Source organism: Tamandua tetradactyla, chromosome 3 (assembly GCF_023851605.1).
Source record: "Tamandua tetradactyla isolate mTamTet1 chromosome 3, mTamTet1.pri, whole genome shotgun sequence".
In the NCBI taxonomy this organism is placed as follows: domain Eukaryota; kingdom Metazoa; phylum Chordata; class Mammalia; order Pilosa; family Myrmecophagidae; genus Tamandua; species Tamandua tetradactyla.
This window is the reverse complement of record NC_135329.1, coordinates 57231869-57303957: the sequence shown is the minus strand read 5'-3', so window position 1 is coordinate 57303957 and position 72089 is coordinate 57231869. Positions and strand designations below refer to the sequence as shown.

Genomic DNA, 72089 nt, shown 5'->3' with positions numbered 1-72089 from the left:
AGTACAGCTACTTTAGCTCTCTTTAGATTATTATTTGTATGGAATATTTTCCATCCTTATCACTTTCAACTTACTTGTGTCTTTGAATTTAACATGAGTGTTTCATAAACAGTATATTTAAGTTCTTCTTACTTATCCTTTCTGTCAACCTCTGCCTTTTGTATAAAAGGTTTAAACCATTTGCGTTTAAGGTAATCACTGATAATACAGTTTTTCTCCCATTTTTCTATTTGTTCTTTTTAAGTTATGCCTTTTTTTGACCCTCAATTCTTCTGCTAATGCCTATTTAATATTTTTAAATTTTGTGTAGTGTACAATGTTGAGACCCTTCTCATTTCCTTTTATGTATATTTTTCAGGTATTTTAGTTTTGTTTACCATAGGGTTTAAATTTATTATCCTAAATCTATAACAATCACACTTGGTTTTTTCCAACTAAAATCCATTGCACATACACTGTTTCTAATCCTTCTGTCAACCACCTTTTTTGTTCTTGTTACAAATTATATGTTTATTGTACATTTAAAACCACTGATTTATCATTACTTTGAGTGCATTTACCCATTAGAACATATAAGAAGTGAAAAATGGACTTTCATACCAAAAATAAAATACAAAAGAACTGGTGTATATAATTGCCAATATGATTTCCTTATCAGAGATTTTTAGTTCTTTATGTCTCTTTAATCCTTTTTTATTTTGAAGAACACCATTTAGCTTTCACTGTAGGTCAAATCTAGCAGTACTGACTCCCTTAGCTTTTGTTTATCTGGGAATATCTTAATCTCTTCATTTTTGACTGTCCTACAAGATATAAAATTTTTGGTTGGCAATTATTTTCTTTCAGCACTTTAAATACTTCATCCCAGTACCTTCTTAGCTTTCATGGTTTCTGATGAGAAATTGGGACTTATTCTTATTGGGAATCCTTGTATATAGCACATTGTTTTTCTCTTGCGGCTCTCAGAAATCTATCCTTGTCCTCAGTATTTAACAGTTTGACTACTATGTGTCTGGTGATGGTTCTCGTTGAGTTTGTCCTGTTTGGGGTTTGTTGGACTTCTTGAATGTGTATATTCATGTTCTTTGTTAAATATGGCAAGTTTTCTGCCATTATGTCTTCAAATATTCCTCTGCTTCTTTCTCTTTTACTCTTCCTTTGCAACTCCCAGAATTGTATACTGGATCCATGGTGGTGTCCCACACGTCTCCTAGGCTCTGTTCACTTTCGAATTCTTTTTTCCTTCTACTCAGTCTGAATCATTGCAGTTGCTATAGCTTCAGGTTTTTTGATGCTTCTGTCAGATGTAATCTGCTGATGAAACCCTCTAGGGAATGTGTAATTTCTATTGTGCTCTTCACCTCCAGTATTTGTGTTTATTTTCTTGTTAAAATTTCTATCTCTTTATTAAGATTTTCATTCTGTGAATTAATTCTTTATCTGATGTCCTTTAGTTCTTTCTCTGTGTTTGTGACTAGCTCTTTAAGCCTTTGAAGGTTGTTTGTGACTAGCTCTTTGAGCCGTTGAAGGTCCTTTTTTCAAAAGTTTTGGTCAGTGTGGCAAAAGTCGAATCTTATTCATTCAGTTTCTGAAATTTCATTTTGCTCCTTGAGATGGGCTATAATTTCCTGTTTGTCTTTGTCTTGAAAATCTTTTGTTTCATATTGTACATTGTAACATCAATGGGCTAACTCTTTCATTTAGTCTCTGAGCTGTCTATCCCTTAATTTTGTATCCAGCTAGTAATATGACAGAGATTTCTTTGAATTCAAGGTGCTAACAAAAACAAGCAAACCAAAACAACATCTTTCATGGATTTTCAAATTGGCCCCATATTGGTTTGTGCTCTCCTTCAGAGTTTAGTCCTCTTTCCTAATAGATTGGCCTGAGATGAAAGCAAATCTCCTCTTAATCTTTTCCAAGTTTGAATCTTGTCCTGAGCACTTATTTGCTTATGGAATTCCCATATTTATATGGCTGTACACCCACTCTACTCCCTATGGAATAGATTTTCACCCATCCTCATTGCTCTTTTGTAAGTACTGAAGTGGGTAATCCTTTGCATCAGTACTCCTTGATCTGTATCTTTAGCTATACATACCCTGCTTCTGCCTTCAGGGTATGTTCTGGGTGAATATTCCAGAGATGAGTGTCCTGGTATAGTCCTCCTTTTAAATGTAAGCATTTAGAGCCATCTATTTGCCTCTGAGCCCTGCATTTCATAAGTTATGGTTGTTTTATTTTCATTTTCTTTCATCTCAAGGTATTTCCTTATTTTCCCTGTAATTTTTTTCTTTACCCTATTGTTTCTTTAAGAATGTAATTTTTAAGTTCCACATATTTTTGTATTTTATAGTTTCTTTCTATTATTGATACCCAGTTTTGTTCTCTTTTGGTTGGAGAAGGTAATTTTTATGGTTTCAATCTTTTTAAATTTATTGGGACCCATTTTGTGCCTTAACATGTGGTCTATCTTGTGGAATGATCCATGTGCCCTTGTGCAGAATGTGTATTTGTTGTTGAAAGAAGTATTATGTTTATGTCTGCTAGGTTTAGTTGTTTCTTAATATTGTTTAGGTCTTCTGTTTTCTTGTTGTCAGAACAGTCTAGGTATTATTGAAATTGGGACATTGCAGTCTCCTGTTATTAGTATAGAACCATCTGTTTTCCCTTTAAGCCTGTAAATATTTGGGGGGCCTGGTGTTATGTGCATATATTTTTATAAAGATTGTATCCTATTGATTAATTGATACATTTATCCACATACAGTGTCTTTCATTGTCTTTTTTAGCAGCATATCACTTTAGGTCTATTTGCCTGATAATTTAACCATCCCTATTACAACTTCATATTTTGTAGGACCAAAACCATAGATTTACCATGACTTTTTGTGCATTTGCTTTGTAGATAATGTCTAAAGTGAAGCGATGTTACAAACAGAAAATGCAGGAGTCCTGGCATTTATACTGCATTTAGCTTTGATCTATTGTCTAGTATCCTTTTTATTCAGATTGAAGAACTCCTTTTATCCTTCCTTGTATTACCAGTCTAGTGGTGGCAGGCTCCCTCAGCTTTTATTTACTAGGAATGCTTTAATCTCTCCTTCACATTTGAAAGTCAGTTTTGTTGGATATAGAATCTTCATTGGCATTTTTTCCCCAGTGCATTAAATCGGTCATCCACTGCTGTGATGGCCAGGTTCATGTGTCAACTAGGCCAGGGGATGGTACCTGGTTGTCTGGTCAAACAAGCACTGGCCTGTCTGTTGCTGTGAGGACATTTCATGGACTTAGATTATGACCATGTTGGCTGCATCCACATGGCAATCGGCTAAGGGGAGTATCTTCTGCAATGAGTGATGCTTAATCTAATCACCAGAAGGCTTTTAAGGAGGATTCAAAAGAGATAATCTTCCTGCTTCAGCCAACCAGCCTCTCCTGAGAGTTCGCTAACGCCCTTCACTGGAGCTGCCAGCTCATGGCTTGCCCTATAGAACGTGGACTCTTACATCTCCACCATTATGTGAGACACTTTTATAAGTTTTATAATTACAGCTATCTCCTGCTGATACTATTTCTCTAGAAAATCCTGGCTAATACAACTGCCTTCTTGCTTCCATATTTTCTGAAGAGAAACCTGCATTTAATCTTATTGAAGCTTCTTTATATATGGCACATTTCTTACTTCTTGCTCCTTTTGGCTTCTCTGTTTCTGGCAAAGGGCAGTTTGGTCATAATATGGCTGGATGTGGATAACACAGCAGAGCCAAGATGTAAATAGGGCCTGAATGAAATCCAGACTTTTCCTCTGTTTCTTGGAATCAGTATTTTGAGCCATGGAAGATGTGGTGGTAGAGAATGAAAATGGCAAAGATACTTTTTAAGTTTACAAGAGTGGTTCAGAGGCCAAAGTTTAGGGGCCTTTTATCCTGGGCATGACTCCTATCTTCAGCAAGCATGTTTGGCCCTGGAATTCCTCCATTTATGTGGATAATAATGTCCCCTTTTGTTGGGAAATGGCTTCCTCAGGGTCTGGGGATGTTATCACCTGGCATTCAAGGTTATTTCTGTCATAACAGAAATAAGGATACAAGCTTAAGAAATCAACAGCTCAGAGTGTAAATTCCCACAGTCCTGCTCCTTTTGCCTTTTCCCAGGTTGAGTTCATGGCCACAATTTTAGTAGGATTCAACGTAGGGTTGTGGCTTTGTATCTGTGAAGTATGGCGAAACAGATGTCAAGAATTCTGAAGACCTTTCAGCAGAAACAATGGCAAATGATGTTGACAATGTGGTTGAGGACATGTATGGGTACCTCCCTCCTCCAATTATGCTGATTGGATATAGCATGGGTGGTGCTATTGCAGTCAAAACAGCATTATCCAACCTGGTGCCAAGCATTATGGGTCTCTGCATGATCATTGTTTTGGGAGGTAGAATCATTATTTAGAAAAAAATCTTTGCTCAGCAGTGTGCCCCAATCAAGAGGGCTGACTGAGAAGCTTCAGAGCTCTATCTCCCTACAGAAGCCTTGAACAACCAGTAAGAACCAGGAGAAACATCTTTTTTGAAGCTCCAGAAAACAGCCAAAGAGTTGTTGGAGAATAGAGGGAGAATGATGAATCAAGAAAAAGACCACATAAAAACATTATGATGTCTTGGTGCCCTGACTAGCTCCTCCCCCATCTCCTCCCTGGCCTATGCTACCAGTGTGGGTCCCTGGTGCTGGTTCTAGATGGAGCAGAGTACCTTCATGCACATACTGTGAGCATGTATAGCTGGTCTAATTTGTTTGGTAGTGGCCTGAGAGATTCTCTGACCCATAACTTGTCTTGTGTGTAAAAAGCAGCTCAAAGACTCTCCTGTGGAATGCTGTGGGAGAGCGTTCAAGAGGCTACCTGGGATACAGGATGCTGGCTATAAGGTATACAAAGCAGTGCCCAGACCCTGAGGAAGCCATTACCCAACAAAAGGGGACATTATTATCCACATAAATGGAGGAATTCCAGGACCAAACATGCTTGCTGAAGATAGGAGTCATGCCCAGGATAAAAGGTCCCTAAACTTTGGCCTGAAGCTATTCTCTAAAGTCATTGTATGGATAAGCTCTGGAGGATCACACTCACATAGGTCAATCTGCAAAGACTGGGAAGGGTATTTTCATTTTTCCTTTTTTGATTATCACCTGGCATTCAAGGTTATTTCTGTCATAACACTAGCTGGATACAAGCTTAAGAAATCAACAGCTCAGAGTGTAAATTCCCACAATAATACATTAAAATATCAAAATGTCCAGTTTTCAGCAAAAGATTACAAAACATACAAAGAAACAGGAAGCAGTGGCCCAAGCAAAGGACAAGATTAAAGCATTAGAAAACATCAGTGAGGAGGACCAGATCTGGGACATACCAGACAAAGACTTTTAAAAAATTGTCTAAATATGCTCAAAAAACTAAAGGAAGACATGGACAAAGAACTAAAGGAAATCAGGAAAATGATAGTTGAATGCAAAGAAAATATTAATAGAGATGGAAATTATGGAAAGGAACCAAACAGACATGAAGACCAGAGTAACAGAAATTAAATATTCTCTGGAAGGACTAGTCAGCAGATTGGAACTGGCAGAAGAAAAGAATCAGTAAACTTGAAGATAAGACTACTGAAATCGTCCAGTGCAATGAGCAGGAAAAGGAAAGAATCAAGAAGAATGAACAGAGCTTGAGGAATCTGTGGGACACCATGAAGTATGCATATAGTCGGAGTCCAAGAAGGAGAAGAGAGAATATTAATAGAAATAATGGTTTAAAAATTCCAAAATTTAACAAAATACATGGATACACACATGCAAGATATTCTACAATTGCCAAACAAGATAAACCCAAAGAGACTCAAGCTGGCAGCATAATAGAATCAAGTTGTCAAATACCAACAATAAGAGAGAATTCTGAAAGCCACAAAAGAGAAGTAACATATGGATAAAGAACTAAAGGAAATCAGGAATATTATTGAGGGTGCCTCAGTAAGATTAAATGCCAGTTTCTCATTAGAAACCATAGAGCAAAAAGTCAAGGAGAATACATGTTTATATTGCTGAAAGCAAAAAATTGTCAACCAACAATTCTATATCCAGCAAAACTCTCATTCGATGACAAGAAAGGATTAAATCACTCCCAGATAAGGAAAAGCCTAGGGACTTTGCCACCACTATAAAGATGTACAAGAAATGCTAAAGGGAGTTTTCAGGTTGAAAGGAAAGGGCAGTAGACAATTGACTGTTGCCACATGAAGAAATGAAGATCTCTGATAAAGATAATGATATCAGTAAATATAAATAGCAGTACTATTGTATTTTTTTATTTGTAACTCTAATTTTGACTTTCTGCAGAATCTTAAAGGGCAAATGCATAAAGTGTAATGATAAGTTAACGACTTTGAATGCATAATGTGTAAAGATGTAATTTGTTATAAGAACTAAATAAAGGTGGGGGCGTACAGAGGTGCATAGTAACATGGTTTATATATGCTATTGAAGTTAAGCAGGTATCAAAGCAAACAAGATGGCTATAGAGTTAGAATGTTAAATTTAAGCCCAAAGGTAACCACAAAGAAAATATCAGAGAATATGCAAACTCATGGATAAAAAGTAAAAGTATCAGAATTTGGGGCAGGGACAATGGGGGAGTTAATGAAAAATGAGTGTAGGGTTCCTACCTGAGGTGGAGGAAAAGTTTTTGTCATGGATGGTGGGGGCACCACAACATTGTAAATGTGATTAACCCCACTGAATGGCATTCTTGGGAGGGACTGGGATTGGAAGATTATATTGCATATATGTTCCACAACTTAAAAGAAACTAAAGAGATAATGACAATTAAATGCTAGATGGCATCTGTTCTACTTTGCAAGCTGCTAGGATGCAATATACAGGAAATGGAACGGCTTTTTAAAAGGGGGGCATTTATTAAGTTGCAAGTTTACAGTCCTGAGTCTGGGAAAATGTTCAAATTAAGGCACCAACAAGAGGATACCTTCACTCAAGAAAGGCTGATGAAGTTCTGGGCTTCTCTCTCAGCTGGAAGGGCACATGGCAAAGTCTGCTATCTTTCTCTCCAGGCTTTTTGTTTCATGAAGCTCCCCTGGGGGCATGTTTCTTCTCACCCCCAAAGGTCTCTGGTTGTGTGGGCTCTCATGGCTCTAAAGCTTTTTTCCAAAAAATGGTTGCCTCTTAAAGGGTTCCAGTAAGCAACCCCACCTTGAAGGAGTGGAGACACAGCTCCATGGAAGCCACCTAATCAAAAGGGACCACCCACACTTGGATGGGTCATATCTCCATGGAAACAATCAAAGTGCTCCTACCCAGCAGCATTGAATGAGGATTAAAGAAGTTGGCTTTTCTGAGGATCAAAACAGATTCAAACCAGCACAGTAGCTATAAATGCAAGAGAAAAGGCTCAAAGAGACATTATTGGGATGTAAAAAAAAAATTGGGATGTAAGCTTTATATCAATGACAAGTTTCTTGAACTTGAAAACTGCACTTAAGGTGATTACATATCTGCGTATCCTTCTTCATAGGAAATGAACATGAAAGGCTTATTGGTTAAAGGAGAATGGTGTGTGCACCTGTTCTCAAATGTTCAGATAATGTGTGGATGGATGGTTGGATGGATGGACAGATAAAATGAATGAAATGACAGAGGTGTTTAAATTGGTGGATCTCATTGTTGTAGTCGAGGAGGGTATATTAGAGTTCTCTATGTGGGTTTTGTGTTGTTTTTACAACTGTCTTGTGGCTTTGAAATTATTTCAAAATTAAAAAGTTACAAAATCAGAAACAACCAGCAAACAAACAAAGACTGGTAGAATGGATGCAAATGTATGATCCTCCTATATGCCATCTAGAAGGGACTCACTTTAGACCCAAGGACACAAATAGGGTGAAAGTGAAAAAATGGAAAAAGTATTCCACAAAAACAGTATCCAGAAAACAGCAGTAGTAGCTATACTAATATCAGACAATATAGACTTTAAAAGCAAAACTATTAAAGGAAACAAAGAAGGACACTATATATTAATAAAAGGGGCAATCCACCAAGAAGAAATAACAATCATAAATATCTATGCATATAATCAAGCTGCCCCAAAATACACAAGGTAAACACTGAGAAAACTGAAGGGAGTAATAGATTTCTATGCAATAATAGTGAGAGACTTCAATACACTGCTCCTTTCAATAAACAGAACATCTAAACAGAGGACCAATAAGGAAACTGAGAACCTAAATGTGCTGGATTGAAAGGATTTATGTACCCTAGAAAATCCATGTTTTAATCCTGATCCAATCTTTTGGAAACAACCGTTTCATTTAATCCCTGTTTAGCACCATAGGTTGGAAGGTTGATTAGATTATCTCAATGGAGAGGTGATGCACCCACTTGTGGGTATTAACCGGATTAGATGGAGATGTGACTCCACCCATTCCAGGTGGATCTTGATTAGTTTACTAGAATCCTTTAAAAAGGAAGCATTTTGGAGAAAGCTTGAAAATGATGAGATTCTGAGAGAGCAGAGTCATAACAGGGTAAAGAGAATGACGAGAGCCAGAGACCATGCAACCAGAGACCTTTGGAGATGGAGAAGGAATATGCCCCAGGAGAGCTTCATGAAACAATAAAACTGGAGAGAAAGCAAGATGTCATCATGTTAGCCATATGCCTTTCCAGTTGAGAGAGAAACCCTGAACATCATCGGCCTTCTTAAAGTTATCTTTCTCTGATGCCTTAGATTGAACGTTTTTATAGACTTGCTTTAACTGGGACATTTTCTCAGCCTTAGAACTGTAAACTGGCAACTTATTAAATTCCTCTTTTTAAAAGCCTATATTTCTGGTATATTGCATTCTGGGAGCTAGCAAACCAGAACAGTAAATAATATGATAAATGAACTAGATGTAACAGACTTACATAGAACATTGCACCCCAAAACAGCAGGACATACATTCTTCTAAAGTGCTCACGGACCATTCTCCAGGATAAACTACATGCTGGAGAACAAAACATGTCTTAATAAATTTTAAAAGATTGAAATTACACAAAGCACTTTCTCTGATCCTAATGGAATGAAGCTATAAATTGATAAGAGCCAGAGAACTGGAAAACTCACAAATATACTGGAGGTTAAAAAACATGTCTTTAAACAATCTGTGGGTCAAAGAAGAAACTGCAAGAGAAATCAGTAAACATCTTGAGACAAATGAAAATGAGAAAAGAACATATCAAACGTTGCAGGATACAGTAAAGGCGTTCTGAGATGGCAACTTACAGCCCTAAGAGCCTACGTTACAAAGGAAGAAAGAGCTAAAGCTAAAAATCCAACTGAAAACATGGAGAAACTAAAGAACAGCAAACTAATTCGAAAGCAAGCAGAAGGAAAGAAATGAGAAAGATTTGAGTGGAAATTCATGAAATAGGAGAACAACAAAAAAAGTGAGTCAGCAAAACCCATAGTTGGTTCTTTTAGAAGATCAATAAAATTAACAAACCATTAACTAGGCTAGCAACAACAAAAATAAAGAAAAGGCAAATAAAACAAAAATGAGCAGGGGTTCACTACCATGGAACCTCCACAACTAAAAAACAGTATAAAAGGATACTATGAACACCTGTACAAGAAACTCAGACAACTTAGATGAAAGAGACAATTTCTTAGAAACAAATGAACAACCTACACTGGCTCAAGAAGAAATAGAAGACCTCAACAAACCAGTCACAAGAAAAGAAATTAAATCGGTCATCAAAAGCCTCCCAACATAGAAAAGTCCAGGACCAGATGGTTTCACAGGTGAATTTTACAAATCATTCCAAGAATAATTAATATAAATCCTGTTCAAAGTCTTCCAAAAGTTTGAAGAAGAGGGAACACTACCGAATTCGTTCTATGAATCCAACATCACCCTAATACCAAAGCCAGATATAAGTACTAGAAGAAAAGAAAACTACAGACCAATCTCTTTAATGAATATAGATGAAAAAATTCTCAACAAAATACTTGCACATTGGATCCAACAGCACATTAAAGAATTATACACCATGAATGAGTGGTTTTATTCTAGTTATGCAAAGGTGGTTCAACAAAAGAAAATCAGTTAATGGAATGCACCATCTTAACAAATTGAAAGAGAAAACCAAGCATGATCATCTGAAATGATGCAGAAAAGGCATTTTACAAAATCCAGCATATTTTCTTGATAAGACACTTTGAAAGATCAGAATAGAAGGAAACTTCATCAATATGATTAAGGGCATATATGAAAAACCCACAGCTAACATAGTAGTCACTGGTGAGAAACTGAAAGCTTTCCCTCTAAGATCAGGAACAAGGCAAGAATGCTCACTGTCACCACTGTTATTCAACATTGTGCTAGAAGTTCTAGCTAGAGCATAGGCAAAAAAAGATAGGCATCCAAAATGGAAAGGAAGACAGAAAACTCACTATATACAGCACAGTTTTTAATCCATGCACTTGTTGATAGTTATTTGGGTATTTCCAACTTTGGGCTGTAACGAATAATGATGTTATAAACACTTGTCAAACTTTTGTATGGGCAAATGTTTTCATTTCCCTTAAGGAATATACCTAGCAATGACATTTCTGTACCATATGGTTAATCTACACTTAATTATCAGAAAAACTGGCAGTTTTCCAAATTGCCACATCACTTTACATTCCCAATAGAAGTGTATGTGTTCTTACTTCTCCACATTATTGAAAATTCTTTTTAAATTGTGTTTTATTTTAGCCAACCTAGTGGGGTGTGGAGTAGAATAATATCTCAGTTTTATATTTTTGGCTGAAAACAATGCATCTTTATGGAGATATAGTCACGCATCACACAAACCATCCAAAGTACACAATCACAGGCCCACAGTATAATCACGTAGCTGTACATACAGCCCCATGATCAATTTTAGAACATTTTCATTACTCCAGAACAGAAATCAAAATAGAAATAAAATCCAAATCCTCCCATGATCCACTTTATTCTTGCCTATTGTTGACCAATAGTATTGGTATAGCGAATGTTACCTCTGATGAAAAAATATTAAAATATAACGAACTATAGTTTGCAATAGCTGCTTTTTCCCATATACCTACTCTAGTGTTATTTTTTTACGTTTGTAGTAGTTCAAGCAAGAACATATTTATATTTTTAGTGTTCATTGGTGACAGACATGACTTTCAACAACCACTTTCAAGCAAACTTATCTACAATAAGGTACTGTTTCTTATAATCCTCATAACCAGCTACCATCACCTCTATCTGTTCTCAAACATTTAAATTCAACCTTATTAACAACCTTATTAACCTGTCAATCTGTCTTTAGGTACCCTATATCCTACATTTTAAGATTCTGAGTTTATATGTTCCAGTTAATTCATTTGGTGAAATTATACAACATCTGTCCCTCTGTGTCTGGCTATTTCACTCAGCATTATGTCCTCATGGTTCAACCATGTTATCATGCTTCAGGACCTCATTCCTACTTATTGCTGCATAATATTCCATCATATATATATATTCCGCATTTTGTATATCCACTCATCTGTTGATGGACTCTTGAATTGTTTACATTTTTTGGCAACTGTGACTAATGCTTTGAACATAGGTGTGCAAACGTCTGTTTGTGCCCTTGATCTCAGATCTTCTGGCTATATGCAGACTAGCAGAATTCCTAGGTAAAGTTAGAAACCAGTAAACATTCAAGCTTCTATAATCCTTGATACTATCAGTCTGCGACCAGCTCGCGCCCGGCGCTAGCGGAGCGCGCACATCTTGCGCGCAATGCTGACGGCGTCGGCGCCGGCAGCGGTGATGGCCATTTCCTGCCAGCCAGCGGGGTCCTTGAGAGGGTCAGCGAGGGGAGCACAACCCGCTGGAGCGTCCCGAAGCGGAGGCGGCCTCTGGCCTAGTCACGCAGGTGAGCACCAGATGCCCATCATAAGGCCTGGCCCTGGACCGGCGACGCAGCGGGGCCCGCGGGCGGTCCGCGCACCCACATTGCTTAGCGGTGCGCGTGCCAGTGCCGCTCGCGATCCCTAGACCCCTCATCCTCCCCCGTTATAGTTTTGATTTGCATTTCCTTGTTGACATATAATGCTGGGCGTATTTTTATATTCTTAGCGTTCATTTGTTAATCTTCCTTTGAAAAAAGTCTCTTCAGATTCTTTGCCCATGTCTATATATTCTAGGTTCATCTGTTCTAACATTTTTTGACTTGCATGTATTTTGTTCCATTCTCTGGGTTTTTAACACTATCAGTGGTGTCTTCAAAGCATAAAAGTTTTAATTTTTCAGTCCTCCAATTTATCTATTCTTTATTTTTGTTGCTCATTCTTTTGATGGCATATCACATGATCTTTTTCTAAACCCAAGGCAATAAAGATTTACCCCTATTGTTTCTTCTAAGAGATTTGTAGTTTTAGTCTTACCTTTAGATCTTTGATACACTTTGAGTTTATGTCTCTGTATGGTGTGAAGTATAGGTCTAATTTCATTCTTTTGTGTGTGGCTATACTGTTGTCCCAGCACTATTTGTTGAAAAGACTATTTCCTCATTAAATGGTTTTGGCTTCCTTGCAAAACACAGTTGAAAATAGATGTGTGAGTTTATTTTTGACTTTTAGTTCTATTCTGTTTTTCCTGTTCTTTGCATTATCCTATTTAAATTGTTTTATCATTCTTTTTTTTTTGCCTGTTTTTTTTAACTTTTTTTATTAATTAAAAAAATTAACAAACAAAAATTAAGAGATCATTCCATTCTACATATACAATCGGCAATTCTTAATATCATCACATAGTTGCATATTCATCATTTCTTAGAACATTTGCATCAATTTAGAAAAAGAAATAAAAAGACAACAGAAAAAGAAATAAAACGATAACAGAGAAAAACAAGATTATACATACCATACCCCTTATCCCTCGCCCTCATTTACCACTAGCATTTCAAACTAAATTTATTTTAACATTTGTTCCCCCTATTATTTATTTTTATTCCATATGTTCTACTCTTCTGCTGATATAGTAGCTAAAAGGAGCATCAGATACAAGGTTTTCACATTCGCAGAGTCTCATTGTGAAAGCTATATCATTGTTCAATCATCATCAAGAAACATGGCTACTGGAACACAGCTCTACATTTTCATGCAGTTCCCTCCAGCCTCTCCACTACATCTTGAACAACAAGGTGATATCTACTTAATGCATAAGAATAACCTCCAGGATAACCTCTCAACTCTGTTTGGAATCTCTCAGCCATTGACACTTAGTCTCATTTCAGTCTTCTCCCTTTGGTCGAGAAGTTTCTCTCAATCCCCTGATGTTAATTCTCAGCTCATTCTAGGGTTTTTCTCAGTCCCTTGACACTGAGTCTCAGCTCATTCCAGGATCCCCGTCCCACGTTGCCAGGAAGGTCCACACCCCTGGGAGTCATGTCCCACGCAGAGAGGGGGAGGGTGGTGAGACTGCTCATTGTGTTGGCTGGAGAGAGAGGCCACATCTGAGCAACAAAAGAGGCTCTCCTGGGGGTGACTCTTAGGCCTAAATTTTAAGTAGACTTGACCTATCCTTTGTGGGGTTAAGTTTCATGTGAACAAACCCCAAGCCTGGGGACTCAGCCTATAGCTTTGGTTGTCCACACTCCTTGTGAGAATATCAAGAATTCAACTTGGGGAAGTTGAATTTCTCCCCACTCTCACCATTCCCCGAAGAGGGCTTGCAAATACTTTTCCAGTCACTGATCAAATCACTCTGGGATTCATTGGGGCATCACTCTGGACAAACCAACAAAATCTCATGTGCTACCTGAGAGATTCCAAGTACTTATGACATTCGATCAAACTATCTACATGAGTTATATTAGGAAATGCTCTAGTCAAAATATAAATTTTGTAACAAATAAACATTTTTTGCTTTAGTCTCACACATAAGGTGACATTTTAAAGTATTAATTATCATCTATTTTCAACACCCTGCAATAATGACACTCCTTTGTTCTTCCTCAGGCAAAAACATTTCTTAAATTTGTACATTGTACATTTCACTATTATTATACACTCTAGGCATTCCTAGATTATACCATCTCGATCTTTACCATCTATCTTTCTTTCTGATTTCATTTATGTCCCCAGTCCTCCCCACTCTATCATTCTCACATGCAGGTTCATTCAGTGTTTTAACATAATTACATTACTGCTAGGTAGTATTGTGCTGTCCATATCTGAGATTTTATATTCAGTCCTGTTGCACAATCTGTATCCCTTCAGCTCCAATCACCCAATATCTCACCCTATTTCTATCTCCTGATGGTCTCTGTTACCAAGGAAATATTCTAAGTTTATTCACTAACGTCGGTTCATGTCAGTGAGACCATACAGTATTTGTCCTTTTGTTTCTGGCTAATCACACTCAGCATAATGTCCTTAAGGTCCATTCATGTTGTTACATACTTCATAACTTTATTCTGTCTTACAGCTGCATAATATTTCATCTTATGTAAATGTCACAGTTTGTTTAGTCAACTGTCTGTTGATGGACATTTTGGCTATTTCCATAACTTGGTAATTGTTAATAATGCTGCTATAAACATGTAAATGTCCATTTGTGTCCTTGGCCTCGAGACCTTTGAGTAGAGACAGCATATACATGGGTCCTGTTTTTTAAACCATTCTGCCAGACTATGTCTTTTGATTGGAGAGTTTAATCCATTAACATTCAGTGTTATTACTGTATGGGTAGTACTTTCTTTTATTTTGCCTTCTGGATTTTATATGTCATATCTAATTTTCCTTCCTTTTACCTTTACTCATAGTCTTCCTTTCTACACTGTTCTCCACACCTCTCTCTTCTGTCTTCATATCTGTCTCTAGTGTTCCCTTTAGTATTTCTTGCAGAGCTGGTCTCTTGGTCACAAATTCTCTCAGTGATTTTTTGTCTGAAAATGTTTTCATTTCTCCCTCATTTTTGAAGGACAATTTTGCTGGATATAGAATTCTTGGTTGGCAGTTTTTCTCTTTTAATAATTTAAATATATTATCCCACTGTCTTCTCGCCTCCATGGTTTCTGCTGAGAGATCTGCACATAGTCTTATTGGGCTTCCCTTGTATGTGATGGATTGCTTTTCTCTTGCTGCTTTCAAGATCCTCTCTTTCTCTTTGACCTTGGACATTCTGATTATTAAATGTCTTGGAGTATGTCTATTTGGATCTGTTCTCTTTGGGGTACGCTGCACTTCTTGGATCTGTAATTTTAAGTCCTTCATAAGAGTTGGGAAATTTTCAGTGATAATTTCCTCCATTAGTTTTTCTCCTCCTTTTCCATTCTCTTCTCCTTCTGGGACACCCACAACACGTATATTCATGCGCTTCATATTGTCTTTCAATTCCCTGAGTCCCTGCTCATATTTTTCCATTTTTTTTCCTATAGTTTCTGTTTCTTGTTGGATTTCAGATGTTCTGTCCTCCGGTTCATTAGTCTTATGTTCTGCCTCTCGAAATCTACCATTGTAGGTTTCCATTGTTTTTTTCATCTCTTCTACTGTGTCTTTCATTCCCATAAGTTCTGTGATTTGTTTTTTCAGACTTTCAGTTTCTTCTTTTTGTTCCTTCCTTGCCTTTTTTATATCCTCCCTCAATTCATTGATTTGGTTTTTGATGAGGTTTTCCATGTCTGTTCGTATATTCTGAATTAGTTGTTTCAGCTCCTGTATGTCATTTGAATTGTTGGTTTGTTCCTTTGACTGGGCCATATCTTCAATTTCCTTAGTGTGATTTGTTATTTTTTGCTGGCGTCTAGACATTTAATTACCTTAATTAGTTTATTCTGGAGATTACTTTCACTTCTTTTATCTAGGGTTTTCTTGCTGGATGGATTTGTTGTCTATCTGTTCTTTGACATTCTGTTCAGCTTTATCTGAACCTTTAGCTTAAGCTTTGTTTAACAGAGGAGAATTTTTCAGTTCTTGTTTTCTTGTTTCTTGCCCTGCTTGTGTGGTACCTTTCCCCCACACTCACTTAGGAGGGTCTGCTTAGATATTATAGACCCCAGCCAGATTTTCCCAGACCAAACTGGCCTCCTATCAGGAGGAAAGAGTCACCTGTGTCGGTTTTCCCTGAGCATGAGACCCAGCAGGTTGAAAGACTTTTCTGTGAAGTCTCTGGACTCTGTTATTCTTATCCTGCCCAGTATGTGGTGCTTGTCTGACTGAAGGTCCCACCAGCATAAGATGATGCGGTACCTTTAACTTTGGCTGGGGGTTTGTTGGAGACAGAGGAGAGGTTGTAGGCTGGTTTTAATGGCTTCAAATTACCAAGCCCTGGTGTCTGAATTCCTTGATGGAGGGATTCCACCTGGGTGGGCCTTCACCCCTCCCCTGGGGAAGGCACAGGCTCCAGATAAGCCCCCAAAAGAGCTCACTTCTGCCTATGCCTGGGGCAGTTGCAGCCTGAAAAGTCCTGCCGCTGTATCCAGAGGCAGTCAAGCCTTTATAGATACACAGCCACAAAAACCTGTTTCCTTCTTTTTTTTCCCCCTTTTTCTGTCAGTCCTGCCCCCTTGGTGCCGGGGCAAAAATGAGCAACCTCCGCTTTGATCGGGTTCACCTAAGCTGGGGGCCTATTTTTAGTAGTTAGAGTTTGTTAATTAGTTCCACAGTTGGCATTTGATTGTGCCTAGTCACTGCTGCTGGTAAAGTCCTTTCCTTTCCCCTCTGGGAAGCGGCCTGTGGGGGAGGGGCGCTGGCCGCCACAGCTTTGGGAACTCACGGTTTTGGGGGGTGCTCGCAGCCAGTCTGGCTGGTCCAGACTGGGGTACGCTGTGTGTCTGGTCACTGACGTGGTCCCAGGAGCTGTTCTGTACTGTTTTTGGTTATTTAGCAGTTGTTCTGGAGGACGAACTAAAGCGCGCACGTTGTTAAGCCACCATCTTGACCCGGAACCTGTATCTAACTGTTTGCCTGTTGTTTTAATCTGCTTTGTTATTTCTTAAATTTTCCAGTTCACTATCAGCATTTTATCTTTTATATCATTGAGCATAATAAGTGCAGGTGTTTTACAGTCTCAGTCTAATACATTTAACATATAGAGTTCTTGAAGTCCTGATTTTATTGCTTCTCCTTCTTAACGTTTCCTTGTGTTCCTGGTCAGTCTTTATTGCAACTCAAAATGGATGCAAGACCAACTGAAAAGCTAAGTATAGAAGGAATCATCCTCAATGTACTATAGGGCATATATGAAAACCCCACAGCTCACATGAAACTCAATGTTGGAAGACTGAAATTTTCCCCTCTAAGAGCAGGAAAAAATAAGGATGCCCATTGTCGTTACTGTTACTTAACATTTTACTTGAAGTTCTAGTTAGAGGAATTAGGCAAGAGAAAGAAATAAAAGGCATCCAAATTGGAAAGGAAGAAATGAAACTTCATATATTTGTAGAACATGATCCTTTATAGAGAAAATCCTAAAAAAAAAAATCCATGAGAAAGTTACTATAACTGATAAATGAATTCAGCAGAGTGGCAGGGTACAAGATCACCAAGCCAAAATCAGTAGTATTTTTATATACTGATAATGAGCAATTTAAGGAGGAAATCCAGAAAAAAAGAATTCCACTTGTAATTGCAACTAACAGAGTCACATATCTAGCAATAAATTTAGTCAATAATGTAAAGTTCATATATGTGCAAAACTACAAAACTCTTCTAAAAAAAATCTAAGAAGACCTAAAAAAAAATGGAAGGACATTCCATGTTCATGGATGGGAAGACTTTAAAGCATGTTGCAAAGTTACAGTGGTCAAAACATAATGGTATTGGCACAAGGATAGAAATATAAACCAACAGAATTTCATTGAGAGTTCAGAAATAGAACCTCACATCTGTTGCCAGTTGATTTTTGACAAGTCCATTCAATTTGGAAAGAATAGTCCCTTCAACACATGGAACTGGGAGAACTGGCTATCCATGTGTGAAAAAGTGAAGGGGTCCCCATCTCATACCATGTACAAAAATTAACACAAAATGGATCAAAGACCTAATATAAGAAGCAGGACTATAAAACTCCTAGAAGAAAGCATAGCGAAGCAGTTTCAAGAGTTTGTGTTGGCAATGATTTCTTAGACTTTATACCCAAAGTACAAGCAACAAAAGAAAGCAGATAAGTGGGACCTCATCAAAATTAAAAAGCTTTTGTGCATTGAAGGACTTTATCAAGAAAGTGTAAAGACAACTCAAATATTTAGAGACCATATATCCAATAATGATTTAACATCCAGAATATAGAGAGAAATCTTACAACTCAGCAATAAAAAGATGGTTGTTAAGAAAATAGGCAAAAGACTTGAATATATGTACAAATGGTCAAAAAGCATATGAAAAGATTTTCAGTATCTCTAATTATTAGAAAAATGGAAATTGAAACCACATCAAGACACAATTTCTCACTCATCACAATGGCTTCTATAAAAAAAAAAAAGGAAAATTACAAGTGTTGAAGAGGTGGCAGAAATTTGAATGTGCATTCATTGTTGGTTGGAATGTAAAATGGTACAGATGCAGTGGAATACAGTTTGGTGGTTCCTCATTAAGTAAGGTATGAAATTACCACATGACCCAGCAATCCCGCTTCTCGATATATACCCCAAAGATTTGAGAGCATAGGCTCCTGCAGATATTTCGATACCAATATTCATGGTATCATTATTCAGAATTGCCAAAAGGTGGAAGCAACCCTATTATCATCACCTGATGAATGGATAAACAAAATGGTGTGTTATTAAGCCATAAAAGGGAATGATGTTCTTACACATGCAACAACATGGAAGAACCTTGAAGATATCATGTAGAGTGATGATAAGTCAGACACAAAATGACAAATATTGAATGATGCTACTAATATGAATAGAATAAGCAAATACAGAGTCAGAACCTTGAATGTAGATTACCAGGGGCTTGGGAGGTGTAGGAAATGGGAAATTAATGCTTAAATTGTACAGAGTTTTTATTTCTGTTGATTATAAAAGTTTGGTAATGAATAGTGATAATGATAGCACGACATTGTGAATGCAATTAACTGCCCTACATTATATATGTGAATGTCATTAAAAGGAGGAATTTTCGGTTGTATATATGTTAGTAGAATAAACATTTTATAAAAACAAATAAAACATAGGATTTTACAACACAGTGAACCGCATTGTAAACTATGGACAATGTTAATAATGGAATTGTAAAAAATGTGCTTTCATCAACTGTAACAAATGTAGTACACTAATAGGATAATATATGGAAACTATATTTTATGCATCACTTTTCTGAAACCCAAAATCTCTCTAATAAAAACAAAAGAGTAAAAATGCCATTTGATGAAAGACCGTTTTTCTATGTAGATGATAGTCTGCTTATACGTATTACAGAAAAGATACAATATGCCAATCAAGGAAAATTTTATCATGGTATGAGTCATTTAACAAAATATTTTCCCTCTAATTAGTTAAATCTTGTAGATCAGTTAAGGAAAACAGATTATGTCCTTTAATTCTGTAATCTTTCTACAGTTCTCTCAAGTATACTTCACATGTTTCTCCCGAGATCTCATTGTGGTGGATTTTTGTTGTTATGTTCAGTAATATAGGGAATGTATAGTAAGATTATCCTTACTTTTCTTTGTTTTTTTAAGAGAATCTGCAGCCTACTCAGCCTGTGAGTATCAGTGTGACTCTACATTAATATAAATGTTCCTGGTAAAATATATATATATTCAGGAAAAATTATTTTCACAGTTCTATAAGTTGTATACTTTACCACCACACAAGGGCAAGGCCATCCAGCATCAGTGTCTTCCAAGTCAGAATTAGTTGATGTCCTAACTACTAAAACCCTTAAAGATTCCACATTATATAGATTCATGGATAAATGATATTTTTCAGTATTTTTTACTGTGACTAGGATGTAGTTTAGCTATTTTGAATAATGAAAGCTTGAAATTTTAGTATGCATCTTGAGCTATAGAAGAACAAATTGTTTCTGAAGCAAAATCAAAAAATATATTTTCATTTAAAGTGCAGAGATTCAGTTATAAAAATATTTTGTCTTTTTCTTTCTTTTTTTAGTACACCCTTCTTGGGGGGAAAAATACAGTCTGTGTTATCATAGTAGTAAGCATTTTAGGTAATCAAAGACTCAATTTTCAAGATTGTTTTATATGTTCTTATTTTTCAGGCTAACTACACTGTGATGTTCTTGAGACAAGTGATGTTTTTTGTTAGAAATGAATATATGTTGCCTGTGATTTCTGAGCCAGTACTGTCTCATGTATGGAGTTATACTGGCAAATAAAGCGAATAGCTTCTCAGTTCCAGTAGAGGATAAAGGGTAGTTTAGAAGAGTTCATTTAGAGAGATAACTACAAGGATAATTTGCATACATCATCCTGAAGAACTTCATTCTTGGTGATGGGAAAGTTCTTTTGGAAAGTACAGATATTGCAGCTAAAATCTTAAAAATATAATTGAATAAAGCCTTAAAATATTGGTGGAGATAGGAATAATTTTAGAACTTACTTTCTCAGGGTAATGAGACATGTGTAACATTCCTGGGACATTATAGAACCTGCTGTGTTCCAGGAACTGAGCAGACAGTACAGCAGTTGAGTGGGGTGGACTGGAAAGAAGAGGGCATCAGGCTAGCAGATTTCAGGGCCTGAAGGCCATGGGAGGTCCAAGATCCTTATGAAAAGGTTAGTGGAAAAATGGAAATTCATTGAAGAATTTAAAATTGGGGACAGATAGATTATATTTGTGTTAGCATATCAGTCTTCCTAACAGAATAGAGCAAAATAAGAATCTTCTTTATTCTGTTCCTTAAACCCAAGTTTAAGACCTATGTGGTGGTGGTCTGGCATAGTGTGGTAATGAATTTGGGGGAGTAAAATGGGTGGGTAAGAGAAAGATGAGAAGAAAGCAGAATTAATAAAAATTGATTATTTTTATTGGCTATTATTGAGTAAAGATGATGTGCTAGGCATTGTGCTAGTTTGTGGATGTGTGGTTTAAAAAATGGTATTTTTTTTTTACCCTAAATGTGTATAAAATCTAAATAAATTACTATTAAATTATTATAGTATATAAACCTAAAATACGGGATTTTAGAATAGAATTGAACTTTGTGTTTGTTTGGGAACAGTATAGACAAACCTGTCTGGGGAAATATTTAAAAATTATTGGAGTGATGATCATGAGGAATTAGCCCAGTAATGACTTCAGGGTACTTGAGTAGTAGATAGAGAATAGGGCAGAATCTTCCACATAGAGAGAGCAGTCATCAATCATAAACCAATTTAGATTCATGATTAATACGGGCACTTAGCATGGGGAACAGAGAGAAGTTTGTGCCATACATTCTCTCAGGTCTCTTGACTGAAATCACTGAGTAACAGGTGAGGCTACTCTCAGACGTTCATGTTTTACAAAAGAGCAAAGGTAAGGAGGAGTCCTCGTTGTTTCACCTCATTTCACCTGAGTAGCACTGCATTTACTTTCATAGGCATAAGCAGTTTTTACACTAATTGTCTAAGTGCTTATTTCCTTTCTCATACACAGAAGAACATCCAAGTCTGTACCTGGAAGTAGCTTCTCTTCCTTATTCTATTCCTTAAACCCAAGCATCCCACATCTTGGCACCCACTAACCAACCACTCCAAGTCTTGGAACTCAGTGGACCTCCTCTCCACATCCTGAAAGAGGTAAAAAAAAAAGCTAAACCAATATTGTAGGATAATTCTTTGCCTCATATTGTGGAAAATACTAATTAAACAGTATACACACATTAAGACGTTCAAAGAAGTAGAATAAAAACATCATTTGAGAAAAGGCACAGATGGCAATTAATAGAAGCAGAAAATAAATTATTTAGAAATAGAAGAAATACTTAAGATGCAGATCAATGTTCCTAGTAGTGCTGTCTGCAGTAAGGATAATGTTTTATCTCTTCCTCTGTCTGCACAGTCCATAACAGAAGCCACTGGCCACATGTAGCCACTGAGCCCTTAGTTTTATTTATTTATTTTTAATTCCACATTCCTTATTCCCACCAAACCCCATCAACCACTAATATTCTTTCTGTCAATGGATTTATCTATTCTGGATAGTGCATATAAATGGAATCATAAAAAAGTAAACGTTTCTTTCTGCTTCTTTTACTTAGCGTGTTTTTATTTTGTCCTTTGTTGTTAGCATGTCTCATTACTTCTGTCCTATTTTTTGGCTGAATAGTATTCCATTGTATGGATATAGCACATTTTAGTTATCCCTCTTCTGCTGTTTTCTAGAAGAGCTTGAGAAGTATTGGCACTGATTCTTCTTTAAATGTTGCGTAGATTTCAACAGTGCAGATATCTTGTCTTGATCTTTTCTGCATTGGGAGATTTTTGATTTCTGATTCAACCTCTTTGCTTACTGTAGTTCTTTAACTAAATTCTATTTCTCCCTGAATCAATTTTTATATTTTATGTTCTTCTAGAAATTTTCCCCATCTGTATTATTTAATTTGTTGGCTTACAGATGTTCATCATATCCTCTTACAATTCTTTTTATTTTTCTCAAATTTGTAGTAATGTCTCCAGTTTAATTTCTCATTATAGTTATTGATGTTTTCTCTCTCTCTCTCTCTCTCTTTCTGTGTCAGTCTAGTTAAAGGCTAAACAATTTCATTGATGTTTTCAAAGAACCAACTTTTGGCTTTGTTGATTTTATGTATTTTTTCTTTTCCATATTCTGTGTTTGTCCAGTTTAGTATTATTATTTCCTTCTTTCTCATAACTTTGGATTTACTTTGCTCTTTTTTAAATAGTTCTATAGATACAAAATTAGGTTCTTGATTAGGGATTATTCTTCTTTATTAAAGTATGTGCTTAAAGGTAAAAATTTCCTTGAGCACTGCTTTCCTTTCATCACACAAATTTGGGTTTTGTACTGGTTTGAAAGTATTATGTACCCCAGAGAGCCATGTTTTAATCCTGATGCTATCTTGTGGAAGCAGCCCTTTCTTTTCGTCCTGAGTCAGCATTATAGCAGATACTTTTGATTATTTTTCACCTCAGATATATGGTGCACCCAATTGTGGGTGTGACCTTTTGATTAGATGAAGGTGTGACTCCACCCATTCCAGGTGGGTCTGGATTAGTTTACTGGAGTCCTTTAAAAGGGGAAATCATTTTGAGGGAACCTCAGAGCAGATGTAGATGCTTGGAAAACAGTTGCTTCAGAGAACAGAGACATGGATGTTTGGAGATGTTTGGAACCCAGCAGACATTGCTGTTTGTCCTCCCATGGAATGTTAAGTATGCTAAAACTTGGAAGAGCCCAAGGAAGCCAAGAGATGAAAGCCAGCCTCGAAGAAGCAAAGTGAGGAATGGTACAGGGACAGAGACTGAAAGCAGTGGAACCCAGGAGCAAGGAACAAGCAGGTGCCAACCATGTGCCTTCCTGGCTGACAGAGGTGTGCCAGACGGCGTCAGCCTTTCTTGAAGGAAGGTAACCTGCTGTTGGTGACTTACTTTGGACATTCTCTCAGCCTTAGAACTGTACATTTTTTGCTTATTCAATTCCTTTTATAGAACTGTTCCATTTCTGGTATATACTGGCAGCTTAACAAACTACTGTAGGTTCTTCTCATTCATCTCAAGGTATTTTCCAATTTCCCTTTTGATTCATTTTTGACCCATTAGTTGTTTGAGTGGGTGTTCAATTTGTACATTTGTGAATTTTCTAGTTTTCCTCATGTTACTGGTTTCTGGTTTTGTTCCATTATAGTTGAGGAAGATACTTTGTGTGATTTCAGTGTTTTCAAAATTTTTTTAGACTTGTTTTATAACCAGTCATATGGTCTATCCTGGAAAATGTTCCAAGTGCACCTGAGAAGAATGTATATTCTGTTGCTGTTGTATGGAGTGTTTTGTATATGTCTGCTAGGTCTTTGTGGTTTATTGCATTGTTAAAATCCTCCATTCAGTTATTGATCATCTACCTGGTTGTTCTGCTGTTTTTGGAGTGGGAGTATTGAAATCCCAAATTATTGTCATATAAATTCATATTTCACTCTTCATTTTTGTTTCATATATTTTGGGGCTGTTGTTAAGTGTGTATATGTTTGTAATTTTAATGTTTTTGATGAAGCGATCATTTTATTAATATATAATGCTACTTGTCGCATAAAATTTTTTACTTAATGTCTTTTTTTTTCTGATATTAGTATACCTACCCAGTTCTGTGTTTGATTGTGGTTTGCATGGAATATCATACTCCATTCTTTTGCTTTCAACCTATGTTTTTATTAGATTGAAAGTGAGTTTCCTGTGGATGAATGTAGTTGGGTCATTTTAAAAAATTCATTCTGCCAATCTGCTCTTTAAGGGAATAGTTAGCCCACTTATATGTAAAGTGATTACTGATAAGAAAGAACTTATTTCTGACATATCTCTTTGTTTCTATAGGCCATATATTTCTCAAGTCCTCCATTACTCTTTCTTTTAGGTTAAATTCATTGTTTTTTTTTTTTGTAATATACAATTTGTTTTTCATTTCCTTTTTTGGGATTTTTTACTTATTTTCTTAGTGACTACCCTAGCAATTACAATTAATTTGTAAACATTATGGCACTCTAGATTAAACTACTATTAATAAAGAAGGATGGTATAAAATATCTCTAGTCTTATACAGCACCATCAATCCCTCTTTGTGTTGTTATTGTCACAACTCACATCTTTATATATTATATTCCAGTTAACATAAGCTTATAATTATTGTTTTAGGCAATTGTCTCTAAATTATATTGTAAAAAAGAGGCATTGTATACCAAAAATTAATTAATACTAATGGTCTTTGTCAGAGCTGCTACAGTAAGTACCACACCATGGATTGTCTTAAGCAACAAGCATTTGTGGTATCCTGGTTTTGAATGCTAGAAATCCGAAATCAAAATGTTGGCAAGGCCAAGCTTTCTCTCAGAGATGGTAGTTGTTTTGGTTTGTTAATACTGCTGAAATACAATATACCAGAAATGGAATGGCTTTTAAAAAAAGGAATTAATTAAATTGCAAGTTTACAGTTCTAAGGCTATAAAAATATCCAAACTAAGGCATCCATGGACAGTACCTTGACTCAAGAAAGACCAGTGGGTCCAGAACACCTCTCTCAGCTGGGGAGGTGCATGGCTGGCATCTTTTGGAGTCTTTGGCTTCTGGTTTCAAACAGTTTCCCTGGGCATTTTCTTTCTGAATCTCCAAATGTCTGGGTCTCATGTGCATTGGTTCTCTTTCAGCACTCAAAGCATCTGAGCTTCCTTCAAAATATTTCCTCTTTCAAAGGACTTCAGTAAACTAATCAACACTCACCTTGAGTGGGTGGAGTCACATCCCCATCTAATCAAAAGGTCACACCCACAATTAGGCTTGTCACAGCTCCATGGAAATAATGTAATGAAAAGTTTACATTCACAATTGGGTGGGTCAGTCTCTTTGGAAAAAAACTCAGTCAAAGGTTACCACCCTAAATAATAGGTCTGCCCCCACAAGATTGGATCAGAATTATAACATGGCTTTTCTGGGGTGTGTAATAGTTTCAAACCAGCATGGTAGCATTTTGGTGATGGCAGTCTTCTGCAACATGGTGATTTCTCTCTCTTCTCTGGCTTGAATGTCTGGCTCTTTGCTTTTCAACTCCGTGTTCAATTTCCTTTGCTTTTAAACCTTAGCCCAGTTGAATATAGGCCCATACTCATTCAGTTCTGTCAGAGGATTTTCGAAGAATCTGTTTGCAAATGAATCCTCACCATGACTCACCATGACTCAAATAGATGATTTGGTATCATCTATTCAAAGATAAAATTTTCAGAAGGGTTGACACTAATGTTGTTTAAGACCTGCACATGTTCTTTATGTGTACAGGAGTCCATCTGCAGCACACCTGGATCCAAAAAATAAGATAAAATACCTCTCCTTGTTTTCATACATTGACTGTTGGAGTACTCCTTTATGCTTAGCCAACCCATTTATACCACCGTTTTAGTCTTCACTGCCTTATTTTCTCAAGCTTAATTTTCAGCCAGGTGTAGCAACATGGAGTCTTCTCAGTGCTTTTTTAGTACAAGTGCTAGCCTAGACATGTTGCCTGGCTTTCTAGATTCCCCTTAAAACTAGAAGTTTTTAAAACCCTTATTCTCTAAGGTAAGTCAGTCTCCAGCTTTCTTAGCCAGGGTTTTGGTGTGTCTGTTATTTACTTTTGTTAATTTTTTCCCAGGCAGCAGAGTTGCTCATTTGCATTTCAGTGTTTTCAAGAGCCATCCTCCCCTTTACCACTTTTTTGCCCAGAAAGAGTTCCAAGTCAGGCAAAAGAAAGGCAAGTACCTTGTACCAGTCCTTCAGGGAATGCCAAGGGAGATAATAGATAAACACAATTCATTGGGCTCAAGATCCCACTCCCTCTGGAATCAGGTATGCACTCTGGGAACATGGGCTGCAGTCTTCAAGACCACCCCACACTTGAGAGGTGGGGGTGTAGGGCTAAGTTAAAATGCCACAAAGCCCTCCTCATTTAAGTCACCTTTTTCTTCATGTGATTGCTGAAAACCTTTGTCTGTTTCCCAGGGTTATGACAAATATGATCTTGACTGTTTAAGCTACTTTATTTATTTTTTCTGAGGAGGGATAAGCCACAGGAGCTTAATAATCCAGTGTATTTGCTGATATCACCACCTGTACATTTTTAAAAGTAAGAATCTCCCATATCTCATCATACCTTCTAAGGCAATGGATTGTAAATCCTCTGCATCTCGAAAGTATCTGTCAGTTTTTAAAGAAAATTATTATACCTTCGGTCCATCACAAGAGATTCTGATTTAATTATTATTGATTGTGATCTGGGCATTCTGAGTTTGAAAGATCCCAGAGTTATATGAATGGGCATCAAAGTTTGAAAACCACTTCTTAAGGAAGCAGAGGCCCAAAACAGGGCCTCGCTAATCATAGTGTGAGGTAGATGTGCACCTGATAGCAGCACATCCCAGGAACTTAGTAGAAAAGCAAAATCAAAGGACCTTTCCTGTTCATACTGAATCAGGATGTGAATTTTTACAGGATCACAGAAATTTATATGGATGTTAAAATATGAATAGCATTGGTTCTCAATTTTGTTCAACTTCCCAGACTACTATGATTAAATTCCATGCAGAAAAATGAGGATACTTCTATTGCCTCACTCTGTTCATATCTAAAAGAATATCTGCTTAAAAGAGAAAATACAGATGTTTGGCAAGAAAAGTAATCACTTGGTAGTGAACTTTGGTCTCCCACACTGTTTGCCTTGCTTTGAGTATTGGATCAAAATGAAATATTCTTGGGTTAAGATACTGTATAATATAACTGTCATTAGGATAACAAATAGGAACATCCTTCCTGCTGTTTCTTCACATCCTCAACCTCACTTCTCAAACATAAATATTTTCAATTATTTTAATGCTTATTTGTATATCTCAGTTTTTGGATAATGTTTTCATATTTTAATTTTTATCTTTCCCAATTTATACTCAATCTATAGGCGTCTTTGTTTTAAAAGATAAATAATTGCTCTTCCATACCATGTTTACCCACTTCCCAGCCCTAATTGTTTCCAAAAATAATGATAGACTGATTTTGTTAAATTTAGTGTTTATTTTAACTTTGTAAGTAATATTTATTGCTGTTTTATAGTTTTTATTTTTCATTACAAAATTGTTTTTCTGGAATCAGCAATTGCTTTAACATGTCAGTTTCTTCATTTTCATTAGATCCGTCATATTATCTTCCCTAACATTCCAAAATAATTGTAAAATTATTCCCATCTAGTCAGATTCATCTATTATATATATATATATATATATATATATATATATATATATATATATATATGTATGTATGTATTTATTTATTTATTTTACCTGGTGATTTTCCTTTTTGCAGCCTTCCCTATTCCTAACTCAGGTCCTGAGTTCACTGGGCCTGATGGGAACCTTGGTCTTGGTGCACAATTTCTCATTCTACTGCATCTTCATTTCTTCTGCTACAAATTGGTTGCCCTGTTTGAGGAGTCCCTGCTCTCCCATTTTTAACTCTTCTCTTCTTGTAGTAACTTTTGTGCAGTAACTTTCTCATAAGATATGAGTTAAGTAAGAATTGGCTATGAGCATGGATGCCTAACTGTCGTTATCTGTCTTCATTCATTCTGATAATTTGACTGGGTAAGAAAGCCAGAAAAAATACGCAAACACACACACACACACACAAACTCTCATTCTTCTCTTAGAATTTTAAACACTTTCATTAAGTGCTAATATCTGTGTTTGCATATGTGATCTATATTTTCTTTTCATGTAGACTTTTGGTCTTCTGTGCCAACATTTCTGAAATTGGATAATATTGTACCTGTATCAGTTTTCACCACCTTCTTGACATACATCTTCATTGTGATATTTGTCATGGGTCTGCAACCTTATCCCATGTGTCTGACAACTGTCTTGTCTTCTCAGCGGAATTTACACCAAGATGCAGTACCTCTTCAGAAGGGTAGAGGTTTTGAGGTCTCTGCAATGGTATTGGGAGAGTTGCAAGAAGATCTTTGTAGCCATATATCACATGGTTGCATATACAGAATCCTAAGTCTGTTTTTTTGCACCCACACCCTACAGGAATCCACATCACAGACGCTACTTGCCAGGGAGACATGAGTTGTAATGGGGCAGGAAGCTGACGGGGAGGATTGGAATTATCCTGGAACATTTTCAGTCTGGAAACCACCCATGATTCCACACAGTTAGTGAGTCTGGGCCATGTGTACTTTTCTCCTATGTAAAATTACAACTAAGGAGATCTTGCTTTACCTTGAATGTAGGGTATACCTCAGCAGTGGTGATATTGGGGAACATATATTTTCCCAGGCAATTTGTGTTCTCATCTCTCAGCTCCTTTTCAACACAAGTTGAGAGGAAAGTTCATTCAACAGCCTTTCTCCTTATGCCATCCCATTCTCACTCTTCCCAACCTGGGTTCTTATTCCCTTTAATTTGAGGGCATCAATCTTGGTAACTTTTCATCAATATAGCAATCTCATAAGATTTTATTCTCTTAAGGGGGATCTATGTGGATCATCCCTATGTCCATCCAGTCCAACCTGAGTGCCACTTGAATCTGTATCTTTGGAGAGCAGCTCCTCCAGGATCCCAGTTGCCTCTCTTCCTGTGAGAATCTTACAGGAGGAAGCTTATTGATATCATAATGCTACTGCCAGTTCATCTGGTCTTGAGGCCAAAACTGGTAGTCATTATCTCACCCTTTTTCATTCTAGATTTCCCTCACTCCCATCTACCACCTCTGCTTGTCTCAGGAACTTACCAGGTGCCAGATACTGATGGGTCTGATATCTTCATCATAATGCCTTTCTTAGGCAGGGTTTACTACTCTTGTCCATTTATTAGCACAGTAGGATAGAGGAATATCAAGAGGCACTTAAGTAATCATGTGGGTGCCAAACATATTCTTCCTTATCTTTGTTATAAATCAGTATACCTTCTCTCTGCTGATAGACTAACTCAATCACATCTGCCAAGTTGGGGACGCCTATTTTTTCCTTTCAGGCCCTGAGTATTAAGAGCAAGAAGTGCCCAGCTGGTGGCCAAAGCAAAGGTTCAATGGCACTATGCTTGCGCCTTTGTCTTTTAAATAAATATTAGAATCAGTTTTTCAACTTTGTCAGGAAGTTGTTGGTATGAATTTTGAGTGGAATTTCATTGTATTTATTTGATAGATGACATATTACCGATATATTGAATTGTACTGTTCATGTTTGTAGAAGTATATTTATTGCTTCTTTTTTTTTTTTTTTTGATTTGAGAGCAATAAATGTCACTGCCTCTACCCCATTGTGTAGATTGGTGAAAACTGGAAAAGATAAAGGCAGAAGGCAGATAAAGACTGAACTTTCTGTCCTTTATTACTGCAGGACATATGAAGAACAAAGTTTGGGTGTACCTCATTAACGAGCAGACAACTCAAAGAGAAAAATTTGGACATAGTTGATTGTGAGATAAGTTCAACTATGTGTAATACACACAGCAGTAGCTTTAAAATAATTTTGGAAAATTTTGATAATATACATTGGATTCAAAAAATAAATTTAATGACAAAATAATGCAAGAAAGAATTTTATAAACAAATTTTTAGGTGACTAAACTTACCAATAATTAATATTTGTGTGATGATGCAAAAATGAATTAATTTAACTATAATTATGATATTACTTTGGAAGTATTGGGTTGGTAAATAGGCTGTGGGGGTGCCACAAAGTAGTCAATCTGTTGAGTATTATTTGGGAAAGAAAATTTAAAATGCATACATATAAAAAATACGCACATATAATGTAAACTTGGGGATGTATACAAGAAAGTTAAAATATTTTGAAACAATTATGTGTGGGAAGTGTGGCTGCAAATGTAGAGAAATAGGACAGACTCCTGTTTGTCATTCTAAACTGGCTGTATTATTCAGTGTTTTAAATGAAGAATTTAAGCCTGTACCAAAAGCAAGGAAAAACTTAGGCAAACTGAGGGATTTAGCACCAAGATCAGGGTTCTTGAATTATTACAGTGTATCCAAAATAGCCTTTTTTGACAATGTCTTTATTTAAGTATGAACTGAATGAGGCGGTGGCAGAAATCTTCCTTGTTTACACAGGCATTAAGCATGGTGAAACGGGACATTGAAATGAATTCTGAACCAGTGCTGCTCATTCTTGTGTATCCATATGTTATGAATCCTCTAGGATCCTGATTCAGTCATCTGTGGTGGGACTTTTGAATCTGCTTTTCTGCTTATCTCTTACATGCTCATACTGCAGATCTACTTACCACATACTATGAATCTGGAGGTCCTGTTTGGGGCGTCAGCTCCATAGAGAAGTGGTTCTCAAACTCTGATGCCTATTGAAATTACCTGAGGATTTTTCAAACTCAGAGTATCCATGCCAAACATAGGAACAAATAAATTTATATCTATTAGCCCAAGCTCATGTTTCTCACAATATTTTTCTACTGACATTGGCAATCATCGTCAGGTGAAAAAATATACACTAATAATAGGAAATTCATTAAAGTGAAACTGTTGGATTCCACTCAAATAAAAACTTCAATTCTTATTGAGAAGGCATTAAAGTCATAACTATATTATGGTAAGCACTTACATTTTAACTTTATCTCATTTTTTTCTCGATGTACTCTATGTTTTAAGCTATCTTCATATAAAACCACTATCCTTGAGAGTCTGATTATCTTCACCTCAGTGAATGCCTCTTTATCTTACAGGATTCCTCTGCAAGCTCCCTACTTCTTTTCTTCTAGATTGAGCTCTGTCCTGGTCTCCTATTTCACAGAATTCACCTGCATATCTCTGGCTCCTCTTTCTAGGTATTTGCAAGCATTTTCAGAAACATTTTTATTGGAACTCTGCAGGAATTAGTTTCAGACCTTCCCTATCTCCCTTCCGACCTAGCCGATATCTTCTATTCCTTTGACATCAAATATCATTCTTATATTTATAACACTTTAAGTTTACTATCTAAATCTTGTATCTCATCCTCAGACCTGAATGTGAAATTCTCCACTGGGATATTGCAGAGTTTCCTTATCAGTCATACAGATGGACACATCACATTTTTAGGCTTGCTTGTCTTTAATAATTCAAACCCTAGTAAGTCACCTTACCTGTCATCCAGTGCCTTGAGTAAAAAACCTTGGAGCAATTTTTGATATGAAATATCTGTATTTTGTGGAGTTTTCCATCTCAAAAAATAAAATAATTATAGATTATGTATTCAAAGCACCGTTGCATTTTTTTCCTTTAAATGATCTCTTTTAATATAGTACATAAACTCCACAGTTCCAGACTGTTTTATTTGCTAGTATAACTTCACCCCCTTGTACAAGACAAGCCTAGCTCAGAGTTTACCTGTCAACATAGACTTATTTCTGATGAAAGATTATCATCACTTGCCTCAAGAATGTTGGGTTGTGTGACTAGGCTGAAAACTCATAGAAATGTCTAAGAAAACCACAAAAATGGAGTCATTGATGACCTAAAATATATGCCAATAAAATAATACAGATTACAGCTTTTTAAATTTCAAAACAGTGAATTAAAAATGAAAAAGAAACATTAGTTTAGAATCAAATGCCTGTATCTAAAAATGAAATTGCATTGTTTATTTTTGCTTTTCAAATAATTTTTGTTCCATGTGTCAAAATATGCCTGAAAACTTTCATACAATCCTGGTTATAGATTTTCTGTTTGGGATGTTTGGAAAGTTCTGGTAATGGATGTTGGTGAGCATAGCACAACATTTTGCTTGTGATTAATTCCACTGAAGTATGTGCTTGGGAATGGTTGAGATGGGAAAGTTGGTGTTGTATATATGTTTCCACAATTTAAAAAAGAGAGAAACTAAAGAGATAGTGACAATTAAATGCAATGCATGATCCTGGACTGGGTCTAATAAAAAAAAATACACATCCTATTCGTAGGAAAATCAGTAATGAAGCTAAATTATTTATTCTAGGAATCCCTAACACTTTGAAGCTTATACAAAGTTTTACATTTTTACAGATTTTAAAGTTTTACAGATTTTGTTGAAGTCCTAAGAACTTCAGCCAAATATGACATGAAGAGACATGGGATTGTCTTTTTCTTTGTTCACTAGTAAAATAGGCATACTTCAAAAACTGAAAATGTCTTTATTTGAATATATGTTTCAACACAAATATTTCTACTTATAGAGACTGCATTTATACCCACATCTTGAGAGTATACTGGTAAACGACAAATCCTCTTAGAAATGAAGAGTAATAGGGACCCTCTTCCTGTAAATACTCTAGAATACTTGCTAGGCAGCCCTGGGGAAAGATATGAAGGTTGATACTGAAACTTTTAGAAGGGATTAAAGGATATAATTGCATCTACTTGATTTTCCTAATTTGAGGGTAAGGATTTTGTTAAGGAAGGCATGCCCTGGTTAGATGTCATCTGAATTAATCAGGATATGTCTTCTAGTTACAGGACTGATGACACTCTCAACAGCATCAAAAGGGAGTCCTCCATGAAAATGGTCCATTCTCTAGAGTGAGAAGGAAGCTTTGAGCATTGGAATGTGGTGAAAGCATTATCATTAAGTCTTGCTTCCCTTGTATTTTGGTCCATTTGGCTCTGCTGTTGAATCAGGAAGAGAATTTTAACATTGTAGGAGCCAAGGGTTAATAGAAAACCTGTGGAATTTATTGCGAGTGACTGGCTTCAAAGTGGTGTCAGCAGTAAACTGTGGAGACTGTTATCTGCTTACTTGGAGGACAGTCTAGGAGGGAGAGAATGTGTTTTTTCTTAAACCCCAAGGTCTTCTTAGCTATCTCTTGTATGTAGGGAGTAATATACTGAAAAGTAGGTACTCTGTTTTATCACGAAATGTATGCATGCTTTTAATCATGTAAACCCTGCAGTATATAAGCAGGAACTAGTTAAGAATAAAGTAGTCTGTTGTCTTTACTGCTAAAGCTTCAGACCCCCTGATCCCTTTCTCTCTCTCATTTTTACTTTAACACTCTTTAGGGTCATAACAGCAGCCAACAGATGGCGACCATGAAGGGACTCGAAGAAGGGACTACTCCGCTTTCGTGTTAAAGTAGCCAAGGAAATTGAGTGTCTCTGGATGCTGAGGATTCGCCACAGGAACAGACCTAGGTCATTGTTGTAAGTCTTTTAAAGTTTAAAGTAATTTTAATTTCCTTGTAGCATCAGGGTAATGGGAAATCATAGCGGGTGAATGGAGGAGTATATCTGTGTGTTGAAAACATTGTTAGAAACTACAGAGGCCTCAGTGAAGACTTCAGAGTCACTAGAGCTCTTTTCTTTAGTATAGAAGCATTGTTATCAGTTTCAGCCTCAAGGCCGTAATGTTTTCTATTATTATGATAGATTTAAAAGATTGCTTCTTTACCATACCTTTAGCAGAGCAAGAAAAAAAATTAATTTCTGAGCTTGTTCTTAATGAGCTGCCTTTATATAAAACTTCATATATACCTGAGTCAGAAAATATTCAGTAGGATCAATGCAGAACAAGAGTCAGTACTCATTAATGGTTCCTATGGAATTGTAATAGATTGGTCCCCTAAGGGGTATGCAATTCAGGATTGTAGTTCTGACTCAAAGTGTTCCGTTAAGTTACCTTGGTTTAATCCAAATAATTAATCTACTGAAATTTATACCAATGCTACAAATAAAATCTTGTGACAAGAAATGGGAATGGTAGCCCCATCTCTTTTTGTTAACTTAGATCCTTGACAAATAGCAATTTGGAAACTGGCCATGAGTTTATCTCCTATTCATATTTGAAAAGGAAATATATTTTCATAAGTTTAAAACTGAAAATTCTTGTTAAAAACTATATATTGATGTTTCAAATATGCATTAACTAAAGTATTTTAAGTATTTAATATTATTCTAACAAATTTAATTTTGATGGTAATTATATGTGGTAAAATATTTGTTTAAAATAATGATTTAAGTATAAAAAATATGAATGATATATTTTTACTAATAGGAAAAAGAGAATAGTTTTATCTTAAGATAAAATGAATAACTGTTACAAAATGAGAAAATGTAGGACAAAGCCTGAACTAATGTAATAATTGCTGAGGGTTTATAAAAATGGAAATTACGGTCAAAATCAAGAAAGATTTAATGAGTCTACAATGACAATGTTTTCTTGGACTCTTAGCCTATTCTAATGAAAAGACATAAAAAATTTTTTCTAGACAATCAGTGTAAAAGGCAAAGAGTCTGTGTTTTATCAAACTAGCTTACATTAACTTTTATCATGTCGTTATCTGTATAAAATATAGCAATTTTTCTCCTAAATATCATTATACTGGCAAAAAACTGTTTCTTTTCTTGCCTCAAACCAGGTGGCTTAATCTATTAATCTAAGTAATATTGCTATAAATGAATCTATTACTGGCTAAATAATATTCAGATCATCTAAATACCTAAATTCCTTTAAGCCAAAATATTTTAATGCTTTGTCCAGTGTTTATATAAACTACTTAAGTATAAACTAAATTTATCACAAAATAACCATGGCTTATGTTGGGAGCAGATCAGATTTGAGGGTTGAATGCAAGGAAAAAATATACTTGTGGAGTCTGCTCTATTCACCTGATTTTGCCATTACATGCAGCTGATGTTGCTATCACATGACCTTGGTAAGAAACAGTTGAAATGTGCACTCTAGCTGGAAGAACTGGCTATCCTCCCAGAAGGAGGTGTGTTTTAATAAAGATATTTAGGTCCCAGGAAACTCCTCTTGGTCCCTAGCCAGTTCCCAGAGGACCTAAATGGGCCTGGTCATGTAAGCAAATTGGAATTTGGTCACTATTTTGGGAAAATATCATAAAAACTGCATGCAATAAATTTAAAATTACCAAAAATGCACAACCAATTATAAAAAATCCTCATTTCTGCATTCATTTTCAATCAATCTAATGAATTCATTTTACACAATCTAATCATTTACTATGGGTACATGTCATAATTAACACTCTGCTTTCATTTTTGCTACCTGCCACTTTAAGGATTCCTAATTATATGTTACCAAACTTGTTTGATATTTTACAAGGAGATTCTGCTTTATTAAGCGAAAGGCAGTTAACAGCTGCAGCTTAACAAGAATTAAAATGAATTGAACAATGCATTCAAGAAGGACAGCTTGTTCAAATAGATTTAGAAAAACCTGTTGATTTTATCATTTTCTTTACCTTGCAATCTCCCACAGACCTATTTTGGCAAGATAGTGTTTTAAAATAATTTTTTTTTTTACCAAATAATTGACAAAAACGTTTAAATACATATCTGCAAAAAATCATTTCTTTAATAGCCAAAGGTCACCAAAGATATCAATTAAGAGGTCACAATCCTAATCGCATAATGTGTGAACCTCACAAAGGAAGAGGTTCAAAGTCTATGTATCTTCAATACCTCTTGGCAAATAGCATTAAGTGATTTTAAAGGACAAATTGATAATCATTTGCTTATATCAAAACTTTTATAATTTCTTAATCGTGACAATGAATATGCAACTATATGATGATATTATGAATTGCTGATTATATATAGAACGGAATAATGATATGTTGGAAATGTTTTTGTTCGTTTGTTAATTTTTTTTAAATAAATAAATAAACTTTTACAATTTCTAAAAAGAACGAAATGGATTTTGCCTAAAATAGTTCGGGCTTCCCCGCTAGAATGAGCGATTACCGTCTTTACTAATGGTAATAATAATAATGGGCAGGCTGCATATGTCACCCCCGCGAAAAACAAAAGTTAGAAAACACCTTATACCTCAGCCCAAGGTACTGAATTAGCAGCTGTAATTCAGGTATTGCAAAATTTTCCACAATCTCTTAATATTGTTTCTAATTCTAAGTATGTCTGCCAAACAGTTACTCACATTGAGACAGCTTCTTTGTTTGAAGGAGATGAACTGTCCCAAATGTTTTTACATTTACAAACACTAGTCAAAAGTCAGATTAGTCCTCTTTTTATCATGCATATGAGAGCTCATACTAATCTTAAAGGTCTTTGTCATTACAAAATCAGCAAGCAAATACTCTTGTAAGGATAATTCAGAATCCCACAACATTTCACAAATTAACTCATATTAATAGCAAAGGGCTGCAAAAGAAACTTCTGTCTTTATCTAAGCAGCAAGCTCAGGACATTATTAGAACTTGTCCAACAAGTGAACCTTTAAATGCACTCCCATTTGCATCAGAGGTTAATCCTCAAGGTCAAAGAGCAAATAAATTATGGCAAATGGATGTTACTCATATTTTACATTTTGGTAGAATGCAGTATGTACATGTTGTCATAGATACCTTTTCTCATTTCACATGGGCTACTGCACAATCTGGAGAATGTTTCTGTCATGTTCGATCACATTTACTTAATGTTTTTGCTGTTATTGGATGTCCTCAATCTATTAAAATGGACAATGGTCCTGCTTATACAGGAAAGCAATTTAATGAATTTTATACTACTTTTCATATTACTCATATCAGGAATTCTACATAATCCCTCTTGGGCAATAAATTATTGAATGAACAAACCAGACGCTGAAGTCTATGCTCATAAAACAAAATGGGGGAGATCAGGAAGATGATGTTGTGAAAATAAGTACACCAAGAGATCAATTAACAAAAGCATTGTTTATTTTAAATTTTTTTAAACATTTATAATAATTCATCACAGACTCCTGCAGAACAACATTTTAATAATTTGGAAAAGAAAAGTGATATGATTCAAACAGAACTGCAGCTGCAGCCAATCTATTGGAAAGATGTTAAGGATGATTTATGGAAACCAGGCATGATAAAGGTGCGGGGTAGGGGATTTGCTCTTATCATTACAGATGATGGAACCTCGGTTTGGATTCCCTCGAAAAGGATAAAACCCAGACATGTCGACCCTGATGAAAATAACTAAATGGGTAGTGTATAGGACATATAATTTTAATTGCTGAAGGACAGGGACATAATTATACTTATTGGGCTTATATTCCTAACCCACCTTTGCCGCAGGCCCTAATATGGGCAGATCCAACTTTACCAAAATATCTGAATACAGACTGGGGACTTCCTGGAAGATGGCGGCTTAGTAAGACGCGCGGATCTTAGTTTCTTCTCCAGGACACCTAGTAGGGGAGTAGAAACGATACAGAAAGCGCCCAAAGCCACAACAGAGATAAAAAAGACAGCGTACCCCATCCTGGAACGGCTGGCTGGCTGAGAGAAGCAGCTCGGGTGAGATCGCCGAGGCGCGTGGGTCTTACCGGGCGGGGTGGCAAGTGGCCGGAGTTACTCCCTTCCCCCTTCCTGGGCCGGCTGGGAGAATTGGAGAGGTGGTCCCCTGAAACCAAGGCGGCTGGCGCCCACACCACGCGCAGCCCCCGGACCAACTGAGAGAATTGGATCGGAAACCCCCAGGCCGCGGAGAACGGTGACGGGTGGGGGAGGCCCCTTCCAAACCCGTGACTCCCGGGGAACGTGCACTCTCTCGGGCGGGCCGCTGCCGCTGGCACCCTCCCGCCACACTTGTTGCCCAGGGCCGACTAGGAAATTTGGACGGGCTCTTTCCCTGGCTGCGGCGACCAGCAACCCTCCCTGCGTTTGGACCCCGGGCCGGCTCAAGCCGCTTCGGCTAGCGAACCCCCAGGACGGCGAAAGTTTTCCAAAGTTTAAGGTCCCACAGCACCTTTTACTGGTGGGACCCGCAGACAAACGTGTGCCACGAGCGCCACCTACTGGGCAGGATAAGAAAAACAGAACCCAGAGATTTCACAGAAAAATCTTCCAAACTTTTGGATCCAATACCCAGGGAAATCTGTCTAAATGCGCAGACGCCAACAGAAGATAACGGATCACGCTCAAATAATTGAAAATATGGCCCAGTCAAAGGAACAAACCAATAGTTCAAATGAGATACAGGAGCTGAGACAACTAATGCTAAATATACGAACAGAAATGGAAAACCTCTTCAAAACGAAATCGATAAATTGAGGGAGGACATGAAGAAGACATGGGCTGAACATAAAGAAGAAATAGAAAAACTGAAAAAGCAAATCACAGAACTTATGGAAGTGAAGGACAAAGTAGAAAAGATAGAAAAAACAATGGATACCTACAATGATAGATTCAAAGAGACAGAAGATAGAATTAGTGATTTGGAGGATGGAACATCTGAATTCCAAAAAGAAACAGAAACTATCGGGAAAAGAATGGAAAAATTTGAACAGGGTATCAGGGAACTCAAGGACAATATGAACCGCACAAATATACGTGTTGTGGGTGTCCCAGAAGGAGAAGAGAAGGGAAAAGGAGGAGAAAAACTAATGGAAGAAATTTTCACTGAAAAATTTCCAACTCTTATGAAAGACCTAAAATTACAGATCCAAGAAGTGCAGCGCACGCCAAAGAGATTAGACCCAAATAGGCGTTCTCCAAGACACTTACTAGTTAGAATGTCAGAGGTCAAAGAGAAAGAGAGGATCTTGAAAGCAGCAAGAGAAAAACAATCCATCACATACAAGGGAAACCCAATAAGACTATGCGTAGATTTCTCAGCAGAAACCATGGAGGCTAGAAGACAGTGGGACGATATATTTAAATTACTAAAAGAGAAAAACTGCCAACCAAGACTCCTATATCCAGCAAAATTGTCCTTCAAAAATGAGGGAGAAATTAAAACATTCTCAGACAAAAAGTCACTGAGAGAATTTGTGACCAAGAGACCAGCTCTGCAAGAAATACTAAAGGGAGCACTAGAGTCAGAACCAAAAAGACAGAAGAGAGAGTTATGGAGAAGAGTGTAGAAAGAAGGAAAGTCAGATATGATATATATATAATACAAAAGGCAAAATGGCAGAGGAAAATATTATCCAAACAGTAATAACACTAAATGTTAATGGACTGAATTCCCCAATCAAAAGACATAGATTGGCAGAATGGATTAAAAAACAGGATCCTTCTATATGCTGTCTACAGGAAACACATCTTAGACCCAAAGATAAACATAAGTTGAAAGTGAAAGGGTGGGAAAAGATATTTCATGCAAATAACAACCAGAAAATAGCAGGAGTGGCTATACTAATATCCAACAAGTTAGATTTCAAATGTAAAACAGTTAAAAGAGACAAAGAAGGACACTATATACTAATAAAAGGAACAATTAAACAAGAAGACATAACAGTCATAAATATTTATGCACCGAACCAGAATGCCCCAAAATACGTGAGGAATACACTGCAAACACTGAAAAGGGAAATAGACACAAATACCATAATAGTTGGAGACTTCAATTCCCCACTCTCATCAATGGACAGAACATCTAGACAGAGGATCAATAAAGAAATAGAGAATCTGAATATTACTATAAATGAGCTAGACTTAACAGACATTTATAGGACATTACATCCCACAACAGCAGGATACACCTTTTTCTCAAGTGCTCATGGATCATTCTCAAAGATAGACCATATGCTGGATCACAAAGCAAGTCTCAACAAATTTAAAAAGATTGAAATCATACACAACACTTTCTCGGATCATAAAGGAATGAAGTTGGAAATCAATAATAGGCAGAATGCCAGAAAATTCACAAATACCTGGAGGCTCAACAACACACTCTTAAACAACGAGTGGGTCAAAGAAGAAATTGCAAGAGAAATTAGTAAATACCTCGAGGCAAATGAAAATGAAAACACAACATATCAAAACTTATGGGATGCAGCAAAGGCAGTGCTAAGAGGGAAATTTATTGCCCTAAATGCCTATATCAGAAAAGAAGAAAAGGCAAAAATGCAGGAATTAACTGTTCAATTGGAAGAACTGGAGAAAGAACAGCAAACTAATCCCAAAGCAAGCAAAAGGAAAGAAATAACAAAGATCAGAGCAGAAATAAATGAAATTGAAAATATGAAAACAGTAGAGAAAATCAATAAGACCAGAAGTTGATTCTATGAGAAAATCAATAAGATTGATGGGCCCCTATCAAGATTGACAAAAAGAAGAAGAGAGAGGATGCAAATAAATAAGATCAGAAATGGAAGAGGAGACATAACTACTGACCTCACAGAAATAAAGGAGGTAATAACAGGATACTATGAACAACTTTACGCTAATAAATACAACAATTTAGAGGAAATGGACGGGTTCCTGGAAAGACATGAACAACCAACTTTGACTCAAGAAGACATAGATGACCTCAACAAACCAATCACAAGTAAAGAAATTGAATTGGTCATTCAAAAGCTTCCTAAAAAGAAAAGTCCAGGACCAGATGGCTTCACATGTGAATTCTACCAAACGTTCCAGAAAGAATTAGTACCAATTCTCCTCAAACTCTTCAAAAAAATCGAAGTGGAGGGAAAACTACCTAATTCATTCTATGAAGCCAACATCACCCTCATACCAAAACCAGGCAAGAATATTACAAAAAAGAAAACTACAGACCAATCTCTCTAATGAATACAGATGCAAAAATCCTCAATAAAATTCTAGCAAATCGTATCCAACAACACATTAAAAGAATTATACATCATGACCAAGTAGGATTCATCCCAGGTATGCAAGGATGGTTCAACATAAGAAAATCAATTAATGTAATACACCATATCAACAAATCAAAGCAGAAAAATCACATGATCATCTCAATTGATGCAGAGAAGGCATTCGACAAGATTCAACATCCTTTCCTGTTGAAAACACTTCAAAAGATAGGAATACAAGGGAACTTCCTTAAAATGATAGAGGGAATATATGAAAAACCCACAGCTAATATCATCCTCAATGGGGAAAAATTGAAAACTTTCCCCCTAAGATCAGGAACAAGACAAGGATGTCCACTATCCCCACTATTATTCAACATTGTGTTGGAGGTTCTAGCCAGAGCAATTAGACAAGAAAAAGAAATACAAGGCATCAAAATTGGAAAGGAAGAAGTAAAACTATCACTGTTTGCAGACGATATGATACTATACGTCGAAAACCCGGAAAAATCCACAACAAAACTACTAGAGCTAATAAATGAGTACAGCAAAGTAGCAGGTTACAAGATCAACATTCAAAAATCTGTAGCATTTCTATACACTAGTAATGAACAAGCTGAGGGGGAAATCAAGAAACGAATCCCATTTACAATTGCAACTAAAAGAATAAAATACCTAGGAATAAATTTAACTAAAGAGACAAAAAACCTATATAAAGAAAACTACAAAAAACTGCTAAAAGAAATCACAGAAGACCTAAATAGATGGAAGGGCATACCGTGTTCATGGATTGGAAGACTAAATATAGTTAAGAAGTCAATCCTACCTAAATTGATTTACAGATTCAATGCAATACCAATCAAAATCCCAACAACTTATTTTTCAGAAATAGAAAAACCAATAAGCAAATTTATCTGGAAGGGCAGGGTGCCCCGAATTGCTAAAAGCATCTTGAGGAAAAAAAACGAAGCTGGAGGTCTCGCACTGCCTGACTTTAAGGCATATTATGAAGCCACAGTGGTCAAAACAGCATGGTATTGGCATAAAGATAGATATATCGACCAATGGAATCGAATAGAGTGCTCAGATATAGACCCTCTCATCTATGGACATTTGATCTTTGATAAGGCAGTCAAGCCAACTCACCTGGGACAGAGCAGTCTCTTCAATAAATGGTGCCTAGAGAACTGGATATCCATATGCAAAAGAATGAAAGAAGACCCATCTCTCACACCCTATACAAAAGTTAACTCAAAATGGATCAAAGATCTAAACATTAGGTCTAAGACCATAAAACAGTTAGAGGACAATGTTGGGAGATATCTTATGGATCTTACAACTGGAGGCGGTTTTATGGACCTTAAACCTAAAGCAAGAGCACTGAAGAAGGAAATAAATAAATGGGAACTCCTCAAAATTAAACACTTTTGTGCATCAAAGAACTTCATCAAGAAAGTAGAAAGACAGCCTACACAATGGGAGACAATATTTGGAAATGACATATCAGATAAAGGTCTAGTATCCAGAATTTATAAAGAGATTGTTCATCTCAACAACAAAAAGACAGCCAACCCAATTACAAAATGGGAAAAAGACTTGAACAGACACCTCTCAGAAGAGGAAATACGGATGGCCAAGAGGCACATGAAGAGATGCTCAATGTCCCTGGCCATTAGAGAAATGCAAATCAAAACCACAATGAGATATCATCTCACACCCACCAGAATGGCCATTATCAACAAAACAGAAAATGACAAGTGCTGGAGAGGATGCGGAGAAAGAGGCACACTTATCCACTGTTGGTGGGAATGTCAAAGGGTGCAACCACTGTGGAAGGCAGTTTGGCGGTTCCTCAAAAAGCTGAATATAGAATTGCCATATGACCCAGCAATACCATTGCTAGGTATCTACTCAAAGGACTTAAGGGCAAAAACTCAAATGGCCATTTGCACACCAATGTTTATAGCAGCGTTATTTACAATTGCAAAGAGATGGAAACAGCCAAAATCTCCATCAACAGAAGAGTGGCTAAACAAACTGTGGTATATACATACGATGGAATATTATGCAGCTTTAAGACAAGATAAACTTATGAACCATGTAATAACATGGATGGACCTAGAGAATATTATGCTGAGTGAATCCAGCCAAAAACTAAAGGACAAATACTGTATGGTCCCACTGATGTGAACGGACATTCGAGAATAAACTTGAAATATGTCATTGGTAACAGAGTTCAGCAGGAGTTAGAAACAGGGTAAGACACTGGGTAATTGAAGCTGAAGGGATACAGTCTGTGCAACAGGACTAGATACAAAAACTCAAAAATGGACAGCACAATAATACCTAATTGTAAAGTAATCATGTTAAAACACTGAATGAAGCTGCATCTGAGCTATAGGTTTTTGTTTTGTTTTGTTTTGTTTTGTTTTGATTTTACTATTATTACTTTTATTTTTTTCTCTATATTAACATTCTATATCTTTTTCGGTTATGTTGCTAGTTCTTCTAAACCAATGCAAATGTACTAAGAAATGATGATCATGCATCTATGTGATGATGTTAAGAATTAATGATTGCATATGTAGAATGGTATGATCTCTAAATGTTGGGTTAATTTCTTTTTTTCCGTTAATTAAAAAAAAAAAAAGAGAGAAGGGATAATTGGAGCTGAAGGGATACAGACTGTACAACGGGACTGGATATAAAAACTCAGAAATGGACAGCACAATACTACCCAATTGTAATGCAATTATGTTAAAACACTGAATGAAGCTGCATCCGAGCTATAGGTTTTTGTTTTGTTTTGTTCTTACTATTATTACTTTTATTTTTTTTTCTCTATATTAACATTCTGTATCTTTTTTGGTTGTATTGCTAGTTCTTCTAAACCGATGCAAATGTACTAAGAAGCGATGATCATGCATCTATGTGATGATGTTAAGAATTACTGATTGCATATGTAGAATGGTATGATTTCTAAAAAAAAAAAAAAGGACAGCACAATACTACCTAATTGTAATGTAATTATGTTAAAACACTGAATGAAGCTGAAAAAAAAATCAAATGCACAATAACATAATGAAGAAGACAAAGCAGCTAGAGATCTTGTACACATAGATGGTGATATTGCAAGATATCACAGCTAATTTTTTTAAAAAGTATTGAGTTTTCAAATGAAGTGAAAGAAACACTATATGACTCAGCAATTCAGTTCCTCTGAATTCACGTGAAATATATTGTTCTAGTTTGCTAGCTGCCGGAATGCAACACACCACAGATGGATTGGCTTTTAATAAAAGGGGATTTATTTTGTTGGTTCTTCAGATGAAAGGCAGCTAACTTTCCACTGAGGTTCTTTCTTACGTGGAAGGCACAAGATGGTCTCTGCTGGTCTTCTCTCCAGGCCCCTGGGTTCCAACAACTTTCCCCGGGGTGACTTCTTTCTGCATCTCCAAAGGCCTGGGCTGAGCTGCTTAGCTGTGCTACGTTGTGATCTCTCATTTAAGTACCAGCCAATTAAGTCAAATGTCACTCATTGCAGCAGACACGCCTCCTAGCCGACTGCAGATGTAATTAGCAACAGGTGAGGTTCACGTACCATTGGCTTAGGTCCGCAGCAACAAGACCAGGTATGCTCACCTGGCCAAGTTGACAACTGAATCTAACTAACACAGATAATAAAACTTATGTTCACACAAAATACCTATGCACTAAGGTATTTTATGTCTTTATTCATAATAATCAGAATCTGCAAACAAATCAAGAATCCTTGAACTAGAAAATAAACTGGCACATCATGGCAACAAAATTCTGCTGAGAAAGAAATAGGAAGGAGCTACAGATTCAGAGAACACCGAGGAATAATCTTAAATGTATTATGGTAGGTAAAAATGCCATACTCAAAACAGTAAATACTTTATGATTCCATTTGTTTGACATTCTGACAAAAAAAAGAAAAAAAAAGTAAAAGAAAGCGTCATAGTACTTGCTAGGGTTTTAATAGTGAGACGGTGATGACTACCAGAGAGTGTTGTATATCTTGTTACACGACTGTACGGTTCATTAAAACGACGTTAACCATATACAAAAAGGGTGTGATTTGTGCATGTAAATTGAACCTTTAAAAGAAACCAAAATATTGAGGTGATGTCACCAAAATGGTGGAATGAGATGCTCCTGGATTCATTCCCTGGAAAGATTTGAGCAACAAACCAAAAGTGGCACAAACATCCTTTTTTTATCCCTGGATAACAGAGTTGCAGTAACTTGGACTGGTGCCAGATCTAGACAAAGGCAAGAAAAATAGGCATACCTCACAGAAAAATTCGTGGCATTGTTGCAAGCCATTTCTCCACTGGCCCCCACTCAAGCATAGCATGAAACAGATACACAATCCCAGTGAAGTACCAGTATCTGATTCTAGATGGAATACATACTTTGCGCATATATGTCTTTTCTGAGTGGTCACATAGCATCTTGAAGGACTGAATCAGGATACTCATCATGAGCTTGCGATCTCAGAGCTTATCCTCTAGCTGCAGCTCTGAGGAAGAGCAGCCAAGCTGTGGCTGCTTAGGGTAAAAGAGTGGCAACTTTGGTACATACAGAGTAGCTCCTCTGCCTTAGAGAAGAGATGGTTGGTTGGGGATCATACAGACGTGTGGGGATGGTAGAAATCCTAAGGCCTTGCACTCATGCCCACTGTATTATACATGATGATAAAAGATCCCAGGGGACTTTGTGTTTTCTCTTCAAACTATTCCTCAGATTCATTGTTAGGCTGCCTAAACTCTGAAAGAGACTATTTGCGGAGACTAATATACAAAGACTGGGGAAGATGGATTTTGTTTAATATTTTTTAAGAGATGAACATTTGATAGGAAGATAAATGATTTTAAATCCTGGAAACCTGAAACCCTCCTGGACTTATGAATGGAAGGACATGGTAGTAGAGGACATGCGTGTTCTCTTTGTGGTCCAAAGCTCCTCAGAGTGAAACATGTCTTAAATTCTTAGATGTTTAATTGTATCCTCTGTGTTAACACAGGTCACTCACCTCTGCTGTCACCACCAGTATATTGGTTGTCAGAGTGTCCATGTAGTGTGTGGAGGTGTGTTATGGGTAAGATGGCTCTTATAAAGGGTTTCTATATTATTTCCTAAATTTTTATAATGAGAACTCCTGAAGAAATCAAGTATTTATTTAAAATTATTGAAATCGAATCATAATCCTCAGGGGAAGCATGATTATCTCATTTCTGTAATATGTAATTAATTGTAAATTTTATAGCATATTTGTTTTCAAGCAATTATATTCACCTACTGGTAGCTTTCCTGGGGAAATCAGAACTCTCTTTCAGAGTTTCATATGTCTTTGAAAACATGGCCCTGCATCCAGTCCACTATCTCCACCCCTCAACACCATCCATCAAAACCGCCTCTTTCTCCACCACAGTGGGAGCACACTGCAGAATTTTTTCTGAGAGCATCAGGAACACCTCAATTCAGTACAGGGTCTTTCTGTGCTACATCTATTCCTCTAGGTAAAATATCCATTTTCATCCAGTATGGCTTCATGTGGCCCCCATTCATGCCACTTACATTGCCACATTCATGGGACTACAATTCTAAAGTGGTATGATAAAAGGCAGGATGTCAGTGTCCAAAAGTGACCATATATGAGGTCCATCCTCTGACACCCCCAAGCTCTGAAACCAAAATTATCCAAGACACAATGTCCATCTCATATACCCAAACTTAATCCCATAGTCAAAGATCCTCTTACTGTATGAGGTAACATTCACTGATTCCTGAGAATAGGCCCTGAATAACTTTAGGGGATATTAATTACTCTAATGTGATTGATGTATTTTTCCTCTGGAACCTCACATCAGAAAGTAATAACATATATGATATACATATATGATATACATATATATACATTCTATATGTTTATGCATATATGTACACATGTGCATGTGTGTATATATTGTATGAATTTCTAAGTTTTATAGATGCCCAGTTTTGCTACATATTTAGCATTTGATACCAGGAAATAAATACTGAAGTTGTCTTTGCATTTGAACTTCATCTATAAAGCAGTAAAATGAATGAGATCACTGGTTTTGAATCTCCTAATGTAAAAAAGATCCCATACCCTGTAAGCAAAAGTAAACTCTCATGCATAAAATTGATATAGGCAGGAAGACTGTGATTGGAGGCAGCATTAAGCACTGGACTAGATGCAAATTGGTCCCCTATATTTTGTCTACCCTCTTGTGGTATTAGATTCAGGTGTCAACTTGGCAAGGCAAAGGTGCCTAGTTCTATTGCTGTGAACATAAGCCAAAGTCATGTGAACCTCATCTATTCCTGATTACATCTGCAGTCGGCTAGGAGACAAGTCTACTGCAATGAATAATGTTTGATTTAATTGGCTAGTGCTTAAATGAAAGACGCAACATAGCACAGCCCAAGCAGCTCAGCATACCTCATCTCAGCACTTGCAGCTCATCCCAGGCCGTTGGAGATGCAAAAAGAACTCACCCTGGGGAAAGTTGTTGGAACCCAGAGGCCTGGAGTGAAGGCCAGCAGAGATCACCATGGGCCTTCCCACGTAAGAAAGAACCTCAGTTGAAAGTTACCTGCCTTTCCTCTGAAGAACTATATATTAAATCAATAAATCCCCTTTTATTAAAGCCAATCCATCTCTGGTGTATTGCATTCTGGCAGCTAGCAAACTAGAACTCCTCTAGAGAATACTTTCTGAAACCTAGTTGATGAGCTCACTGTGATAATCTTTCATGTTTTTCAAATCATACCTTTATGTAATTATGGTGATTGCAAATAAAATTGGTCACAAAAACATTTTTATCCTCATATTTTAGAAAACCTTCATAATTTGATCATATATGAATGGAGAAATGATTAACAAATTTGCCAAAAACCCTCTAGCCTTACTTCCTTTTTTCCCCTATTATTTAAAGATTTTATACAACTTCACTAGAAACTTGGTACCATTTTTCTCTCAATAACTATTTAACTAATTGAGGATCCTGCCACTGTGTCTAAGAAATCTGTTCTTGTCTTTTTGGTAATGTAGTAGTATGTTCCTTTAGGAGGAATGGAATGCCTTTGGCTTCCCTAAATCCATTTAGACTATTATTTATCAGGGTAGGGGGTGATCACTCTGGGATGGGGAACCAGGTTCTCGAATACCTTGCCTCGTTCCTACTTGTGGATGCCAGGTATCTTTGGAAACTCAGCTGTCAACCTGTCCCCTAACAGGCAAGAAAGAAGAGTGGGGTTGAGGTGATGGACGGACCTGCTCCACACTGCCTCCTTCAGAGTTGAAGTGGGTCAGCCCCACAGTGGGTTTCACTGACTACCTAAGTGGCAACCAAATGCATTGCTTACCAGCTCTACCATGCATCACCCTGTTCGATCTCATGGATGCTGTGTATGGTGGGGATTCAACTCCCTTCTCAGCCTCTAACGCTTCCCTGGTAGGCAAATCTCAGAATTGCCTGTTTGTGCTGGATAGGGAATGGGAGAGTCATTCCCTACTCATTCTCTAAGCACTGTCATACCAGGGAGGAAGAATTTCTTGTTCTTCTAGGCAGAGTATGGAAGATGAGCTCTTTTTGTCTATGCCAGTTGGAGATTTCATTTTGGAAGCTTCTGTATAGCTCTGTCTAGGAAAAATGTTACCTAATAAGTAATACTCAACAATATGTGGTTACTCAAGGTAGACATCTCTCTTTCTTCTTTCCACTTTTCATGGCTTTTCCCATGATTGTTTATTGTGTTGTCTGAGGGTTTTTAGTTTCAAGAGGGAAAATATATGAAAAATGGCATTAATTTCTCTTGGATGAACCAGAAGACTGGGCTTGGGTATGTGGGACTCCCTTGCCATTCCCTACCCTGGAAATTGGCACAAGTGAAAGCCCAGAAGTAGAAAACTGTGACAACAATCTGCGACAAGCAGACCTGTTCTCACACTTACACTGAGAGGGAGAAACAGCACTGGAAAGTAGAGAAGGGCATGCTTGTTGCCCGCTCATTATTCCAGTAAACCATGCATCAGGAAGCCCTTATCCAGTTTACATCTCACACATAGTTGGACGCAGTATACTTGGAAGGAGGCTCAGTGATGGCATTGATGAGATAGATACTCAGCCACTTTGATGACTCTGTTAACATCCTCGGATGCATTGCCCCTTTTGCTCCCCTAAAGCAATGCACAATCACTAGTGATACCCCAGATGGCCAGTACAAGCAGGCAGGACTTGACAAGTCCCTGTAGCTAGGGTTGGCATGGTCAGTGGCCATTCTCATGCCAGTTACTACTGTTACCCACAAAGTCTCTGCAAGTGAAGGTCTAGAAGAGATGCCTGCAGACCACCATCCACCACTATAATGTCCATGTCCCCCAGTCTAGATCAACCTTTTGCTCAGTTTCCTTTTTCTCTTCCATTTCCCTATTCCTTCCAAGATCTCAGAGTGTCCCAGCCCTATCTTCATGGTTTTGTCTGTGAGTTTGAAGAACAGGCATTCATGAAATCAGCACAGAGGCAGGGAGGTAGAAGAGGAAGTGTGTTCTCACTTCTGTTCCCTAACTCTGTTGTATGACATTTCCTTGAAGCATCTTTGTCAGGCCTTAGGCATGGCCACAAGGACAAATCCACTCATGGAAAGGCATGTGGAAGTTAATGATCCAATGGTGATTTCTTCATGGTCAAATAACTCAGTGCAGTACAAGGCAGAGAAATTCATCTACATATGGAGTAGAGGATTTTAATTTTTAACATTTCTTATTTTAGAATATAAATATTAAATAATATACTGTCTAAGACCAGTGTAGCTACACCCCAGAAAATGTATTTATTTTTTAATATTTTAATACTTATTTAGTTTTTAAAAAGTTGCATTTACTTAGTAGTTGTGTCTATTAGGAAAAAAACGTTGCTGAAGTTTAAATGTCTCTTATGACTAAACTTTATCTGCTTCTAAAGTGCAATACAATATTTATAATATACAGACAGAATAATAAATTATAGTGTACTTAAGGTTACTTTTAGTTTATGTTTTTAAGCAATTTGGCCTATAAACTGGCAATTATAGCTAACGCTGTTTTGCCTTTTGTTAATTCATGACCATTAAGATACATATGGAGTTTGTTGTGAGTTTATTTTCACAGTTCTACTTTAGTCTGAACAAGGGACAGTGCATACAGAGCTACTCCTGGGAGCAGATCAAACTGAAATTCTCTCACCCTGACCAGTGCAAGAGTTACTGCAAGAAATCATTGCAGTTTAATCCCATGATCTTCCTAACTGTCCCGTTGAGATCATGCAAGACAATGGAACAAGGGAGGATGTGCAACAACTGTGCTCAAGGTCTAAGCAGACCTCTGAAAGGGCATGTCTCTCTTGGAGATCAGAATTGCCTCAAGACCTTGGAGGAAATACAGATTCTGAGAAGCCCACAATGGAAGCAAGTGGACCACTCTCTATTAACATCCACAGGGCACTTATAAGCTTGGTTTGAGAGCAGCAGAGTCAGTTAGGTAGGGGAAAAGGAAAACAGATGGATTACATCTGAGGGAATAATTTGGATATAAAGAAATAGAGCATAAAATATGTGGGAAAGTGTACAATGGGAAAGAAAACATGAAATTCACCACAAAGCTCATGGTGTTGGAAGGAGCAGGAGTGAAATGGTGTCATTAGCCTAGTACCACAGTGTGAGAGTGACAGGTGTGCACTAGGCCATATGACCCAGCTCTCCCTGAAGAATTTACTTCCAAAATGCTGTGCTGTCCCTAAAATAGGCTAAAAACTCCCTTGATGGCAAAATTGGCCAAATATGGGAAGAATTGCTGTAAGGGAAGTAGCCAGGTGGAGCCCTTCATCCTCCACCTTCAGTGTCCAAAGCAGCTTAATGAATTTCAGATCAGCTCTGGTCATGGAGATCCCACACTGGGAGTGAGAATTTTGGGAAAGTCTTTCTGAGAATAGGGCAGGCACCGATCCAGACAGGAGCAAGTGAGTCCACCCAGAAGTTTGTCACTTGGGACACTGTCTTCTCCACCAGGAAGTGCATCCCCAGAGTCTCTTGGCATGGCAGATCCAGAGACACCTTTGCAACCACTTCTCCATCAGCCTTCCTGAGTTATCACTGGTATTCCTGACTTCTGGCCATCACTTGCCCTGTTTTACTCAGTTCTTAGCAATATGCCTGCTGGCCAGACATCTGCAGCCTCAAGCTACTGGGTCTAGTTCCTGGGCCTTGCCTTCCTCAGTCTGCAGCTTCCTCTCATTCTTGCCGAGCCCTGTGGATGAGGCTTTTTATTCAGTTCCAGGTGAAGTGGTTTGGGGTCAGGCAATGCAAGATGTGAGGCTCTGTTCCTGCCACCAGCAGCCAGGCCGGGAACCTCAGGCCTCACTCTATACCCCATTCAGCCTCAGCAGCCTCATCCGCTGTCCTCCTGCTGTTTCCTCACTAAAATTTGGTCGCTGCTGATGCACAGAGGCAAAAGGACATCAGCATCCCACCATACACAAAGTACATTCCTGCTAGATAAACACATAATTGTGAAAAGCAAAACATAGAAATTAGCATAAAAGAGTAATTAAAGATACTAAGCGAGGAAATCAAAATTAAAACAAATCAGAAGGAAAACTTATCAGAGGAATATATTCTCCCTACATTCTGAACTCAAGGACGCTGTAGAAAAAAATCTGCTTGTTTACACTACTGTTCACTTCTCCACAGTAAATAATAATTTAGAGATCAGAGATTTGATAACCAGGACTAGTTACCAAAGGGGGATTGATTAATTGGTCTGGATAAGGCTAAAATCAGTAAAAACCAGATAATATTTAAGTATGAGTTTCTTGCAGTCCAAATTTTGCATTGACGTTTTTTCTAATAAATTATTACCAACAGAACTCTTAATAAACTGTAAAATTTACAAAGTGTTTCATAAAACATTTGGCAGGAACACAAAACATACTATGAAGAAAATAAATCTATTGGAATAAATAAAATGAAGCCCAATTAAATGAAAAATTATGCCATCTTACTGAATGAGTAGACTTGTTGCATAAATGACATGCAGTTTCCATATCAATATGGGAATTTGAATTGTATGCATTAATAATGAATAATAGTTTTGGAACATTATTTAAATGTAGATGACATAGGTTTAATAACTCTTTTTTTTGGGGAGGGGACGGTGCATGGTCTGGGAATGCAATATCCTGCATGGTCTGGGAACACATGGAAGGCAAGAATTCTCCCACTGAACCACCCACGAACCTATGAATTTTCATCTTAGTAAGAAAATAGGTACAAAAATTCAGCCCTTGAAAAATGAAGGATGAATTAAAACAGGACATTCATCAAAAATCAAAATGCCTGAGATAGATGAACGAAGTTGTTCACAAATACTGCTAAATGGAAAAAATGTCAAAGTACCAGTGAAGCTGTTCAAATTTAAGAAACTAATATAGCGGTTATAAGCTGGGTTGTGTGGAAAAGGATATGCATTTGCATAGTCAAAAAAGAACATTATTACATGATTTTACAGAAAGCAACATAGCGATAGCACTAAAATTCTAAAATATACCAAACTGCAAATCTCACCATTAGAAATTATTTCAAAGAGAGAAATGTACAGAAAAAATATTGACAGCTTTAAAGTCAATAATGGCAGAAAAGGAGAAAGAAAATTACTTCCCTCTGATAGTAATATATAGAATAATAGGGTAAAACCATAGCATATATTAGACAGCCATCATAATGAAAGGGAGCAATAGCAGTTGAGAAAGAAAAATGTCAAGTATTGTATTGGGAGAAATGCAAGTTGCATAGTAGCATACATAAAATGAGCCCATTTGGTTGAAATAATACAAATAATATATTTAAAGACATGCATATATACACATGTGTACAAAATAGAGTAGATAGCTAGATTTGGATATGTGAGTATGATTATTTAGGCATGAATTATAAGGTAGACTAGTTAGGAGATATTTATTATAAATTACCTTGGGTTCATTTGTGGGACAAGTCCAGGGAGTAGAGAGTCAGAGCATGCAGAAAAGACGGGACATAAAGAACATGGACATGTGCTCCCCAGTAGAGTTATTTATGAACATGTGTGAAGTGTACTGTAATAGTTCCCATTTATATAATACATGTATGAATAGGAATTTAAAAATTAAACAATTGAAATGATATTGTGGATGCCATATGTACTGAATTACAGGGAACCATGATTGATTGTTAAATGACGGATAGCAAATGGGGAGAGTTTGACCTGTATTTCCTAAAAGCCAACAAACAGAGATGAACATGTGTATCTGTAGTACATATAAATCTCCAAAAGGAAGAAAGTATGAAACAATACATGTGTGTTGTTAAAATTGCACATCTTGATGGAGGAGGTACAATTTACATGAGGGCATGGCTCTGCGTATTTCTTTATAAAAGTTTACAATGCTTGTAATGTGACAATGCAGTGTGTAAGTTAAATACCTATATATGTTAAAATGTATTAACAAATTTTGTTTGTTATTTTCTAAATAGGCAACAAAAACATACCTATAACATGGTGTACAAAGATTTTAATCCTTGGAAGAAGAGCATGTCCACAAACTGTATAAAAGGCCAGTGATCTCCTACTTCCTATTTGGAGTCAGTGACCTCTTCTGATCTCATACCTAGAAATGACAGAAAACAATTCTGAGTGTTAATGGACTTATTCTTGAAGTACATATTGCGTGTTTATGTCTAGAGATAAGGAAGTAGCTGAACACAATGGACAATTCACTAGGCAACATATGGGCCTCTACAGGACTCTTTCTCTCCTATGGTGCCTACACCTTCCACCCCATTGCTCCAGTTGAAAACTCACTCTTGGATACTGTAGCCTTTTTCACCAGACTGACCATAGAGGAAGTTAACTGAGAAGATGCAGCTATCCAGGAAAAAGAATATTTTGGCCAAAAGTCTTCAGGTTGTTGGAAGTCATGAGCCATCCTCTGCCCGTCTCCAACTGCAGTACATCAGTGCTTCATTGGCTTTTGTTTTTCTTGATGGTAGTGTATGGATGGATGTCATCTCATAGCCCCAACTTCACTCTGCTCACTGGAGCCATCACTATCTCTCTGAGAAATAAAAATAGGACACACTGTAAATGTTATGCGACAGGCCCTTATCCCCTTCCAGTGTCTCTGAAGGCTTCCCCATGCCACTCTAGGTCTCATCTCTGAAGTAGGTGGAAATGCCCCTGTCACCTTCAAGACTTCCAGGCCCAGGAACTTGATGCTGTGCATGTGACTAGCCTTTTTTCCTCATTACTGAATCTGGATCTGAATTTGCCCATCTCTTCCTCACATGTGATTGTCTAGTATGTTGTTGTCCTGTCCAGGTTTTGTAGATATTGTGCCTCTTTTATGCATTTACTCTCAGCTCAGGTTGTTCCAGGGAAGGATCTCAGGATCGTTGAGTTATAGAAGAGAAAAAATAAAAGGTCAAAGATATGAATAAAACCACAGAGTAAAGTCTGCTTAAAAGAAAATTGAAAAGTGTTTGTATATAGTCAAGGACATCTTTGCAGCAGTTATCCATGAGCTACTGGTTCTACACTTATTTAGAAAATATAACACTCAGTGGAATTTTTCTATACCAGCTGCTGCTTACACTCAAATCAAGAGGAAGCAATACATCATAAACCCAAATTCAGATTCTCTCGGCAACTACTGGGATGCTATGAACTCACCTTATTTCATGATGTCCTCCTGTCCTGTGCCAGTGCCCTCCTTCTTTTCACTGCCTAAATGTTGGTAGATTGTTTCCAGGCAGGCAGGATCCCCCACAGTCTGGCACTGCTTCTCTTCCTTCTGCATTAAAAATCTGTTATATCATCCTTCAGAAACACATTTCCCTTGGAGTCACCTAGGCTGTGACCCATTTCAGCCTCCCGTGTTCCAATAACATCCCATATCCTCCTTCCTGACTTACCATGCGGCTCACATGCAGAGCCTTGTAAAACTCACTATCCAGATGAGGCTTCTGTCTTCTCCTGGCCTGGGGGGGACACTGAGCCTGAGTTGATGTCAGCTGTTCTGAGGCTTTTACAGTCCAGTTCCTTCTAGGGTGGTACTGCCCATGACATTGGGGTGGAGTAGAGGGATTACAATGGAAGGAGGGGAGCTTCTTAAAGAGGAGATGGATTGAAGTAACCTAAAGGGAAGTTTCCAGAGAAAAGCCCACATTTCCCAGCCCAAACCCCTTTCCCTGTCCAAGTCAGTGTGTTTTATGGTGTGTCTTTAAGCGCTTCCCCCTCTGCCCTTGAGGGTGTGCTGCTCTCCTTTTCTTCTGCTGGGCCTCTTGGCTCTGCAGCCCCACCAACTCCTGCTGCAGTTGCAACAGCTTTTGTTTCTGTTCTTCCAGCTTCTCCTGTAAGCGGCGACAGATTTCTTCCTTTCCTTTTATTTTCCTTTTTACATTCGCCTTCATGCAATGGTGGGCCATCTGGAGACACTGTCGACGAGGGCGCCTTTCTGAGTGGGGCCGCTGCCTCTCCAGCATCTCTTCATAGAAGACACGGCAGCTAAATCCCTCTTTGACGCCGTGCTCTGCATGCACCAGGAATGCCTCCCTGGTCGGGAACACCCTGCAACAGGCTACACAGCGGAAGCCGAGCTCTGTGGTGACTAGCCATTCTGGGGTTGCAGCCCGGGCACTCTCCTCCTCCTCCTCCAGATGGACAACAGGTTCAGGGATGGGTATTTCAGGTTGCTCCTGGAAGGGCTCCGGGGAGCTAAGCATGGACTCGGTGTTGGTTAGACTCGGGAGAGAGCCAGTGGTGCTCTCTTCAGAGAGCTCAGCCTCAAAGACCTGGGGATGTGCGTTTCCCACGGGTGAAAATGTGCTTTTGGTTTGCCACTCAACAGCTACACCCTTTACTGTGTGCACTCTGGTAAAATAGGCACACCTGACCCATTGGTGCCCAGAAGGAGCCCCAGACTGGTAGTCTGATGAATTTGAGGTCTTCTCAGTTGAAGTTGAGGAAGAAGACCTCTCTGACACCCTTGGAATCTTACTGGGCCTGGAGTCTGGACTTCTTGATTTTTGTGTCGTAGGCTGCTTGGCACTCTCCTCTTCGGTCACAGTATCTGAAAACAGAGTTATTTTTATGATCTGTTTGAATCGTGGGTGGACAGCAGTGAGCTCATGCTTTTATCACAGAGATCACTTGAGACTTCTCCATCCTTACCTTCCTTGACACAACTAAATCTTGTCGGTTCTTTCTCCTTTCACAGGGGTCCTTTTACTTTGGAGACACTATGTGGGCAACTTAATGTCCTGTGCACATTATATTTATTAATGTATCACCTTATCACAAACATTTTTACTCTTCTAAAGCACTAATACATGTTGGGGTTCTATGTTTTCAATTGTAGATTCACCCTTAAAAATTTTTCTTTTATTTTTGGTTTTTAAATTCCAATTGATTTCTACTTTGAAATGTAGAAATTACCCCATGAGCCTGAACTTTCCTCATTTTCTGTTACTTCTCTGAAAGAATTATTCTGTGAAAGTAATCTTCTTAGTAAATTTGGAGGATGAATGATGAAATAGAAGTAATGGTAACCTTATTTTTTAAATCTAATTTCAAGCTCTTTTCAGGGAAAGCTTATATAAAAGGAATTATGTTTAAAGACAGGAATTTGAATAATTTGTTTTGCTTTATACCATTATACCTCTCATTTTTGTCATTTTTACTAAGCAACAATTCCATGTAAAAGTTGTTTTCCCTAAATAAAGCTCCCATTAACATATCCTTATTAAATCATCTTTTTTGGGGATCAAATAATGTATCCAGAACACAGTTCTCCATGTCTTAAAGTCATGATTCCATAAATCTCAGATGGTCATGATGGCGGAACCTCAAAGAAAATTATCTGGCAGTGTGTAATTATCAGGTAAAAGTTTCTGTATATTTCAGAATAAGATCAGATTATTCACAATGAAAAAAAAAGATGTAGGTGAGAGTTGTTGATATCAGGGTGTGACTGAAGTGTGAAAATCCATTCAGAGTCTTTGGATAGAGAGGGGTGACTGAATTTCATGAGGATGTTAGAGGCAGGCAGAGATGGAGAAGTTAACAGGAAGGAGGGCTGCACTAGTGGACAGAGCAGATGAGAGAAGCAGAGGAGGAGTAGGGTGGGTGAAGGAAATTGGCTTGGGGAAATGAATTAGAGTAGAGCTCAATTTGAGTAAAGAAATAATTAAAACTATGATCATGAAGTGAAGCTATGCCTTTATATGGTGTTAGTTGCTTGGAAAGTAGTAGGTAGGAGAAAAATGAGATGGACTTCCTTGGAGCTAAGGAGCGAGGGGCCTGCACAACTCATCTGCCTGAGAAGAGGAGAGCTCACGGGACTAGGATACCTGGGGTGAATATGTGATACTGGCTCCATCACACTACCCACTCACATAACTCCCTCAACATTTGGTTTCTTTTCAAGATTCTTCAAAATATGTTTTTACTCTCATACACAATATGTAATAATGGTGAAGTAAAAATCTTCAAAAAGCCACCTTGTTCCCCTTGCCCACATCCTTCTGACTCAGTTGCCCCCTTCCTTCCTTGTCATCTACATGAAGAAGTTAGGATTCAAAACCGAAAATTGAGCAACTTTTTTGAAACTATTCCTGAAATTCCTGAAAAATCACTTAATTATTTTGTTTGTTTACTATTTATTTCTCTACTATTCATTCATACTATGCAATTTTGTTAATTATCTACCATATGAAAGAATTATGTTCTCAGTGAAAACCTTGGTGAGTTATTGCCTCCTTTCCAAAATCCATCTTTTCTCTGGCCCAAGGCAGATCAAATTCCAGGGAAATTAGGGGAAATCCGGACAGGAAAATAAAATGCCTCATGGCCCATCGACCATCAGTCAGAGGCAATTTTCCTTCCATTCTTACCTAAGGTTTCAGAGAAAGGTCTCTTCCTTGCAGACTGCTGTGACATCTTGTCTGGGTCAATGAGAACTTAAAAGGAGAGTTTCTGAAAGGTTTTATCACACCTCCCAGTGGGAGGTGCTGTTCCAGCCTCTCCTGAGTTGGGGCCTTGGATTTAGTCCTGATTATCTGCCAATCTATAGTCAAAGTCGCTCTCCCACAGGGAGATCTCAGATCACCAACCTCCCAGAAGAGCAGTTGGGATATGAGTGAGCACCAGGACTTCCAGTAACCCTTGTGTGACATCATCACTGACATAGCTCAGTTCCATGGGCCAGTTTGAATCTAAACACAGAAACAAGAAAAACGGCAGCACCTGAAGTAGCAGTTGGCAAGGGATTGTGGGTCAGAGTATATAATAAAAATGAATTGAAACTCTTCTCTGTCCTCAAAGAAGTTATAATCTCCAAAGAGATGGACGTGCAGTGCTTAATAACTAAATGTGATGGGATATTTATGTCCCCAAACTTCTCATATGACTCTGATTCAATCCTGACACTTCAAACTTAATAACACAATATCCTGTCTGAACCCCCTCAGGTATCTTTGTACCAGAGTCTTAACACAGGCTGTTGCCTCTGACTATAAGTCTTCCCTTTCCACTTCTCCTCTCCCTTTGTTCACTCTGACTTGGAGATACATGGTATTGAGAAGAGCTGTACTCTTCTGTAAAAGACATTATACTCTATCCATCTCAATGTTGTCATTAGTATGAAATAAGTGTGTGGCTGATCAAGAGTAAGACCATATGAATGCTGGCTGTTACTATTGTGATTTAGGTGACAGTTTGCTTAGTTAGTGCAGTCAATGTGATTTTCCTTCTTGAATGATTCAGAATGCCCAAAGGCAGCTTCCATCCTTGCTCCCCTCGTGGATCATGGGAGATGGTCATTTCCAAATATCTAGCCTCTGAAAGTATTGTATCAAATTAATGGAAAATAGGAGAATTACTTCATCTTTGCAGTTCTAGAAAGTAAGAAAGTTCCTTCCCATAATAGGTACCCAATATCCATTTGTGGAATACATGAATGTTTGGTGACTTTACAAAGGGACACTTCCCTTCTAGGCATCCAGCACAGAATGGGATTGTGTAACGTTTGTAGTTGCTCATCTTTTAATATTGATATCCCAGATATATTATTGTGAAAATCCTGAGTTTTTTATTCTAGCCATGCTAGTGGCTATGAAATAATATCACAGTGTATTTTGATTTTGATATCCAAGATGGCTAACATGGAGCATATTTTCATGTGGTTTTGTATATTTGGGTATAATCTTTAGAGAACTGTTTATTGAAATATTTTGTAACATTTAAATTGTGTTAGTTAATTTTATATTGAGTTGTGTATGCCCACTTCATATTGTAGTCAAAACTCCTTATCGGATACATGACTTGCACATATTTTCTCCCATTCATTAAGTTCTCTTTTCACTTTCTTGATGTTGTTCTTTGAAACAGAAAAGATTTTGTTTTTCTTGTGGCCCAATTTTATCTACTTTCTATTGTTTATCATTCTTCTGATGGTCTTTGGAAAATCCAAGGTCATGATTTTTATCTCACTTTTATTCTAAAATTTTTATAGTTTTTTCTTATATTCCAGTATTTATCCATTTGAGTTCTTTTAAATGTTGTGCAATAAGGGCCCAAAGTTCTTTTGTATGTGAGTGTCAAATCTTATTGATCATTTCTCAGAAATAGTTTGCTCAGAGTCTGATAGGAATTTCATTAAATTTGTAGATGAAGTGGGGAATTATTGTGATCTTAATATTTAGTGTTCTGAATCATAAACATAGGATTTTTTATTTATTTTGATCATCTACATCATTTCATCAGAGTTTTTAATTTTCTGAAAGTAAAATTTACAATTATGTAGTTAAATTTATTCCTAAGAGTTTTATCTTTTTTTGATGTGACTGAATAGAATTTTTTTCTTGATTTCATGTTGGATTGTTCATTGCATATATAAAGAAATAGAACTGAATTTTTTAGATTGATCTTATATCTTGTACCTTTTTGAACTCATTAGGTATAGTAGTTTGTAGGGGATTCTTTAAGATTTTTTTCATAAAAATTCATGTCATCTCTGAATAGAATAAATGTTCTCCTTTCCGGTCTGCCTGGCATTTATTTCTTTTCATTGCCTAAGTTTTCTGATGAAAAGCGCCAGTACAATCTTGAATGTAAGTGGAGAGAGCAACCATCTTGTCTTGTTCCTGATCTTTGAAGGAGATCATTTAGTCCTTTCACCATTAAATGTGATATTAGACATGGGTGTTTCAAGGATGACCATTATTAGAATGAGAAAATTCCCCTCTATTCCTAGTTTGTGAGTATACCTGTTGTGGAAGGGTGTTGGTTTTTGCCAGATACTTAATGCATGTTTGATATGATCATGTCATAATGGTTTTTATTCTATTGATAAGACATAACAATTGATATTTAGGGGTCAAAACATCATTGCGAATCTGGCATCAAACTCATGTGGTTAGGCCATATAATTTTTCTATGTTGCAGGATTCAGTATGCTAGCATTTTGCACTGGAGATTGCATCCACAGTTGTAAGGTATTCAATTCTATAGTTTTCTTTTATTGTGAGTTATTTATGTAATTTTCATATTATGTATATTTTAATTGAATTTTCATCTTCTGTTTTACTATTTAATTTCTTATATACCTCATGTCTCTGTGGTCTCTCTGTTCCTTCTTTGCTGCTTTATTTTGCATTTAATAAACATTTTATATTGTAGCATTTTTATTTGATGATTACCTTATTGTATTTTTGAGTTATCTGATTTTTTGATCACTCTAATGTTTTACATAGTGTGTGTATAAATTTTTCTGAGTCAGTTTCATATTTTTACTAGTTTAATTCCAGATGTATATGAAAACATTATTCCTATATAACTCTACCCTCATTTTCCTCTTACCCTGATATTGTTATTCATAATACATCTGTGTGAAAAAAATGAAAAATACCTTATTATATTTAATAATTTACTATCTGATGTAATTTCCTTAGCACTTCACAGATTTTATCCCACCCAATCTTTTTTCCTATTATTGGGAATCATAGAAACCATATATTTCTATATGTTATAGGACAAACAATACATTAAACACTGTTTCAGCTTGCTAAAGCTGCAGAATGCAATCTCCCAGAAATGAATTTGCTTTCCAGGGGGAATTTATTAAGTTATGAGTTTAGAGTTCTAAGTTCATGAAAATGTCCCAGTGAAGTCATCAGCTGGATGATACCTGTACTCTGAAAAAAGGCTTCTGGCATCTCAAACACCTTGTAAGGCACACAGTTGGCATTTGCTACTCCTTACTTCCAGTTCCATTGCTTTCAACCTTCTGAATCCAGTAGCTGTGTCCTTTGGGTTTTCTCTTAGCATCTCCAGGGCATTTCTCTCTCTAAGCATCTGTAATTCATCTATAATTTTCTTCATAGTCTCTTGGTCTGATGTCTGTATTCAAGTGGTGGTAGCTGACTAGAATAACTTAGGGAGTATTTTCTCCTCTTCACTTTTGTGGAAAAGTTTGAGAAGGATTGGAATTACCTTTTCTCACAATGATTCATAAAATCACCTTGAATCCCTTTGGACCCTAAGTCATCATAGGTTGTTCATTTACTCTAAGCAGCCTAGTTTCTTGGCATAGAGTTACTCATATTATCCTCTACTGATAGTTCTTATTTCTGTGTTATCAGTAGTACTGTCCCACCTCTCAGTTCTGATTTTCTTTATTTGCATCTTCTATCCAGTTTTCTTTGTGTGTCTGTCTCGGAGCATGTCAGTTTTATTGCTCTTCTCACAGAACCAACTTGTGCATTTGTTGATAGTCCCCCTTTTGAAATTCTCAATTTATTTCTGCTCTAATCTTTGTTATTTCTTTTCCTTAGGTTCACTGTCAGGTGAGTGTAAGGCTCTTTTTCTAGTTCCTCCAAATATACAGTTTGCTATTCTATGTTAATTCTTTCCTCTTTTATAATGTTGGTGTTTAGCCAATAAATTTCTCTCTCATCATTGCCTTTGCTGCATCCCATAGTTTTTGATATGTTGTATTCTCATTTGCTTTCATCTTGAGTTATTTACTGATTTCTCTAATAATTTCTTCTTTGACCTACTGATTAAAAGTATGATGTTTGTCCTTCAAGTATTTGTGAATATTCCAGTCCTTCTGCTGTGACTGGTTTACAGCTTCATTCCATTATGGTCCTAGAAAATGCTTTGTATATTTTCAAATTTTTCAATTTGTTGAGAACCTGTTTTTTTGTCCCATCATATGGTCTATCCTGGAGTGATCCATAAGCAGCTGAGAAGAATGTATATCCTCCTGTCAAGGGGTGTATTTATCTTTACCTATCTGTTATGTCTAGTTCATTTATCTTATTATTCAAGTTATCTATGTCCCTGTAGATCTTCTATCTAGATGTTTTATCTGTTGATGACAGCAGTCTCATAATAGCAATGTAGAAATGTCTGTTTCTCTGTAGTGTGTTGCCAGTTTCTGGCTCATATATTGGCACAACCTTCTTAGATGCATAAATGTTCATGATGGTTATTACTTTTTTGTCGATTCCCTCCTTAAATAATATATAGTGTTACCCTTGGCTCTTAAAATTTTTGATTTTGAATTCTATTTGATCTCATTTAGTGTACTACTCCTGATCTTTTTTATTACAGTTTGCATGGAATATCTTTTTCCAACATTTCACTTTGAACCTATTTTTGAGAACTGGCCTAAAGTGAGTCTCTTGTAGAGGGACATGCACATAGATGGATCACATATTTTTTATCCATTTCCCCTGTCTGTGTCTTTTGATTGAGGAGTTTAATGCATTAACCTCCATTGTAAAGGCAATAGATTTCTCAACCATTTTAACTTTGTGCTTTTATATTTCCTATCTGAGTGTTTCTCATTTTTTACAAAATTTGTTTTTAGTTACACATACTGACATTCTTCTTTTCTCCATTCTTTTTCAAACTTCTTTCTCCCGTCTTTTCCTTTGAGCCTGTAGTACTCCTTGTATTACCTGTTGCAGAGCAGGTTTCTTGTTAATAGTCTCTCCCAGCTCCCAGCTTATGTTTATCTGAGAATATTTTAAACTCTCCTTCATTTTACAATGATTTTTCCAGATAAAGAATTCTAGGCTGCAGTTTTTCTCTTCCAGTGTCTTAAGTATATCATCCTATGGCCATTTCACCTCCATAGCTTCTGATAAGAAATAAGAACTTCATCTTATGGTAGCTACTATATAAGTTATTAATCACTTGCTCTTGCTGCTTTCAGAATTCTCTCTTTAATTTGGTATTTGACATTGTGATTAGTGTCTTGAAGTAGGTATATATTCAGATTTATTCTGTCAGGAGCATGTTGTATTTCTTGAAACTGTGTATTGGCATCTTTCATAAGAGTTAGTAAATGTTCAACCATTATTTCCTCTAATATTCTACCTGTACCCTTTCTCCTCTCTTTTACTTATGGTACATCCATGACATATACTTGCATGTTTCATGTAGCCATTCAATTCCCTGAGACCCTACACCATACTTTGCATTCTTTTCTGATCTGTTTTTCCCCTGTAAGATTTTATATGTTCTATCTTCCATTTCCATGATCCTTTCTTATGCCCCTTCAAATCTCCTATGGTTTATCTCTATCTTTTCTTCATCTCTTCCACTGTGCCTTTTATTTCCATATGTTCTGTTATTTTGTACATGCTTTTGAACTCTACTTTATGCTCATCCATTGTCTTCTTTATATCCTTTATCTCTTTTGCCACACTTTACTTCATCTCCTTGAATTGGCTTAGATTTCTTTGGACATGATTAATCAGTTTTTTCAATTCTTATATCTCAGCTGAATTTTTGGCTTGTTCCTTTCTCTGTGCCATATATTCCTGTTTCTTGTTGTGACTTGTAAGTTTTTACAGTTGTTTAGATTTTAAAAACTGTTTGATGAGTTTATTCTGAAGGTCATTTGTCTGTCTTGCTTAGGGTTTTCATGTTGAATAGATTTGTGCTGAAGCTCTTCTTTGATGCTTGGTTCAACTTAGTCTATACCTTTATAATAGGTCCTGTCTAACTAATTAGATTTTTTTGAACAATTAATCATATGATTCTTGTCCTGAATTTATGGTCCACTTTTTCCTTCAAATTGCACTACTGGGGACATAGTTTACACCCAGTAGAAAAATTCCTTTTCCTTCTCCCTCTTCTGGAAATATTGACCTGGTCTTTTTTTGTGTCATTTGCTGCTCTATGTTTTTGACATTCCTTTTATTATTTCAATCAACTTTTATCTGGAGGACTAATTCTGTAAGGAGGGCCCACTAGATAGGACCTATCAAATTCAATTTTCCTAGTCAACAGGCTCAGGACCTGGAAGGTATTACATAGGTCAATTCCAAAGTACCTTGGGAGGAGACCCAGAGGGATGCCAGTCTTCTCCATGACATCTCCCTGAGTCCTTACTTTCATGTCATGTTTAGCAGATAGTGGTCATCAGCCAATTCTTCCCCATAGTCCTAAGGTGACTCTGTGCATTTAGTTTTCAGCTGACTCCACAACTACCAGGCACCTTGCTGAGACAAATGTTGACAGCTGCTTTTGGCTTGGGTGGGTAGAAATTGTTGCTCAGATTCCAGACCTTGGGATCTGAATTCCTTGAGCAACAGCTTTGAATTGCACTGGGCCTTGCCATGACCCCTGTTCTTGGGGAAGCGCCTCCCTTCAGCAACCTGTCCCACCCGAACCCACGAAGTTACTATGTCTTTCAATTAACCACACCTTCACATCTGCCAGAGAAGGGGTTGGAACAGGGGCTGCCAATTGCTCTCACTCTTACTGGTTAAAAGGATCACTGTTGTCCAAGCTGGTGTCTGGCACCCTGAATTCTCTAATCAGGAACTTATGTCCGTACCCCATATATCTCCCCTTTTTCATGGGAAAATCCATCCTTCAGCAAACTGATCAGTGCCACCTCAAGAGTTACTATCTCTCTCAATCTGTCCTGCTTCCTCCCCTGCCAGGAACAGGATTGCAACAGAATGTGTTGGATGATTTCTGTCCTGTGTGGGTTGTAAATTTAGCTGTGCTTAGAGGTACAGTCATATCACCTTGGAGAATGGTACCATATCAGTGACTTCTCATTGGTATCTGTTGTTGGCATATTGGGCACTCACCAGTGGCTATAACCAGGTCAGCCTTGGTGAATGTATGTGTTCCTGAGCCCATAACCTCCATTCCTGCCTCTATGGCAGCTAGGTTGTTGTGCCCATTGGGAAGTCATACAAGTGCCAGCTGAAGAGGCTGACTTGTATCCACAAAATGGGTCATATCATCTACTTTATTACTAAGATTTTTCCCTGTGGAAGACTCCCATTGCTGATTATTTACATGGATTATATATATTCACAATTTTTTACCCATTCAGGAGGTCTTTCTACATTCCTTTAAAACAAACTGCCTTGCCACCTATTTTCCAATTATAATGTTTCCAAGTCTCTGACTGAAAATTTTGCCTATAGATTATGAATCCACATACAACAACACATCAGACAATTTCTCCTTTTAAGCAAAAGTTACAACCATGAGAACTGCTCATAGTTTTACCACTGGGAGAAATTCATTACACCCTTACTTTCAGTGATATCCTGAAATTCATTTCACCCTTACTTTCAGGGATATCTAATGCTTCAGCTCTCCACTTTCAGATGGTGTCTACCATCACACAGAACCATCTATGATCCAGGCCCAAGTTTTTCCTTCCTCAGTCAACCAGTTGTAAAGAACTCCTCAAGAAAAAGATTAAAAAATTTAAAAAAATTTAAAAAAAGAACTCCTCAAGAAGCCTCTTCTCATAGTTGGTGCTGAGAAAAAGAAGGAAATGTGACAAGGATGATGGGCATGGACATTTGGACCACATCTTCATGTTCTTACTTTTGCCTCCAGGGTCTCATCAAGCAAGATCTCATATATCCCACTTGTATTGGATGATAGGGTGCTGCTCTGCATGTCAAACTTCATAACTTGGTGTATTAGAAAACACAAAGTTCATGATGGATAGCTCAGGTCACATGGAGCCCGATGTTCATGTAAGTGCTTATTCTCCTCTAAGGCCCAGTGACAAACCAAAAACTTCTTCTCAAAAAGAGAGCACTTATCTGTAGTCAATGGCATGGCATTTCTCCAAAATCATCAGAGTTTGCACTGTGATTCCTCTCTAGGAATCTGCTAGGGACCTCAAATATTATCTATGCCACTTAACTTTAGGCATTACTGGTTGTGATGGATCACATGGTACAAGTGACATAGTAGCTTGCCTCGCAGCCTGGACCTGCTGTGGAGCCTTGTCTTGCTCTGGTCCCCACTCAATATTTGCAGATTTTCAGCTCACTTGGTAAACGAGCCTGAGTAGCACACCAAAATGAGGAATATATTGTCTATAAATCAAAAGAAACTGCAAATCCTGTTACTCTCTTCTTTTATGGAAGGGGCCTTATTCAAAAATTTGTCCTTCATTTCAAAGGGTTATCTTAGCATGCCCTATATATAACTGGGCACACAGGAATTTCATTGAGATGGAACATTCCTGTATATTTGTTGGATGTTCTCAAACCCTCTGACATACAAATGCCTCACTAATAAGTAGTTGTGGCTGCTTGTTCTTTCTATTCAATTGGTATAATATCCTCAATGCTATGGACAATCGTGATGTCTCATAGAAAATAAAGGTGAACAAATTCCCTCTGGTTAAATTATGATAAAGAGCTTGAGAGTTGATATACCCCTGAGGAAAAGACCAAACTCAGGAGGAAGCAAGCCTTTTAGCAACTGAAACTGAACCAATAAAATATTCTTGTTAAGGTGACTCACTGGATTTTATTTTTCAGCTCAGAAGGTAAAACACTGACCTGCAGAGAAGAGTAATCACAGAGATCTTCAAGGATGCTGGGGCTTCCAACGTATATTTTTTTCTCACAGTTATGATGAAAGGTAAGTCCTTCAGCACTACTAGCATGTGTAAGTAGTCTTATATAAAACCATTATAAAATTCGAATTTTCAAACACTTGAATACCTTCTCCATTATGGCAAAGCTCTCTGACTTTTCACCTTCTTTAATTATAGGTCACTTTTTGGTCCATATTTCAGCCAACGAAGAACAAACTGTTATAATCCTTTCTTATTCTTCTTCTACTTTGTAGATCACATTTAAACGGAATCAACAAATATCTCTGTATCATTAGTTTGACACAAATGTCCAAGATATCAAATGTTCAGTCACCCATAATCTTTCCTCTTGCAAGTATTTGTTTAGGAGTATTCAGTGGTGACATTTTGAAGAGTTCCATTTCTTGATCATGCCATGGACTATCAGTGTTCTGTTTACAATGGAAAATGGGTTCATTAACTTCATAAAATCTAATCAAATTAAAAAACTGTACAGAAAAATCTTAAAATTAAATCAGAAAACTCTTCTTTAAGATTTTTATCCTCTAGAATGATTTCTAGTGCCCAAATCTATACGCGTGTATGTATTTATATACAGTCACGTGATTGTAGGGACTGGCATGTATGAATCCTGTTGGACAGGCAGGCAGGTTGGAAATGACATAAATAGTGTTGGTTGAAGTCCTAAAACCAAATTTCATCTCAACCTTGGAACTGTCCATTCTTTACTCTTAAGACTTGCAAATGTTTGGATGAGGCCCACCAACATGTCAGTTGATTACCTTCTTAAATTAAAGTAAATTTATAGTAGATACTAATTCCAGATACAAAAACCTCCACAGCAATACCTAGGCCAGGTTTGACCAAACAATTTGACCATAACTTAGCCAAATTGACATGTAAAATCAACCATCACAATTTTTCAGAGAAGATATTTTTTAATGTTTCTGCAAGTTCACTAATTCTTTCCCCTGTCTTCTCAATTCTGTTTTTGAAGCTGTCATGTCAGTATTTTATTTTGATGATTATTTTTATCAGTTTTAACATCTACACTTTCCATTGTAAAATACCTTATATTAGTAACATTATTTTTCCATTTTTCAAGAGTGTTCCGCTTTACTTCATGGAACATGGTTCTAATAGGTGTGTTAAATCTTTGTCTTATGAGTCTAGTGTCAGAGTCTTTTGGGTTGGTATTCTTTGATTGCTTATTCCCCTGAGAGTTCCTGTTTCTTCCTATGTCAAGTAATTTTAGTTTTTTTTCCTACAGTATTTGGATATTATACAATGACATTCTGGGTCTTGTTTAAATGCTAGGAAATATAATTTTTGTATTTTTTTGTCAGGCAATTTACCTAGTTATGTTCATTCTGCAAGGTCTAGCTTGCTGTCTTTGTAGTGTAGCTCAAAAGTTAGTATAGTTCATAATGGTCTGTAATGCTATTCAATTCTACCCATGTGTGTGGAACCTGAACAGTGTAATATTTCACTTCTCAGTATCTTTAGTGGGTTTTTTATGGTCATGTGTATACTTGTGCACCTTAGGGGTCAGCCCAGGAGTCCATCCACAAAGCTATAGGATTATTCTTGACCTGTCATCTCTCCAAAATGTACCTGAAACTTTTTTTTTTTTTTTTTTTTTTTTGCATGGGCAGGCACTGGGAATCAAACCCGGGTCTCTGGCATGGCAGGTGTGAGCTCTGCCACTGAGCCACCATTGCCAGCCCAAATCTGAAACTTTTTGAACTCTTGAGAATTCTTGTTGCTCATCTTCTGACTACAGGAATTTTAGCACATCTGTCATGTATTTCACCCCAGGTGCCTGATTGTGAGAGGGTAAAGGGAAAAAAATCCTTAAGAGATTCCTACCACACTTTTTGGATTATGGTTCCTTTGTTTAAGGAGGATACCACTCCTTTGGTTTATATGCCTGACCTCCTGCCTGCATTGTACATTAGGATCTCTCCTTGCTATTCAGATGAGAAAAAGTGCTTCTTTGGTGGTTATTCTCTCCATTCCTGGTGCATGATTCTGGGATTTGGACTGCATTTGAGTTCAGATGTACAATTGTGTTCATACATCAAGTTCTTCTCTCATTCCCTAACTGCTTGCAGCAATTGATATTTCAGAATCTTTAGTCAATTTCTCCAGAGATTCTCTACATATTTTAGTTGCATTTGTAGAGAGATAGGCAATGGAATGTTTACTGCATTCACCTGAAATTGGAAACCCTCATAACTTTATCATATTTTATTCATATTGTTTTAACTACTCATATACATAATATGAGTAATAACAAAAATGCAAATTTTCTTTTGACATCCTACTTCTGATCCTAGTTCCTTAATTGTGTGGGTACATATTTAAAAATTACAAGTTTCAGTGCTTTATTACACCAATGTTTAAATACTGATGCAAATGTATAGATTTGTTTTGTGGTGGTAATGATTACTGTCTACGGAAATGATATCATTGTACGTATTCTTTTTTTTTAAGTGGCAGGCACCGGGAAGTAATCTAGGGTCTCAGGCATGGCAGGCACTGGGAAGTGATCTAGGATCTCAGGCATGGCAGGGAAGAAATCTGCTTGCTAAGCCACTGTGGCCTGCCCCATTGTATGTATTCTTTACAAACTTGTTTTTTGACTTGCCTTTTTCTCTCATTTACATATTTTATTATGAAATAGAAAAGAAAAATAAATACAACCTAAATGTTCTAGTTTGCTAGCTGCCAGAATGCAATATACCAGAAATGGAATGGCTTTTAAAAAGGGGAATTCAATAAGTTCCTAATTTATAGTTCTAAGGCCGAGAAAATGTCCCAATTAAAACAAGTCTATAGAAATGTCCAATTTAAGACATCCAGGGAAAGATACCTTGGTTCAAGAAGGCTCATGAAGTTCAGGGTTCCTGTCTCAAGTGGAAGGGCACATAGTGAACACAGTCAGAGTTTTTCTCTCATCTGGAAAGCACATGGTGAACACAGCATCATCTGCTATCTTCTCCTGGCTTCCGGTTTCATGAAGCTCCCCAGGAGGCATTTTCCTTTTTCACCTCCAAAGGTCACTGGCTCATGGACTCTCTGCTTCATGATGCTGCAGCATTCTACACTCTCTCTCCGAATCTCCTCCAAAATGTTTCCTCTTTTATATGACTTCAAAAACTAATCAAGACCCACCCGAATGGGTGGGGACATGTCACCTAATCCAGTTTAACAACCACTCTTGATTACATCACGTCTCCAGGGAGATGACCTAATTACAGTTTCAAACATGCATTGCTGAATAGGGATTAAAAGAAACAGCTCCCTTTAAAAAATGAGATTGAGATTAAAACGTGGCTTTTCCAGGGTCCATACATCATTTCAAACCAGCACACTAAATTTACAATGTAAAGAATAATTATCAAGTGAATAACCATGTTTTCACCATAAAGTCAAGAAAAACTCTGCATTCACCAACTGTGACCTATTATCTCTCTCTTTTTTCCATCAAATTCCTAGAAAACATGGTTGATAGCCTGCTGAAATCCCTTTCAGGATCCTGGTTTACTTATCTCCCATTTGACCTACATATGTGCGAGCAACTCATGGCCAAATGGGATGTTGGTGTCTTCCAAAGGCAGCCAATGACCAATGACTACTTGATGATACATATGGTTGTCCTAAAGACCTCCCCATGGTGTCAAGGATAAACGAGCTACATGTCATAATTTTTTCTCCAAAGCCCACCATGTGATCAGGCTGAGTAATTCTTCTGCTGAGGCCATTCCTAGCTTGGATTTCTTCTACCTGTGCTCCTTTCTTTATTCCTTCTCCTGATGACATGCCTTAAATAAATGACTTATAGGACAGCTCCCATTTCAGGTTTTGCTGTTCAGATGATAGTGCTATAAATATTCCTTGGATGCAGACCTTAAGAATGTGATTTCTGAGGTGATTCTCTTATAAGCCTGATGATAATGAGGCACCCATTGCTTGTGCCAAGGTGATATTGATAATTCTTTTCATTAAATACAAGTAAAAGGGTAAAATTATTTTTGTCTAAGTAGAAGCTCCTCTTCGCATGTCCTTGTTAGAGGATCTCCCTCAAGGTGAAGGCAGAAAATGCCTTTAGTCAGGGTCCAGACAAACCACAGGTAGGGATATCTGAGTTTATGAAGGTTTATCCATTCAGCCTAATGGTCTGTGCATGTTTCTGAATATAATGGAAAGATTAGAGAGTTTAGGATGAAAATACAGAGGCAGGTATTATATATGTGTGTCCAGTTTGGCGGTGGTTGTGGCAAGGCTGAAAGCTCGAATGAGAAAACAAAGAGGCGCACCCTCTAAGGAGGGTGCTTGAAGACTGACAGCAGACCAAGGAGGAAATAGGAAGCAGTGAGGAGCCACTGGAGGCAGCATACAATAGAGGCAGAGAAAAAGGATTGGGGTCTGGAGCCAGTGAAACTGGCTGGAGAAAGAGTGTGAAAATGGAAATTATAGGAGAATTTCTGATTTAGTAAAGTAAGAATGTAAAATGTCAATGGAGGCAGCCATTCCTGTAGATTAAGCTCTATCTGGTATGCTAAAAAAAGTGTTTCTTAATTCCATTTCCATGAAATACATTCAGAGTGTGTCCAATGTGGGGGCTCTGTACAAATCCCATTTCTTTCAGACACGTTTGGCAAATTGCCTTAGTTCCTTGTCTCATGAAATGGAGATAATATCACCTACCTCACAGGGTTTGGGGGGAAGATTGAATTATTTATTATATGTATAGTATAGGGCTTAGAACAGTATATAATATGTAATAATCCCTTATCCTAGATCCTTTCTAGTTATATTTTCTTCATTTTTTTCTGTGAAAATCTTATTGTTCAAGGATTTA

At 37.2% G+C, this 72089-nt stretch overlaps 1 protein-coding gene across 3 annotated transcripts; it reads right to left on the bottom strand.

Annotated features, from left to right (window-relative positions):
• Window positions 1–44657: 44657 nt before the first annotated feature.
• On the bottom strand, window positions 44658–58488 carry LOC143677327 (uncharacterized). Of its 3 annotated transcripts, none has more exons than XM_077153184.1 (6): window positions 58230–58488; window positions 55251–56407; window positions 54524–55129; window positions 54142–54394; window positions 53829–53947; window positions 44658–44780 (listed from the first exon to the last, which is right to left on the bottom strand). In XM_077153184.1, the coding sequence occupies exons 1-2, from the start codon at window positions 58273–58275 to the stop codon at window positions 55536–55538; spliced, it is 918 nt and encodes a 305-aa protein (XP_077009299.1). In that variant the 5' UTR covers window positions 58276–58488; the 3' UTR covers window positions 44658–44780; window positions 53829–53947; window positions 54142–54394; window positions 54524–55129; window positions 55251–55535. The 3 variants fall into 3 exon arrangements, with proteins under 3 accessions (XP_077009299.1, XP_077009297.1, XP_077009298.1); XM_077153182.1 differs by lacking the exon at window positions 44658–44780 and adding an exon at window positions 51651–51796; XM_077153183.1 differs by lacking the exon at window positions 44658–44780 and adding an exon at window positions 51651–51793.
• Between the last annotated feature and the right edge of the window lie 13601 nt (window positions 58489–72089).

Coding starts and splice junctions, on each gene's coding strand:
- LOC143677327 (XM_077153184.1), bottom strand. CDS start 58,275: ATGTCACAGCAGTCTGCAAGGAAGAGACCTTTCTCTGAAACCTTAG. Junction 56,408..58,229: donor ACCTTTCTCTGAAACCTTAG/GTAAGAATGGAA, acceptor CTCTGTTTTCAG/ATACTGTGACCGAAGAGGAG.